Source organism: Magnolia sinica, chromosome 12, assembly GCF_029962835.1.
Source record: "Magnolia sinica isolate HGM2019 chromosome 12, MsV1, whole genome shotgun sequence".
In the NCBI taxonomy this organism is placed as follows: Eukaryota; Viridiplantae; Streptophyta; class Magnoliopsida; order Magnoliales; family Magnoliaceae; genus Magnolia; species Magnolia sinica.
This window is the reverse complement of record NC_080584.1, coordinates 51869192-51941280: the sequence shown is the minus strand read 5'-3', so window position 1 is coordinate 51941280 and position 72089 is coordinate 51869192. Positions and strand designations below refer to the sequence as shown.

The 72089-nt window shown below is 38.9% G+C and overlaps 1 protein-coding gene, 1 long non-coding RNA gene and 1 other non-coding gene across 5 annotated transcripts; 1 reads left to right on the top strand and 2 right to left on the bottom strand.

Annotated features, from left to right (window-relative positions):
* The first annotated feature begins 25254 nt into the window (after positions 1-25254).
* Positions 25255-25361, top strand: LOC131222041 (small nucleolar RNA R71). The gene has a single exon (XR_009159750.1). It is a non-coding gene; the product is annotated as a small nucleolar RNA R71 (small nucleolar RNA).
* A 13268-nt stretch (positions 25362-38629) lies between these two features.
* LOC131221365 (cellulose synthase-like protein H1) lies at positions 38630-62794 on the bottom strand. Of its 3 annotated transcripts, none has more exons than XM_058216613.1 (9): positions 62504-62793; positions 49547-49874; positions 48862-48990; positions 48342-48458; positions 44602-44814; positions 43755-43890; positions 43219-43409; positions 41780-42187; positions 38630-39267 (listed from the first exon to the last, which is right to left on the bottom strand). In XM_058216613.1, the coding sequence occupies exons 1-9, from the start codon at positions 62758-62760 to the stop codon at positions 38719-38721; spliced, it is 2328 nt and encodes a 775-aa protein (XP_058072596.1). In that variant the 5' UTR covers positions 62761-62793; the 3' UTR covers positions 38630-38718. The 3 variants fall into 3 exon arrangements, with proteins under 3 accessions (XP_058072596.1, XP_058072597.1, XP_058072598.1); XM_058216614.1 differs by having other exon boundaries at positions 41840-42187; XM_058216615.1 differs by lacking the exon at positions 44602-44814 and having other exon boundaries at positions 62504-62794.
* LOC131221370 (uncharacterized) lies at positions 45895-47730 on the bottom strand. The gene is made up of 2 exons (XR_009159216.1): positions 46380-47730; positions 45895-46340 (listed from the first exon to the last, which is right to left on the bottom strand). It is a non-coding gene; the product is annotated as an uncharacterized LOC131221370 (long non-coding RNA).
* Positions 62795-72089: the final 9295 nt, after the last annotated feature.

Below are 72089 nucleotides of genomic sequence, written 5' to 3'. Positions count from 1 at the left end.
AGGTTATAGTTATAGGTTTTGGGATTTGAGAATAGGTTTAGGTTATAGGTTAAGGTTTAGGTTTAGGAAATCGGGTTCGGGTTCAGGATCGGGTTTAGGTTTGGGTTTTCAAGTTTAGGTTTAAGTTTAGGTTAGGGAGTTGAGATTAGGATTAGGTGTAGGTTTAGGTTTAGGGATTTGAGAATACATTAGGTTTTAGGTTTAGGTTTAGGTTATAGGTTATAGGTTTAGGTTTAGGTTTAGGTTTGGTTTTGGTTTTGATTTAGGTTATAGGTTATAGGTTTAGGTTAAGGTTTAGGGAAAAGTAATAGGTTTTGATTTATGTTATAGGTTATAGGCTTAGGTTTTAGGTTTAGGTTTAGGTTTTGATTTATGTTATAGGTTATAGGTTTAGGTTTAGGTTATAGGTTTTGGGATTTGAGAATGGGTTCGGGTTTAGGTTATAGGTTTTGGTTATAGGTTATAGGTTTAGGTTAAGGTTTATGTTTAGGTTATAGGTTTTGGGATTTGAGAATGGGTTCGGGTTTAGGTTATAGGTTTTGGTTTTGGTTTAGGTTATAGGTTTTGGGATTTGAGAATGGGTTCGGGTTTAGGTTATAAGTTTTGGTTTTGTTTTAGGTTTAGGTTATAAGTTTTTGGATTTGAGAATGGGTTATGGTTTAGGTTTAGGAAATCGGATTCAGGTTCGGGATTGAATTTAAGTTTGAGTTTTCAAGTTTATGTTTAGGTTTAGGTTAGGAAGTTGAGATTAGGATTAGGTGTAGGTTTAGCTTTAGGGAATTGAGTTTAGCTTATAGGTTTAGGGAAAGCTTAGGTTTAGGTTATAGGTTTTGGGATTTGGGAATAGTTTTAGGTTATAAGTATAGGTTTAGGTTAGGTTATAGGTTAAGGTTTAAGGATTTGAGTTTAGGCTATAGGTTTAGGTTTAGGTCTAGGTTTAGGTTTAGGGAATTGAGTTTAGGTTATAGGTTTAGGGAAAGGTTAGGTTTAGGTTATAGGTTTTGGGATTTGAGAATAGTTTTAGGTTATAAGTATAGGTTTAGGTTAGGTTATAAGTTAAGGTTTAGGTTATAGGATTAGGTTTAGGTTTAGGTTTAGGGATTTGAGTTTAGGTTATAGGTTTAAGTTTAGGTTTTAGGTTTAGGTTTAGGTTTAGGTTTAGGTTTTGAGATTTGGTTTTGATTATATGTTTTGATTTAGGTTATAGATTATAGGTTTAGGTTTTAGGTTTTGGTTTTAGGTTTAGGTTTGGTTTAGGTTATAGGTTTTGATTTAGGTTATACGTTAACGGTTTAGGTTATAGGTTTTTGGATTTGAGAATGGGTTCGGGTTTAGGCTATAGGTTTTGGCTTTGGTTTAGGTTATAGGTTTTAGTTTAAGTTATAGGTTTAGGTTTAGGTTTAGGTTTATGTTTAGATTATGAGTTATAGGATTTGAGAATGCGTTCGGGTTTAGGATATAGGTTTTGGTTTTGGTTATATGTTTTGATTTAGGTTTAGGTTATAGGTTTAGGTTTTAGGTTAAGGTTATAGGTTTAGGTTAAGGTTTAGGTTTAGGTTAAGGTTATAGGTATAGGTTAAGGTTTAGGTTTAGGTTATAAGATATAGGTTTAGGAAATTGAGAATAGGTTAAGGTTAAGGTTTAGGTTCGGATTCGGGATTGTGTTTATGTTTGGGTTTTCAAGTTTAGGTATAGGTTTAGGTTAGGGAGTTAAGATTAGGATTAAGTGTAGGTTTAGGTTTAGGAATTTGAGAATACATTTAGGTTTTAGGTTTAGGTTTAGGTTTTAGGTTTTAGGTTAAGGTTTAGGTTTAGGTTAAGGTTGAGGTTTAGGTTATAGGTTAAGGTTTTAGGTCATAGGTTTTGGTTTAGGTTAAGGGTATGGTCCCTGCAAATACAGATATAAACACGGCCATCCGACGCAAATGGCCAGGCCCTTCCAATGCTATCCATAAAAAATGGACAGCTTCATCATGGTCATAATAGCGGTTCCCTCTTTCCAGGGAACCCCGCTCTTCCGAATAGCTCCGACGCACATCCGGGTCTGCTCCATTAATTTCGATCAAATACATAAACACGGCATGTCCAAATGGCCAAGCCACTCCAATACTGTCCATAGGAAATGGACAGCTTCATCATGGTCATAACAGCAGTTCCCACCTTCCAAGGACCCCCGCTTAACATCCAGATAGCTCCGATGCACATCCGGGTTTGCTCCATCAATTTCAAACTAATACATTTAAAAACAACATAATTATATCTAAAAGCATCTGGATACCTAGGGAAGGCCTCCCATATCAAATTGATGCATTCCATTCAAGCCCAGGGTTCAACAATGACACCTACAACAGAGAATAAGAAGTGGGCCAATCAAATTGTTGCTAGTACTGTTGTATTAAAGAAATATGGAAGAAAAGGACACAACTCACCTTAACGCCATTCTCCCTCCTCCTTTACCCAGGCTTGGGATCGGCATTGCAAAAAGTTACATTGGCGAAGTTAAAAAAGGACTTAAGCTCCATTTGGTTTAAGAAAAAAATTATATTCATAAAAATTGATATGATGACCAAATGGTGCCTAAGACTTATAACGCTAAAAGGTATAATAGGAACTCTTACACTACAAATATGATGACCAAGTGACCACCTGTAAAAAGAAAAGAAGTGTACATGTTGGTGCCAAAAGGATGGAGAACATATATAAATACTTACCAATCACATTTCATTCCAGCTCCAGATGGAATGTTGAATATGCACGAAAATCATCTAAGCAGAAGCCAAGATCATCCACAAATGAAGGTTAGCAAAATATTGAAAATTAAATTAGAGAATGATTGAAAGATCAAAACAAAACCATAGTTTGAAAGGTACTTCCTTGCTGTGATTTCAAGTAAATAATAAATTCATTTGTTCATCCAAACACAAACTTAGTAAATTAAGGTACTTGTAATTTCATCATACCCAGCTTTTTCTTTTCTTGATTTCAAGTGAATACCATTAACTTTTGTCATTTCCTTGATTGAATTGAATTCATAATTGAATTCATATGTCCTTCTACCAAACGCAGACTTAGAAAATTAAGGTACTTGCAATACAATCAGTTTTGCAACTTCTACTTCTTTTGTTTTTGGGAATACTCAGACAAGGCATGGTGCTAGAGACACAGGCCCTCAAAAATTGTACACGTCTTATGTTAACTCAAGTTAAACCAACTAAATCGTGGAATCTACTATCGCTAAGTCACAATCCCAAAATCAAATTGGTTGAGCAATCCTAACCTCTGATTCATGGAGAGCATTATATAGGAAACTGTTGGAAAATAGTACTCACAAACCTTTTGAATACTAAGAGCAGGCAATGACTGATGCTCTAGTCACTCCGTCTTTATGAAGAGTTTTGGCTACTTCATATGCCTCTTGGAAAATCAAATCCTCAAATTTCACATTAAATGAGGCGATTAAAATAAGTAAATCGCTAGAATAAAATTTGAAAAAGTTCAAACTGAAATAAGATAGACTCTTGTGTTATGTGAGCACAAAACAAAGTAATAAACTGTACTTGCCGAATTTGCTCTAGTACACAGTATTTACAACACATTTTAATAACCTTGACAGATGCATCGAGAGATATGCGATGTCTAATCGATATGAATATTGGTTTTGAAGAACCTTGAGTAAATCGCATTGCCTACACAAAATTTTGTAATTCAAAACAAAACCATATGATGTAGAGGTAACTAGCCTAAGTTGAATTCTCTTACCACTCCCCATATGCGCCCAGAGTTCCCAATCAAAGTGATCAGATCCTTGACACGATTTTCTATCAATATTGGATTATGACAACCAATCACTAACTTTAAATTACCCTAGAAAGTTTGTTTTTTTTTTTTTTTTTTTTTTTTTTTAAGAAAGGACATTTTTTGCTTTTTTTTTTTTTTTTTTTTTTACTTTTTTCTGAAAAATGGGTATGGTTCAATTTTCATAGGCAATACATCAACTGAAAATACAAAGAAATTGAAAAGACCCTAAATGTGTCTAGTGAGTACCAAATGATAAAGAAATAAATGAAAATCCTTTTTAGATTGAAGCATTTTAATTTTTAACAAGGCACTTTCATCAAGTGAGATGCAGCCATTTAAGTTTTGTACACCAACAAAAAGATTTTAAGTAAAAAGAACCTTCATTTACGGCATGTTTGTGTAAAAGAAGTCAAAAATTCTTTTTGATTCTGACATGAATAGGTGGCAGACATGCCAACACATCAAATTTTCAATTATGCCAAAAGGATCAACAGAAAAAGATACAACCATAGCAAACAGTGAGCTGATCAAACACCATTTAGTACTTTTTGTAACGATTTTGGTGTGTGAATGTAGGTCCATTCATCTATTTTTATTTTCACAGGCCTAACCCAACCTCAAGAGGATCCAACCCATAACCCGAGCCAACCTGAATTCCTTGATACTCAACCCAAATACATGGGATTGTTCAAAACAGAACCTAACATGACAGAAAGTTGCTCAACATGAACCCAACACGATTTCAAATTGGGTTGGTGTTATAGATGGATGGTAACAACTAAATGATTGTTGCATAGTTGGTTATGTTTGGTTTGTATAAGGCTGGTCATGGGCCTGATGAGCATTGAATCCCTTGAAGCATAGAAAATCTGCTTGACCTGTAGCCCATAAAATGAGAGAAGACCACAAATGAAAGGACTAAGAAAGGGTGGAAATCAATCAGTATATTGAAATGAACAATCATATAGCTCAATATGCGGCAATAGGAGCATTGTATTTTTTTTTTCACTTTTAGCCGTCCAATAAATGTCTACCAATCCAATATTTAGATAAACAAAGAGGTTTTATTTTTCGTGCGATTATAAATCTACACCGGATTACACAATTTGAACGGTTTAATTTGACTATGTATGGAATTTCTAAGTGCCTGCATATCAACCATCACACTCTGCCAAAGTATCAAAGTTTTTACTAAAAAAACAAAAAAAGCTACATTTTCTAGCTTTGTTATTAACAAAACTCATAAAAAAAATAAATCTCTCATTACTTTCTATATAAACAGCCAAACCAATTGTCATAACCAGGTGCAATAGCAAATAAATCATCATAATCATCATCATTACAATGAAAATTTTCCATATTTTGCAGCATTTTGCATAAAGGAGCTAGTCAGTACCAGGACATTCCATTCCTAGACACGAAGCCCTTCGAAAAGGTTTATACACAAACATTATTCAAAAGCAAAGAGCTAGAACATGGTAAGCTGTTGCTCATTCAACATAACATGGCATGCATGGAAGCAGTTCAAAAATCACATTGATCTGATGATCTTAACCACCTGATTTCACATGATGAATTTGGACTGCTAAATGTGTTCTTTCAACAGCCCATTCAATGGCATTTGACAGTTAGGATTATCTGGTAAGTGTGATTTACGAATATGCTTCATCCATGGTCTAGTTCTCAAATCAAAATACAACTTTACCATGAGAATCAAAGGAAAAATCATTAGAGACCAAAATCATTGAAAATCATCAAAACCCATTGCAAAATCAGCAGCAAAACACTCAAATAGATCGACAGCGTCTCATAAATCACATAGGCAACACCATCCCCAATTCAAAGCTATGCATGTCGCCAGGAAAACATGAAACCCAATTAAAGTTTCATAATAATCACCAACTGAGTTTTGCCCTAATTAGATCCAAGCTTTCCATCAGGCCAACAACTCTGATTCTCAATCCCCAAATCTGTAAGCCCTAAAATCCCTAAAATCTGTAAGCCCTAAAATCTCCAAATCTATAAGCCCTAAAATCCCCAAATCTGTAAGCCCTAAAATCCCCAAATCTGTAAGCCTTAAAATCCCTAAAATCTGTAAGCCCTAAAATCCCCAAATCTGTAAGCCCTAAAATCCCCAAATCTGTAAGCCTTAAAATCCCTAAAATCTGTAAGCCCTAAAATCTCCAAATTTGTAAGCCCTAAAATCTCCAAATCTGTAAGACCTAAAATCCCCAAATCGAAAGGGGAAGTGAGATAGACAGAGATGAAGGAAGAGAGATCGAGAGAGAGTACCTTCGATTTGACGGTAGCTGTTGTTGATGGAGGTTGGGCGACCATGCATTGGGACTTGATCCGCTGCTACCGCCGATGGGGAAGACTATGGACATCATCGGTGGATGATGGGTTAGGGTTTGGAGTAGAAAGAGGAGGGCGAGAGAGAGAGAGAGAGAGAGAGAGAGAGAGAGAGAGAGAGAGAGAAGAGAGGGGCGCCGCAGAGCTTGGGCAGGGAGAGGGGACGCCAATTAGCTATTGACAGGTTGAGAGAGAGAGAGAGAGCAAGAGAGGGAGGGAGGGAGGAAGGGAGAAGAGGAGGGCGAGAGAGAAAGGAGAGGGGGACGAGGATTAGCTACCGACGAGAGAGAGAGAGAGAGAGAGAGAGAGAGAGAGAGAGAGAGAGCGGATTGCAGAGAGGGAGAGAGAGGGAGGGAGGGAGAGATTTTAGGGATTCGGGGTCGTGGACGCGCGCGGGACGGATTAGCTACTCCCCCTAAAATCGGATTGTGTACTGAGTTACTCAGTACGCTCTTATCGTACTGAGTAAACTTAGTTGGGCCCACCGCGAATGCATGTGGTTTATCCACACCATCCATTCATTTTTCTAGATCATTTTATGGGTTCAACCCAAATATGATGCATATAGAAAGCTCTAGTGGGCCATACCACTAGAGAAGGTGGAACTATTGATTTCAACCGTTGAAATTTTTCTAAGGCCCCTAGTGATGTTTATTTGTCATCCAACCTGTTCATAAGATCAGAAGGACATGGATGAAGGGAAAACACAAACATCAGCTTGATCTAAAACCTCTATTGTCCCCAATAAATTTTCAATGGTAGATGTTCAATTCACACAGTTTTTGGTGGTGTGGTCCATTTGAGGTTTGGATATACTCCATTTTTAAGATAAAGCCCTAAAATTATGTCTTAAAAGAGATGGATGGAGTGGATATAATGCATGAATGACACAGGGGCCCACGGAGTTTACTCAGTACGTTTATCATACTGAGTTACTCAGTACGCAATCCGCTTCCCTGAAACCAGCCCGTGGCCAGTGTTCGGTGGTCTGTGGGCCCCACCATGATGTATGTGTTTCATCCCATCCGTTCATCCATTTTTAAAGATCATTTTAGGCTCTTATCTTAAAAATAAGAGGATATAAATCTTAGGTGGACCACACTACAGGAAAACAATAGTGATTGGATATCCATCATTTAAATCCTCCTAAGGCCCACTGTACTGTTTATATGACATCCAATATGTTGATTTGGTCATAAAGGCCCAGATGAAGGGAAAAAACAAAGATCAGTTGATCCAATACTATTATGGCTCCCAAAAAGTTTTTAATGGTTGACATTTATTCAACACTTTTTCTTATAATGTGGTCCACTCGAGATTGGGATATAACTCATTTTTTTGTAATATTATAAAATGATCTATAAAAATAGATGGACGGCATGGATGAAACACATACATCATGGTGGGGCCCACAAACCACCGAACACAAAAGTTGAGAGCGTTTACCCTCCATTAAAACATTCATAATTATTTTTTGGGCTCACGTTCACAAATCTAGCCCATCCATTATGTGTGTGCCACTTGGATGAGGGGTAGTACCAAGTTTCAGACGCATCCAAATTTCAGGTGGGGCCCCACCAAATGCTTTTATATGTTTTAGGCATGTCTTCACGTGATTTTAGATGGTATGGCCCACCAGAGTTCTGTATACGGCTGATTTTTGGGATATCCCATAATTTAAAGGGGACCCATCAAATGCATGGTGTTGATTTACAACACACGTCATGGTGGGGCCCACACAACTCAACCTCATGGGGAGTTCCCAAGAGCTCGACGCATAGAACCTTTTCTATATATATATATATATATATATATATATATATAATATTTTATGTATTTGTTATATCGACACCGTCCGTCCATTTTGAGATATCATTTTAAGTCACGAGCCAAAGAATGAGACAGATACAAATCTGTAGTGGACCCTGTTGAGGGTCAAATATTGCATATCAGACCCTATTATTGCCAGGATTTTCAAACATGATACTGTTTAACGGCCCGATTTAAATCGTGTTTGTGTTGCAGGGCGTGTTCACGAGCCTGGACTAGGAAAAGGTACTAAAAGCATGGATTTAACGGTCTGAAATCACCAAGGCAAGCGACGGACCCCAGGAGACCAAGATCGACGGATGTGCATGCCAGGGATTCAAGAAAATCGAGAAACTAAAGCTCAAGTGGCCCGAAAGACATCCAGAATGCAAGATCACAGGGTTCCCACCATCCGTTCAGCTCGAAAATTCTTACATCGCCCGAGGACCATAAATTAACCGTACACGTGACCTAATCAGACCCCACCACAGAAAACAATGGGAGGGTGATTCTCACCGTTGAAACTATCCTAAGGCCCATCGTAATGTTTATTTGAAATCCAACTGGTTCAAAAGTAATTAAAAAAATGATCGTGGGGCCATGCATCATGGTGGGGCCCACACAACACCAACCACCAGCCAATGGATGGTGTAGGGGGAGTAGCCAATCTGTTTTCCTTATTTGTGGTGTGGTCCATTTAATCTTTGAATATGATTCAATGTTTAGATAATTCTGTAAAATGATCTCGAAAAATGGATGAACGGTGTGTGTTGATCCCAAATTTTCGGTAAATCCAAAACTCAAGTGGACCATGCCACACAAAATAGTGTGGAATAATGATTTCCATCGTTGATACCTTCCTTAGGCCCACAGTAATGTTTATTTGCCATCCAACATGTTCATAATATCAAAAAGATATGAATGAAGGGAAAACACAAACATCAGCTTGATCCAAAACTTCTATCAAATGCACGGTGTTGATGTTCGATACACATCATGATGGGCCCGACAAAACTTACATTAGTTCTTAAAATCTCAGGGTGTCAATAAGTTGGGTCACAATTTTGACTAGAATATTTAACCCATTTTACATGTCTAGTCCACTCACTCTATTTTACTACTCATTACTCTCAATTTGACTAGTTACTCGCCCCGATCATGCTACATATAAGAAAGATATTGGGCAAACAAGATTAATCAACAATTTGAGTGAGTTTTGATTTAAACATCTGAAGTTATTACTCTTCAATCTGGACTGATCAGATTGTCCAAAAACGGTTAAAGGTTGTTCATAATATCAAAAATATATGAATGAATAAAAAACACATATATTAGCTTGATCCAAAACTTCTATGGCCTCCAAGAAATTTTAAATGGTAGAGGTTTAATCACACTATTTCCTGTGGTGTGGTCCACTTGAGCGTTGGATATGCTTCCTTTTTGTTCTTCAGACCTCAAATTATTTGTTAACATGGATAAATGGAGTGCATAAAATAAATAATTAACAATGGACCCCATAGAGTTTACTCTGATAAGAGTAATGAGTAACTCACCTAAATGTAGTAGAGAAGGGTTTCCTTAAAACATTCATAATCATATATTGGGCCTGCTTAAATGTGATTCAAACATCTAACCCACTCATTATATGTGTCCCACTTGGATGAGGAATCAGACCAAGTTTCAATTGTATCCACGTCTGTATTAACTTATAAACAGATTGGATCTCAAATAAACATTGTGACGAGCCCTAATAAGGTTTCAATAGTGGGTGTCACTATCCCATTCTTTTTTATGGTGGGTCCTCTTGAACTTTGGATCTGCCCCGTCAATCAGATGCACCATGCCATGGTGGGCCACGAGCTTAAAAATAAAGTCAATCCATGACTTGGGTGGGCCACACCACATACTATAGTTGAGAGGGTTACCCTCCCATTAAAACATTCATAATCATTTATTGAGCCCACCTAGAGTCAGACCAAGTTTCATACACATCCAAAATTCATGTGAGCCCCACCAAATGCTTTTATATGTTGGATGTCTTCGCATAGTTTTAGACGCTATGGCCCACCTGAGTTTTGTATACGGTTGATTTTTGGACTTAAAGGGGACACATCAAATGCATGGTGTTGATGTTCTATACACATCATGGTGGGGCGCACACAGATTAACCTCATGGGAGGTTCCCATGAGGTGACCTTATAGTACCATTTCACTATTTAGGTAACTCCTTCATGGGTATTACTCTAATCGTGTAGGGCCCACCTTGATATATTTTATGTATATCGACACCGTCCATATATTTTTCCATCATATTTTAGGATGTGATTTCAAATCACAAGAACTCAATAATCTCAGGTAGGCCATACCAATCAAAACAATGATGAATAACTATTAAAAACCTTTTCAAGGCCACAAAAGTTTTGGATCAATTTGATCTTTGTAGTTTACCTTCATCTAGATCTTCCTTACACATTATCAACAAGTTGGATTGCAAATAAACATTGATAAAACCTTACGATGGGCTCTTTATAATTTTTAATGGCGAGCTACTATATTATTATTCTTTCTAGTGGTGTGGTCCACTTAAGATTTAAATCTACACAATTTTTTATACCCGGCCCAAAAATGGGTTGGAAAAACATAGGGGCCGCAAGGATATACAACACATCATCAAAATCTCACTTTTGTTATCTAACTTTTCAATTTTTCTTGTCAAAATAAAAAATCTAGTTTTCTTTTTTAAAAAATATATATTTTTTTACAATTTGTCAATTTTTTCATAATTTTGTTTAATTTCTTAAATTTTCTTTTTCAAAATATCATTTTTTTTATCTCACTTTTGTTATATAACTTTTCAATTTTTCTTGTCAAAATGCAAAATCTAGTTTTATTTTTTTAAAAAAATATATATTTTTTTTCAATTTGTCAATTTTTTCACAATTTTATTTAATTTTTAAAATTTTCTTTTTCAAAATATCATTTTTTTATCGATTTTTTTTTCAAAATTATCAACATTATTCAAAGTTCTTAATTTTATTTTTTTTTTTCAAAATCTAAATTTTTATAAAATTACAGTTTTTTTTTTTTCAAAATTTAAAATTTTCTTAAACATTGTTAATTATTTTTCAAATTTTAAAATTTTCTTAAATATTGTTAACTATTTTTCTAAGCTTCTCAACTATTTTTTTTTTTTTCAAAATTCATAGTTTATTTGAGCTAGGGGCTGGATCCGAGCATTAGAGACGGTCTTTGACAGTCTCTAATCGAGACGGTCTTTTACCGTCTCTAATAGAGATCGTCTTTGACGACGTTATAAGATGGTTGAGGACCGTCTCTAAAAGAGACAGTCTTTGACAGTCTCAGATTACAAGTAAAAGGCGGCCAATGATCGTCTCAGATGACTGCATATAAAACGGTCAAGGACCGTCTCTTATGCGGACGGCCAATGTCCGTCTCAAATGACCGCATATATGACGGTCCACGACCGTCTTAAATGATTTTTGGACATTCAAATTTTTAAGACAATATTAAGGACGGTCAGGGGCCGTTTAAAATTTTAGAGACGGTTTACGGCCGTCTCCAAAATGTCTTTATACCAAGCAATTTTAGAGATGGCCAGAACCATCTCAAAATCCGTCCTTTGTTTTTCATTTTTTACGTAGTGATATATATATATATATATATATATATATATATATATATATATATATATATATAGAACAAACTTTAAAAAAAAAAACTCTACCTGACCCTACCCGACTCTCATTCCCTCTCTTTCCCTTACCCTACCTAGCCCGCACCCAGTAGCCCGCCGGTTGCCATCTCCACCCGCTCGAGGAGCTCTTTGCCCCTCTCTATCTCTCTCTTTATCTCATTCTCTTTGATCTCCTCTCCGGCTCTCCCTCCCAACCCGATTTAAATCAGGCAGCCCACTCAGTGACTTCTCTCAAGGTTTTGGGTGGGGCTTGGGTTGAGTCGGGTTGGACGCTGGGTTGACATATGAACAAGCTTGACTTGACTCGAACCGCTAACTCGACTCGAAAGCTTTGGTAAACAAGCCAAGCTTCATTGTTGACCTCGAGGGCGAGATCGAGCTCGAGCTTGAATTCAAGTATAACATGGATGAGTCAAGCCGAGCTTGGCCTAGCTCAACTTGACTCGGCTCGATGTACTGCCCTAATTATTTATATCCAAACTGTCCATCCAATTGACGAGCTTGTTATAAAGCTTGAGCTGAAAAATAAAACAAATCCAAAGATCAGGTGAACCACACTAAAAAAAGTAGTGGGGAATTGAACGCCTACCATTGAAACCCTTTCGAGGGTCACAAAATTTTTAGATCAATATAATATTTGTTTTTCCTCTTTGTACATGCCTTTGTGACCTTATGAACCTATTTGATGGAAAATAAACATTATGGTGGGCCATTGTCCGACTACTATTTGTGGTGTGGTTCACTTGAGCTTTGTATATAACTTATTTTTGGGATCAATATTGATAATGTTCTCGGCAAATAGATGAACAGTGTGGATATAATAAATACCTCATAGCGGGTCTTATGTAATTTTGATCTTTTTTGAACCGTTTGTACAACTCGGATCTAATGGAGTGTCAGCCCTAGGTTTGTAGTGTGTGGTACACCAGCCTATCCACTTCCAAGCCACATGAAGCATCGTGGATTGGCTGAGAAACGGACGGTCCATACGTCGGTATCTCAACTTACGTTTACGCCCATTCATTTCCAAATGGCGTGAGTACCTCGCGTTTGTTTTTTGTTTTTTTTGTTTTTTTTTTGAACACACGCACCGAGGGGTCGATTTGCTAACCCAGTGCCACGTGAGGCTTCTGCGATGTTAGTCTTTCTCTGCTAAAAAATGGTGGTGATTCATTTCCTCACATGTGGCCCTACGTCCAAATATCCCAATTGTGGGTTCCAAAATAGACTATGGATAGATAATATATCTCATAACACTCTAAATCAATCGTAACCATCCATTTATGGTTATCAATGAATAGATAAAGTAAAATACCGAGCAGCCTAAAAGAAAAGTCTACGTTAAGCAGTGCCTCTTCAGTATAAATTTTCGATTAAACTCCATTCACAGATGGGTCAGATATCCAGGCGGTTTAAATCACACTACAATGTGCAAAGGTGCATTTGAAGAATCACCACCATTTTTCAAACAGTGCATTATGTTACTAACACACACACATGCAGAAGCTGTCAGACCATAACATACGGACGCGGATTACCTACGGACAGGTTGATCGGCGAGGATCACTATTAAAGTGACGTCACCAGTTTATGCAGGTGTTGTTTCCATACCGTCCATACAATCGGTGATATAAATTTAGTATGTGAGCCAAATAACGAGTCAGATCTAAAGCTCCAGTGAACCCCACTTCATAAAACAGTGAAGAGAGTGCCATCCACCTTAGAAGTTTCCGACGGCTATAAAAGTTTTTGATCAAGCTGAAATCTCCCCCTTTCCGACTCAGGAGGAATTCACATTATTCAAGCCAGCCAGGTTTCTATAAACCTTAAACTTGCCCTTGAGGAATGCCTTGGTCATCATATCTAACCAATTATAATCCGTGTAGACCTTTTCAAGCTGTCACACATTCTGTTTCAAAGTATCCCTGATCCAGTGATACTGAATCTCTATGTGTTTCGACTTGGAGTGATGACTTGGATTCTTGCTCAAGTGTATAGCGCTTTGACTATCACAATAGACCACGTGCTGCTCCTGCTTCAGGCTAAGTTCCTGTAGGAACCTCTTCATCCAAAGCATCTCTTTACATGCTTTTGTGACTGCAATGTACTCGGCCTTTGTTGTCGACAATGGTACGACCTTCTGTAACTTGCTTTGCCAAGAGATTGCCCTCCTGCAAACGTGAACATGAATCCCGATGTAGACTCCATAGAGTCTATGTCACCTTCCATCTCTGCATCTGTGTAGCCTTCTAAAATAGGTTTTCCATCACCATAGGATAGGCTCAACTTGGATGAGCCTCTTAGATACCGCAGTATCCATTTCACCACTGCCCAATGTTCTTTGCCAGGATTGACAAGATACCAACTGATAACACCAACTGCATATGCTATGTCTGGGCGTGTACATACCATATCATACATCAAACTTCCTACTGCTGCGTAGGGTATCTTCCTCATCTCATCCACCTCTGCCTTTGTCTTTGGGCACTACTTGTTGCTCAATTTGAAGTAACCATTCAGTGGAGTACTGACCGGTTTCGCTACATTCATCTTGAACCGCTTTAGGACTTTCTCAATATACCGCTCTTATTACAACTAAAGTTTTCTACTGCTTCTGTCACGGGTTATCTCCATTCCTAGGTTAGCCTGTCAATTTTCTTGATGTTTTTACCCATGATGAGTATGTCATCAACGTATAACAACAGAACTAAGAAATCACCATCTGAGAACTTGCGGTGAACACACAGTGGTCTGACTCCGTTCTGTCATATTCATGCTTTAATATGAACAAGTCGAACTTCTTGTACCATTGCATTGGAGTTTGTTTCAGCCCATACAAGCTCTTCCTAAGCCTACAGACCATATGCTCTTTCCCCTTGACTTCGAACCCCTTTGGTTGGTACATGTATATCTCTTCTTCTAAGTCATCATGGAGAAATACAGTTTTAACATCTAAGTGCTCTATCTTCATATTCATGTTAGCCACCAACCCAAGCAACACCCGTATGGATGTCATATTCACCATTGGTGAGAATATCTCCTCGAAGTTTATACCTTTCCTCTTACCAAACCCTTTTACCACAAGTCTAGCTTTAAACCTCGTTTGTAAATTCTTCTGCTCAATCTTCTTTTTGAAAACCCACTTATTGCTCAGAGCTTTCTTTCTCTTAGACAATTTCACCATAGGTGTGGTTCTTATGTAAGGATTTCATCTCCTCTTGCATAGTTTTCAACCACTCCCCCTTATGCTCGTCTGCTAGGGTCTCAGAATAATCTTTTGGTTCTCTTCCATCAGTGAGCATAATGTACTTATACGGTGAGTACTTCTTGGACGGGTGTTTGTCCCTAGATGTCCTCACCTGTGGCTTAACAGGTGGATCAAGTAGGGGTTGCTCCCTCAATCCATCTTCTTTAGGAACTCGCTCGTCCTTTGTACTTTGTTGTACTCCCCCGTCATCAGGCATCATAGGAGGAGTAACCGGATCCATATCCTCTAGCTCACTTGAACTAAGTTGGGTCTTCTCTGGCTTACAAATGTCTTTTATATATTGATCTTCAAAGAAGACCACATCTCTGCTCTTGACAAGCTTTCTCTCGGTCGGATCTCATAATCTGTAGCTGAATTTTTCATCACTGTACCCCAAGAACACACATTGCCTGATCTTCTCATCGAGCTTGTACCTCTCATCCTTTGGTACGTGAATGGATGCCCTGTATCCAAACACCCTAAGATGACTGTACAATGGATCTTTTCCAGTCCACACCTTCTCAGGTACTTCTCCATTCAACGGGGCTGATGGAGACCTGTTTATCAAATATACTGCCGTGTGCATTGCTTCTCCCTAGAACATCTTGGGTAACTTTGTATGGGATAACATGCATCTGATTCTCTCTACAATGGTGTGATTCATTCGCTCAACCATACCATTATACTGGGGGTCTTGGGAACTGTCCATTCATGCCGTATACTCAGGGACTTACAATACTCACGGAAGTCACCAATGTATTCATCACCATTGTCAGTACGGATGCACTTTAATGATCTACCTGTCTCTCTCTCGACCATAGCATGAAACATTTTAAACACACCAAAGACCTCGTCCTTGAATTTCGAAGCATAAACTCAAACCCTTCTAGATGCATCACCAAGGTTTTTGTCCTCATAGGACTACAAACATCAGAATAAACCAAATCTAATGTATGTATTTTATTAATATGGGAAGCAGATTTAAAAAAGAAGACTCTATGTTGTTTCCCTGATAAACAGTCAAAACGGGTTTTGAGAGGTATACCTGTTACTTATGGAAGGAGTTGCTTCTTCGCTAGTAGCTGAAGCCCTTTTTCACTGGCTTAGACGTTTGTGCCACATGTCAGTAGTTGAATCCTCCGTTACGTTCAACCCACCATTGTACACACTAACACTTGCCTTGTAAAGGGTGCAATACTTCTTCCCTCTGGCTGTGATCAACGAACCCTTGATGAGCTTCCAGTGCCCATCAACAAATTGGCTTTCACAGCCATCATCATCTAACCTTCCCATCGACATCAAGTTGAGGCGAAGTTCTGGAATGTGCCTCACATCCCTGAGAACCAATGTGCAACCCACATCGGCCTTCACATAAATATTACCGATCCCTACAATCTTCGATACGCCAGAATTTCCCATCTTCACGGTCCCAAAGTCACCTTACTTGTATCTTGTGAAGAAATCCCTATGTGGAGTGGCATGAAATGAGGCTCCCGAGTCTATCACCCAGTCGGTGTCCTAACTCGTATCCGTGACACAAACATCATGATCTGCTGAAAGAATAACTACAACATTACCATCTGAAGCGACCGCGGTGGAGTCCGATTCATCTTCCTTTTCCTTTCCTTTTCCTTTCTTGTCATTTTTCTTCTTATGACATTCATGCTTGTAGTGACCTCTCTTGTCACAATTCCAGCATTCAACATACTTCCTTACACTCGACTTGCCTCTTGATTTATCTCGGGCCTTCCCGCCTTTTTTGTTATTTCCTCTCCTCCAATCTTGTGTTACAAGGGCCTCTTGTTGAGTAGACTCCTGAGACTTTCTCCTTATCTCCTCATTAAAGAAACAACTAGTTACATGTTCCATGGACACCTTTCCATCTGGCGCGGAGTTACTCAGAGACACCACCAATGTCTCTCAACTATCAGGTGTTCACTCCCCAAGTATAGGGTTGTGATGTAGTAATAAACTCGGTGAGACCGAGGTCGAATCCCAAGGGACTGATACCTGTACGTAATCTGAAACTAAGTAGAAATAGAAATAGCCTAAGATGAAATCGAAATCAAATATAAATTAATGAATAATTGTGAGAGATTAATTTAAAACTTAAGAAAAATCAGAGATAAGAAACTAATGATTCAGATGATCCACTTGTAGAGATCAGAGAGATCTTTATGCCTGCTTCAAAAATCATGGAACTTAAACTAAACTTCCTCTGATATAATTTTCAAAGAGATGAAAGGTATATGAATTAGAATGGATTCCCTCACCAAACCATGCCCAGGAGACAAAGTTAACAACAGAATTAAACCAATTACCAACCAATCAGATGATTATGAAGGTTAGGAAGGAAATCGCCATCCAACCATGCCCAGGAGACGATGGCGAACAACAGGGCTTCCTGACGTCATAATCAAAATAAGAAAAAAAAATACTCAAAGCCATTGCAAACCCATTGTAATGTCAGTCACAACAGGCCATTGAAGACTACAAATATTCTCATAATAAAATTAAATCAAAAATCAATTCAGTCTAAACAAAAGGCATAGCAACAGTCTCCCATTACACTACAGGCTTCACCTCTTAGCCCTAGCTAAGAGGGTTAGCCTAGAAAAGACATGATTAGGCTATTCTCTTAAAAATAATAAAACAATAAAAACATAAAGAACTTCAAAAAGAAAACACTTCTCTGCTTCTCTTCCTGACGTAGGTCCCTGCCAAAAAACCGTCCCCTCTTCTCTCTCTCTTTTCCTTTTATATTAGCAGCAGGAGTCGGCTGGTGTAGAAGTCCAGCCGTGGAGAGCTTACGCTGTCCCTGTGTAAGTCAGTTTGCAACGGAACCGGACTCCCTGTTTACGCAGTGGAATCAAAAGCAAAGCCTTATGCGTCTGTGGTGATTGATGGGCCTGGGATTGATGTCAGACGAGAAATCCGACCCGTCCATTGAATTCCTCTCGGAATTTCAGTTGAGACAGAGTATTTTTTTTTCAGGTTTAGTGCAGCCCATCAATTGAAATAGTTCCTCTGTCTATCTTCCATTCGGACGATCGAAAATTGATCTCCGATGTCTTTTGAAATTTATCCACCTAGGCCCGAGTGAGAGGAGCAGTTTGAGTCTCGTAAACGGTTCAGATCTGACCATTGATGCACGGTGTTGGCCCAAAGAGATCCGCCGCAAGTCCCTGTTCAAGCTTTCGCAGCAGAGACCGAAACGGAAGGCTCTGTTTTTTGAATGAGAGTTGGTGGGGTCCACATACTTGATATCTTCGAAATCCACTATGTCCATTAGTTTCTCCTCAGAAAACCGTTTTGAGATGGTCGGTTTTGGATTGGGTTGATTGTGACCCATTGAATTTTTAAACCGGCCGTCCGTCTTCCGTTTGAACGATTGAAAATCGATCTCCGACGTATCTTGAAATTTCTCCACCTAGGCCATGGTAACATGGACCGTGGGAGTCTGATGAATGGTCCAGATTTATCATCTGGAGAGCGAGTGGGGCCCACTGATAAAAACGGATGGACAGCGTCCGCTCGCTGTTGCTGCAGAAGAAGAAGACAGGTCAGCCCGTCTTTGACCGGGCTGACCGTCCGATGCACGGCCGGTGCGTGTACACTATGTACACGCACTGTTCATGTAGGGTCCACTGTGATGTTCGTGAGATATCTGCTCCGTCCATTTGCTGTGTCACTCCATTTAAGGCGTTGAGAACAAAATTGAAGCATTTTCAGATACCAGGCGGGCCCTAAATCACTGATTTATGGGCTGATCTGTCCGTTGGGCCACTTCCAGAGGGATCCAATGGCTGAAATTTGACGTGTACGGTTAGTTTTTGATCCTCGAGCCATGTATACAATTTTGAGCCGAACAGATGATGGAAACCTAGTGATCTTGCATTTTAGCTGACTTTCAGGCCGCTTGAGCTTCAGTTTCTCGATTTTCGCGGATCCCTGGCATGTAATTCCGTCGATCTTGGTCCCCTGGAGTCCGTCCCTTGCCTTTAGTGTCATCAGAGCGTTAAATTCATGCTTTAAGCTCCCTTTTCAGTCCATGCTCGTGAATACACTCTGTATCACAAACATGATTAAAGCGGGCCATTAAACGGTATCATGTTCGTAAATCCAAGTAATAATTGGGGTCTAATATGTAATATTTGACCCTCAACACAACCCCCAACTAGCATTTTGCTAGTCCCAAGCAAAATATGCGAAAATAAGTTGAGAATTCCAGGACAATTCGTATGAACTCGAGTGACTTTTGCAAAACAATTCAGATACGAGACTGTTATGTTGCATGAATGCTGGGCCTTACTCTCTCCCAAACTCAAACACACGGTAAATTTCATAATCAATTTCAAAGTATTAGTCCCTCAATTAGAACAATCCTAAACACTGAGTTCCACAGGTGTATAGTGTAATCTCGACTTTCAACATTAATACGCAACTCTCTATTTTAGGATATCATTGGTAACCAGTAAGAGAGTCCATGATAACCAAAACTTGCCTCGAAGATCATCTTTTCATTCCTTCAGCTTTTGATTTTTGATTTTTTATTATTTTTATTATTTTTTTAATTAATTAATTAATTAATTTATTTTTAAATAAACTTAATACCAAAACAAATCCTCACCTATAGGGAGCAAACCTATGGTGAAGACTGCGTACTCAAACCTTCTTACGTATTATCCGTAGGGAATGAAATCCACGCATATAGGGAGCAAACCTATAGTGAAGAGTCCTTGCCTAACCTCTGTCAATGGTATTTTTTCCTTTCAATTGATCATGACGGGCAATTTTTTTCAAGATGGTTCCTTCCATGCTTACTGATCACCAAATTAACCATTTAGTATCAAATTGAAATCTTAATATGTAAGCGAAATGTAACATGTGAAATCATGACTTAATCAATGTTTAAAACCTCTTACCATGGACTAACAATTTAAATTTAATTGTGAAATCTAATAGATAACTGAATCCAAGAGTCATAAAGTACCAACATCACGCATCTTGAAATTCTAAGTGCACTAGATGGCCGTCAAAATCACTTCGAATTCATCAGAAATCCTAATTTTTTTTTTAAAATTTCCACAATTTTTGTTCAAGACCAAGAAAATGCTGATTAAGTCACCTAATCTCCCACCCCCAACCTAAAATATACATTGTCCTCAATGTAAAAGATATGAGCATGCATTGCACTTGGGACAACGAAAAGTAAATATGAAGTGATGAGAAGATAGTACCTAGATGATGAATCGAGAGACACTTTCCAAGAGATCGAAGCATGGGCGTCGGTCAGCATGAGAGAGAAGGCAACATAAAAAGAACAAAAATAAAATCCTATCTATACCACTTTCGTAGGTGCTCTCGATTGCATTTAACGTATGCAACAAGCCTTTAAACCCCTAGGTTGCCCCTAGTGGACGAGTTGTAGTCTTGTGAGGGTTTGCAGTAATGTTACCCATAAACATTGAACTAACTAATGATAAAAACGAAATGAAATGAAGAGCTGGGTTGCCTCCCAGGAGTGCTAAGTTTACTGTCTATCCTAAAACAGCATAAAGGAAACTATCCTAGTCCTAGGAAAATAGGAAACTTACCTATACCTCCATCAGACTAGGAAGTCAATCCCGGTAAACAAGATCAGTCAGAGGTATGGACATGTCCTCTGAATCGAATTTCTCGACAAATGGCTTTAAGCGATGTCCATTTACTTTAAACTCCTTGCCATTGTCAGGATCTCTTATCTCAACGGCCCCATGAGGATACGCTGTGACCACAATATAAGGGTCGGTCCAACGAGATCGAAGCTTATCCGGAAAGAGATGTAATCGAGAATTCTACAAAAGGACCTTCTGACCAGGAGTAAATGATTTTCGCAAAATGTGTTGGTCATGAAATGCTTTCATCTTGTCCTTGGAGATTCTCGAATTATCATACGCATCATTCCGGATTTTCTCAAGTTCATTCAATTGAAGTTTGCGCAGTGAGCCAGCGTTGTCCAGATTGAAATTAAAATTTTTGATTGCCCAGTATGCTTTATTTTCCAGCTCCATAGGCAAGTGACAAGCTTTCCTATAGACAAGTCTAAAGGGAGACATTCCAATAGGGGTTTTAAAGGCAGTACGGTATGCTCATAAGGCATCGGTCAATCGGATTGACCAATCCTTACGATCAGGGTTAACTGTTTTCTCCAAAATATATTTAATTTTCCTATTAGAAATCTCAGCTTGCCCACTTGTCTGTGGGTGGTATGGGGTGCTCACCTTATGAGAGATACCGTATTTTTTCATTAAGCTCTCAAATAGTTTATTACAAAAGTGTGAGCCCCCATCACTAATGATGGCTCGAGGCGTTCCAAATCGAGAAAGGATGTTTTCTTTTAGGAATTTAATGATCATGCGATAGTCATTAGTTCAACACGGAATCGCTTCGACCCATTTAGTGACGTAATCCACAGCGAGCAAAATATACAGATTTCCAAACGATTGAGGGAATGGTCCCATGAAATCAATGCCCCAGCAATCAAATGCTTCAATGATAAGGATGAGATTCAAAGGCATCATATTTTGACGGGACAATGCTCCCAATTTCTGACAACGCTCACAAGCTTTGCAAAACTCATGAGTGTCCCTAAACATAGTGGGCCAGTAAAAGCCACACTGCAGGATCTTGGCCGTGGTCTTTTTAGCAGAAAAGTGACCACCACAGGCCTGTGAGTGACAGAAGGAGATGACGCTCTGATGCTTATCGTCTGGTGCACATCTCCTTAGGATTTGGTCTGGGCAATATTTAAATAAATAAAGATCATCCCAGAAAAAGTTGCGCACCTCGGTGAAGAATTTCTTCTTATCTTGCGTAGTCCATTATGTCGGTATGGCACCTGTAGCAAGATAATTAGCAATATCAGCGAACCAAGGTGAATGGGAGACTCTGAACAGTTGTTCATCAAGGAACATGTCGTTAATATGGGTCGTCTCAAGGGAATCAGAGGTATTAAGGCGAGAAAGGTGATCAGCCACAACATTTTCTACTCCCTTTTTATCTTTAATTTCCAAATCAAATTCTTGGAGTAGAAGGATCCATCGTATCAGGCGGGGCTTAGAATCATTTTTAGAAAGAAGATACTTCAGTGCCGCATGATCTGTATAGATAATGATCTTGGATCCGATTAGGTAGGACCTAAATTTGTCTAAGGCGAACACTACGGCTAAGAGTTCTTTTTCCGTAGTTGAGTAGTTCACTTGAGCCCGATTTAAAGTCCTACTCGTGTAATGGATGACATAGGGTCTCTTATCTTTTCTCTGGCCTAGAACCGCTCTAAAAGCATAATCAGAAGCGTCGCATATAAGCTCAAAAGAAAGGCTCCAGTCGGGTGGCTGCATGATAGATGCAGTGGTTAACGTGCCCTTAAGCTTGGTGAAAGCTTCCCGGCATTACTCAGTCCACTCGTACGGAGCATCCTTTTGAAGAAGATTACATAAAGGACGAGAGAGGAGACTAAAGTCCTTTATGAATCGCCTGTAAAATCCTGCGTGTCCTAAGAAGGATCGCACGTCTCTGATGTTCTTGCGTGGAGGTAGGTTAGAGATAAGATCGATTTTTGCCTTATTTACCTCAATTCCCTTGGACGAGATGATATGCCCAAGGACAATTCCCTTCTGAACCATGAAATGACACTTCTCCTATTAAGTACCAAGTTCTTTTCTTCACATCTTTTCAGCACACATTTAAGACTTTCCAAGCACTTGTTGAAAGATGGACTGTAAATAGAGAAATCGTCTATGAAGACCTCTAGATATTGCCCCACCATATCAGAAAAGTTACTAAGCATACATCGCTGAAAGGTGGCAGGGGCATTACATAGTCCGAATGGCATCCTTCGGTAGCCAAAGGTGCCGTAGGGACATGTAAATGTGGTCTTTTCCTGGTCTTCAGGGGCTATCTCTATCTGGTTGTAGCCCAAATACCCGTCAAGGAAACAGTAATAGGAATGACCAGCTAACCTTTCCAGGATCTGATCAATGAATGGTAAAGGAAAGTGGTCTTTCCTCGTGATGGTATTCAACTTCCTGTAGTCAATACACATTCTCCAACCAGTAGTGACTCTAGTTGGCACGAGTTCATTATTAGCATTGGCTATGATGGTGATTTCAAACTTCTTAGGGACCACTTGAGTTGGACTCACCCATTCACTATCAGATATAGGGTATATGATACCCACATCCAATAGCTTAAGAACATCGGCCTTAACCACTTCCTTCATATTTGGATTTAGTCTACGTTGTGGTTGCCGAGTGATTTTTGCATTATCCTCAAGATATATGCGGTGAGTACAAATCGAGGGATCGATTGCCTTGAGGTCCGTTATCGTCCATCCCAGGGCTCCTTTATGCTTAATGAGAGTAGATATGAGCATACTCTCCTGTTCTTTCTCTAGGTGGGCAGAGATCACCACCGGATATGTCTCATCTTGACCTAAATAGGCATATTTCAAATCAGAGGGCAAAAGTTTTAGGTCAAGCTTCGGCGGATTGAGGTTAGACGATAGAGGCACTACATCGGTTTGTGGCAACTCTTCAAATTGTGGCCTTCACTGGTTAACTTCAAGTACCGGTGCAGTATCAAGCAAGGCGTGCGTCTCCCTAATCATGTCATCATCAAAATCATGGGAGTGGGCCAGGCACGTCTCTAGATGGTCGGAGGACAAAGTCAGAGGTGTCGTATCTTCCACGAAAGAGTCAATCATGTTAATGTCGTGGAAATCGTCATCATCCTCTGAGTTGCTGCCGTTATTGAAAAGATGTTTGACTCCAATGTCAAATTTTCAAAAGACATAGTCATGACACCATTCCTGTAATTGATAATTGCATTTGACGTGGCAAGGAATGGGCGACCAAGAATGACGGGAATCTGAGTGCTCATGTTATTGATGGGTTCAGTGTCCAGGATGATAAAATCTACAGGGTAGTAAAATCTATCAACTTGGACCAACACATCCTCAATTATCCCTCTTGGTACACGAACAGAGCAATCAGCAAGTTGTAGTGTGGTTAGGGTGGGTTTTAATTCACCCAAAGCTAACTGTTTGTATACCGAGTAGGGAATCAGATTGACGCTCGCTCCTAAGTCAAGAAGTGCGTGATCAATTCGATGGTTTCCGATTACACTTGATATAGTTGGGCTACCGGTATCCTTAAATTTCTGCAGCACGTCTTGCTTCAGGATGGCACTCACTTTCTTAGTCAAGAAGATTTTCTTTTGAATACTTTGCCGTCTTTTGGTCGTGTATAAGTCTTTCAGAAATTTGACATATGAAGGAATCTGTTTCATGACATCAAGTAGAGGAATGTTAACTTTCACTTGTTTCAACACCTTTAGAATATCCTGAGAGTTAGAAAGACGTTTTGGTGCAACCAACCGTTGGGGGAACGGAGCAACTGGCTTCTCTAGAAGTTCCGGTTCTAATTTTTGTGGGGCATCACTAGATCCATCATTGTTGTCCTCTTCTGGTTCTTGAGGCTTTTCGGGCCTAACCGGAAGAGTTTTATCAATGATCTTTCCATTCCTAAGAATGGTGATGGATTTAGTGTGCCTCATCTGATTTGAAGAGCTGGGATCACTAATCTCGTACTGCGGTTTAGGATTGGGGAGAGGTTGTGCAGGAAACATCCCCTTTTTTATAACCGCCATATGAGAATCTATCTTTTGCATAAAATCTGTAATTCCCCGCATTGCCTGAGCCAGCTCTTGTGTGGAATTTTGAACCGGTTCCTCTTGAGGTTTCACTTGATTTGGATTTTGATTGAAGAAACCTTGAGGGGTAGCCGTTTGTCCATTCCTCCAACTAAAGTTTGGATGATTTTTCCAACCAGGATTATACGTATTGGAGTTAGGTCCAGTAAAAGGTCTTTGATAGTTGTTTACGGCATTGACTTGTTCATTCAACACTCCTCGAAAGGCGGGTATTGTAGGACAATTTTCAGTTGTGTGAATGTTGCAATCACAGATGTCGCAAACAATTTCATTAACCTTATCCTTCTTTCCTTCCATGGCCTCAACTTTCCTTATGAGCGTAGTCACTTTACACTTGAGATCATCCTCTTCTTTCAAGAGATATAATCCACCTTTCTCCTTTAATTGAGTCGGCCTAGACGTGGTGTTCAACTTTAGGTAATAGTCCCATGATTGTGTTTTTTCAACAAGACTATCGAGGTAATCCCATACCTCGTCAACATTTTTATTAATGAATTCTCCATTACACATTGTCTCGACCATTTGGTGCATGGAAGATGTCAGTCCATCATAGAAAAAATTTGTAATGCGCCACGTTTCAAATCCGTGTTGTGGGCATGAACTGACCACATCTTTGAACCTTTCCCAACATTGGAAGAATGTTTCATCTTCCTTTTGGGCAAAGTTCATGATTGCTTTTCTGAGGGTAATTGTTTAATGATGTGGGAAGAATTTTTTTATGAATTCTCTCTGCATGTCGTTCCATGTGCCAATGGATCTAAGACGCAGTGAATGTAACCACGTCTTAGCCTTCTCTTTTAAGGAAAAAGGAAAGAGTTTCAGCCTGATTGTATCCTCAGATACATTAGGAAAATATAATGTAGCTATAATCTCATCGAACTCTTTCAAATGTAAATATGGACTTTCTGATTCAAGTCCATGGAATTTGGGAAGGAGTTGGATAACTCCTGGCTTGATGTCCATTTATCCTGTGTTTTCAGGGAAAATTATGCATGAGGGCGTACTCACTTCCGCCGGTTGTAGATAATCTTGTAAAGTACGAGGCGGGGGTGCCTGATGCACCTCATTCTCATCCTGGGTATCCTCCACCCTGGGTGGAAGTAGAGGAGGTTGGTCTTCAGCCATAACTTCAATTAACTCAGGGGATTTCGAGTGGTGTTTAGTCCTGCGATGGATAGTCAACCCCTCAACCAATCCTCATTCAGTCAAGAGACGTCGAGTGTTGTCACGGACCCACTTGGGCATTAAACACTCGCAGCCCTCAATCAAATTCGAACAAAAAGAAAATCTAGAAAGAAAAAGAGAGTTGGAAAGAAATTACCAACTTGAAATCCCTAAGTTAAAGACCTGCAAAAGAAAACAAACAAGTCAGTTTCTAAAAGAAGAAAAGTCTAAACTAGAAAGTAAATTACTAAAAGAGAACCGAAAAATAGAAAGTAGAGAGAAAGCTTACCGAATTAGAAATTTCTACCTTAAAAGCCTACACAATAAGAAAGTTAGTTTCTAAAAAGGAAAGTATCAGAATTAGAGAGTGTCTAAAAATGAAGGAAAGATGAGTTAGTTTCTAAAATTAGAAAGAATCTCTAAAGAGGGAAATAACTAACCTAGTTTCTAGAAACAAAAGAGGAAAGTTTCTAAAAATAAACTAGTTCTTAAAAATAGAAGAATACTAGAAAATAGAAAATTTCTAAAATTAAAAGAAAGCTTAGAATAAGAAAATTTCTAAAACTCAAACAATAATTCTAAAAATAGAAAAAGTAGAGGAATTAGAAAGGGATTACCAATTTAGAAGTTATTTCAGGATCCTACAAAAACAGGAAAACAAGTTAGTTTCTAAAAATAAAATAAAAACCTTTAACCTAAAGTTAGTAAAATCCTAATCTTAACCTAATTCTAAAACTAATTAATTTCAGAAAAACGTAGCTGTCAATCCCTGGCAACGGTGCCAAAAACTTGTTCACTCCCCAAGTATAGGGTTGTGATGTAGTAATAAACTCGGTGAGACCGAGGTCGAATCCCAAGGGACTGATACCTGTACGTAATCTGAAACTAGGTAGAAATAGAAATAGCCTAAGATGAAATCGAAATCAAATATAAATTGATGAATAATGGTGAGAGATTAATCTAAAACTTAAGAGAAATCAGAAATAAGAAACTAGGGATTCAGAGGATCCACTTGTAGAGATCAGGGAGATCTTTATGCCTGCTTCAAAAATCATGGAACTTAAACTGAACTTCCTCTGATATAATTTTCAAAGAGATGAAAGGTATATGAATTAGAATGGATTCCCTCACCAAACCATGCCCAGGAGACAAAGTCAACAACAGAATTAAACCAATTACCAACCAATCAGATGATTATGAAGGTTAGGAAGGAAACCGCCATCCAACCATGCCCAAGAGATGATGGCGAACAACAGGGTTTCCTGACCTCATAATCAAAATAAGGAAAAAGAAATACTCAAAGCCATTGCAAACCCATTGTAATGTCAATCACAACAGGCCATTAAAGACTACAAATATTCTCATAATAAAATTAAATCAAAAATCAATTCAGTCTAAACAAAAGGCATAGCAACAGTCTCCCATCACGCTACAGGCTTCACCTCTTAGCCCTAGCTAAGAGGGTTAGCCTAGAAAAGACATGATTAGGCTATTCTCTTAAAAATAATAAAACAATAAAAACATAAAGAACTTCAAAAAGAAAACATTTCTCTGCTTCTCTTCCTGACGTAGGTCCCTACAAAAAACCGTCCCCTCTTCTCTCTCTCTTTTCCTTTTATATCAGCAGCAGGAGTCGGCTGGTGTAGAAGTCCAGCCGTGGAGAGCTTATGCTGTCCCTGCATAAGTCAGTTTGCAATGGAGCCGGACTCCCTGTTTACGCAGTGGAATCAAAAGCAAAGCCTTATGCGTCTGTGGTGATTGATAGGCCTAGGATTGATGTCAAACGAGAAATCCGACCCGTCCATTGAATTCCTCTTGGAATTTCAGTCGAGACGGAGTATTTTTTTTCAGGTTTAGTGCGGCCCATCAATTGAAACAGTTCCTCCATCTATCTTCCGTTCGGACGATCAAAAACTGATCTCCGATGTCTTTTGAAATTTATCCACCTAGGCCTGAGTGAGAGGAGCGGTTTGAGTCTCATAAACAGTTTGGATCTGACCGTTGATGCACGGTGTTGGCCCAAAGAGATCAGCCGCAAGTCCCTGTTTAAGCTTTCGCAGCAGAGACCGAAACAGAAGGCTCTGTTTTTTGAATGAGAGTTGGTGGGGTCCACATACTTGGTATCTTCAAAATCCATTACGTCCATTAGTTTCTCCTCAGAAAACCGTTTTGAGATGGTCAGTTTTAGATTGGGTTGAGTGTGGCCCATTGAATTTTTAAACCGGCCGTCCGTCTTCCGTTTGAACGATCGAAAATCGATCTCCGATGTATCTTGAAATTTCTCCACCTAGGCCATGGTAACATGGACCGTGGGAGTCTGATGAATGGTCCAGATTTATTATCTGGAGAGCGAGTGGGGTCCACTGATGAAAAATGGATGGACAGCGTCCGCCCGCTGTTGCTGCGGAAGAAGAAGACGGGTCAGCTCGTCTTTGACCGGGTTGACCGTCCGGTGCACGGCCGGTGCGTGTACACTATGTACACGCACTGTTCATGTAGGGTTCACTGTGATGTTCGTGAGACATCTGCTCCGTCCATTTGTTGTGTCACTCCATTTAAGGCATCGAGAACAAAATTAAAGCATTTTCAGATACCAGGCGGGCCCCAAATCACTATTTATGGGCTGATCTGTCTGTTGGGCCACTTCCAGAGGGATCCAATGGCTGAAATTTGGCGTGTACGGTTAGTTTTTGGTCCTCGAACCATGTATACAATTTTGAGCCGAACAGATAATGGAAACCCAGTGATCTTGCATTCTGGCTGACTTTCAGGCCGCTTGAGCTTCAGTTTCTCGATTTTCGCAGATCTCTGGCACGTAATTCCATCGATCTTGGTCCCCTGGAGTCCGTCCCTTGCCTTTAGTGTCATCAGAGCGTTAAATTCATGCTTTAAGCTCCCTTTTCAGTCCATGCTCATGAATACACTCTGCATCACAAACATGATTAAAGCGGGCCATTAAATGGTATCATGTTCGTAAATCCAAGCAATAACTGGGGTCTAATATGTAATATTTGACCCTCAACATCAGGCAATGAGCTGAGCAATAATAAAGCTTGTAGTTCATCGTCCAGGACCATCTTTATAGCGAAGAGCTGGTTCAATATATTGCTGACCTCATTTATGTGCCCAGCCACAGAACCACCATCTTTGAACTTGAGATTTGTAAGTCATCTTATCAAAAAAATCTTATTGCCGGCTGTCTTTCTCTCATATAATCCTTGTAATTTCAGTCATAAGCTAGCGGCTGAGGTCTCCCAAGACATATGGTGGAATACGGAATCGTCCAGTCATTGTCTAATAAACCTCACCACCTTATGGTCTAACTTCTTCCAATCATCATCTAACATATTTTTTGTCTTTATTGATATACCTAGAATTGAAGCATACAAGTCCTTGCAATAAAGCAAGTCTTCCATCCTAGCCTCTCATCCCTATAAAAGCCTGTGATAGCCTATAATGCCAATGGACTGTTGGAGCCATACAATAATTATGGCAGGCATATGGAACACCTGTAAATAAGCTGTAACAAAAACTCGATCATGGTTTTAAGTCATTGCATGGAGTTCATGCAGTAGAATGTGCTAAATGTTACCCCCGAAAAAATCATGGGTAGATTAGCTGAAACTAGGTTTATCCATTGTTGATGAGAAACCTGAAACATCTCTTCTTCTTTTGGTCCCTATTTCATGTGTATGGTGCAACATTTAAACACTTGTTTGTTTTTTTCTAAGATAGCTCTGTGTGATAGTTTTTCTTTTCTTTTCAAGTCATATCCAGTTAAGTTAGCTGGTCAAGCATGTATCTGACCAAGAAGCCTTCCTTTGTGTCGGTCTATTTCTTCTACTAAAACATGCATCCTTTACATGCATTTGTCCCTCTCTCTGTGATTTAGGCTAGCTTCTCTATTGGACTACTTTGCAGGCCAGTTCCTTACTAATTCAGGATGATGAATTACTGATACATCGGTATGGTTGAGTACAGCTGATGTGCTATTATATCTTGATTGTAGCATTTCGGCGTGGAGTGCATACCCCCCCCCCCAACACACACACACACATTGAATTTGTTGCACCTTTGAAACTGATTTCTAGCTAACATTTAAAGATTTGTGCTACACATTCCCTTAGGCTGCTTCTCATTGGCTGCATATCATCCCTTAGGTGTTTTGGCTGCTTCTCATTTGTTGCACCTTTGAAACTAATTTCAAGTCACTCACATTCAGGTTGTCATGGTTGGAACATGACAAGCCTTTTTCAGGAGTAGGTTTAATTTAGATTTTTTGCTTAGGAGATCTGTTGATCACCTTTTTATTTTGACAAAACATTCTTTTTTTAAAAAAAAATGATAATACAATTTTATTTTTTTTTAAAAAAATGTACAAAATGTGGATTAGCAGTCAAGACAATTTCAGGGTCAGCTTGGCTCTATCAGTTTTTTGTTTTTTGTTTTTTAATTTTTATTTATTTATTTATTTTTAAATAAAGAAAGTGAACTTGTCTTGGCTCTAGGGAAACTTTGGTTGAATTGAGGACTTGAAAGTGTCAACCAAGTACATGGAACAAAAAAAAAAAAAAAAACCCTGGTCAAGTGTTGAAGTTGTAATTTCATTTCTTAAAATTCAATTGAGCACTTGAAAGTGTCAACCAAGTACATGGAACAAAAAAAAAAAAAAAAAGCATTCCATTTCCTTTTCCACTAATTTCTGTGTGAATGCATTTCAATGAAATGTTGGTATCTAGGGAACTTCTGCTAGATTTCTATATGAGTTCAGGGAAAAAGAAGCCTGACCAAATAATCATTTTTTGGTATGTTCTTATTAATAATTTTGAAAAAGTTTTTTTTTTGGAGGCTCATTTCTGGATTATATTTCCATAGGTCTGCATTTGGTTGGTGTTGTAGAATGATACCATCTAATACTCAGCATTTGGTAAACTATGTGTGCGTGTGTGTGTGTGTACATATATAATTGTTTGCTAGATCAACCATTGCTCTCTACATGCACTCTTAAATGCAGCTATGGGATATTTGAGCTGTGTCCTGTCTCGAATCCTCCTGTATGTATTGCTTTTAGTGAGATCGAATTTTTTGCCTACAGGTTAAAGTTATGAAGGAGCGTGCAGTGCCTAGAGCAGTGTATGTACCCACCACCACTGTTCGGATGGCACCTGCAAGCACAGAGCAGCAATCGCTTGCGCCAGTAGCCCTGCCTTCAGCACCTGAGACCCCAACTCCTAGTGACAAAAATGCCCCTGAAAGAAGCAATATTCACGAGGAAAGTGACTTTGTATTTCATTCTGTTACTGACCAATCAGCCCATGAGCAATGCTGAATTCAGCTTAGGTACGATCATATATGTGTGTGTCATGTAGTTTACTTAATATCTACTTTACTCACTTGTCCCTATACTAGTCACCTCACCTCTTCTTCTCCCTCTTTCTAAACTGAACATGGGCAAATTCAGTTTGCAGCAATGGTGAAAGCAATCGGGATTTGAAGCTTGTATTAGTTCATGAAAACCCTCTTCATCAAAATATTTGTCGGTATGCAATCAGAACATGTTCTTATATGAATTCATCTAAAATCAAATCAATCTTTGGGCCGATTATTGATATCTAATTGACCCGCTTCTAATTTTTCTTTTCGTTTATTGCATAGTTTTGAAATTACCCATATCAATATTTTTTGCAAAATTGTGGAGACATAGGGTAAAACCCAGTTCTTGGATGATTTATCGAAAACCATTTTCATTGTTTAATGCAGCTGCGTAAAATAGGTGTTATAGACAATTCTGGTCCTTTATGGACTGGTTTGATTCTTTCATTGTTTGGGTTTCTTGTTTTGTTTGTTTCTTTATAGGTAGGAAACTGCGATTGAGAGAAAATGGGTTATCGATTCAACACCCTTAGTTACTGAAGTATTTAGGTTATCGTCAATGACTAAGGGTGTTGCTTCCCTTAGTCAGTGAAGTATCTGCGTTGAATTGGTTTAAGTTACATTCTTGTTTTTGAATGTAAAGATGTCATGTCAATACTCAAGATCCAAGCACACCCAACGTGTTTACCATGTCATAGATGCCCTGCTCCAATAATCAGGCCAGTCCACTCATCATGTGGGCCAGAGCACACAAATGGCAGTCACTGTCAAAGAAGCCTTGTTTTTAGGCATGCCCCAATGAGGAGCAGACTGTCATGACTTGTGGGCAAGGGAATGTACATAGCGGGGTCCACCTACTGATGGCTTGGATGCTCACCGCACATGCCTACATATAGATGGGCCGGGTAATGCACAGGTGGGATTAGAAAACCTCAGTTTGCAGTAATCAATCAAATTTTTTTTGGGCAAATGACATAGAGTTGAGCATCAAATACATAAATATATAACACATTAGAATTACAAAGATACAAGCTTTCAGCTAGCTGTTAGTGTGAGGGACACTTCAAGTAGATTATTTATTTATTTATTTCATGAATCACTAAAATATATTTCAAAAAAGAAGAAAGGATAATAGATCATCATCTTCTCAGTTTTTGAATGCACATAGACACTCCACAAACAACTTTTGCTGAAATTTCTTTCCATCCATCATGGATTGCATGGACTCATTTTAATTTTCTTATTCTTTTGGCAAACCAGGTGATGATTGTGGAAATCAATCCTCTACTTGTCAATGATCTGTATTTTCTGGAAGAATTATGTTCATGATTGTTGTGGCTAAAACATTTCTTTGGTGGTATTTTACTTAAACTTTAATCAGAATTGCAACATGGGTTTGCAAGTAAGCAACCGGCTCCGACAATGCCAAAGACCCAACATTCCCTTTATTGTTTTGTTGTCATAAAAAAAAATTAGTTAGTCCAGTTATCTATTTTTATGAATTATTATTGTATTATTTTCTTTCCAAAAATCAGGTCTCCGCCAAAACTTGTGGATGTGACAATGGTTGCAACTGGCATCATTCTGGGTCCATATGCTTTCACATCATTAAATACCCGTTGGAAGGTATATCTTCAAATTATCAGTTCATCTCTTGTAATTGACAAGAATTTTGTTCTTTTAATTGGTTGGAAGTGTCTGATTTTTAAATGGTTGGTTATTTGTTCCAATGCAAACTAGTAAATATGCAAAATTCCACTTGTCATTTTGTTTTTTGTAGAGGCCAAAGTGCTTCATTGTTGTATGAACAAAATAGGAAGTCAAACAAGTGAAGTTCATTGGGATATCTAAAACAGTTTAAATTCATTTTTAAAGAAATGGGTTTGACTGAATTGTTCCATTTCAATCGGCAAATGTCACATTGCCATGCATATCCATCATGTCTTGCAGGTATGCAAGGATGAGTTCTACATTATGAAAGGTTGGCCAACCTGTTTTGTACTCTATATGTGAATGGTAAGTGGGTGTTCTACTAAAAGTTACACCCTTCAGCAATGAGCCAATAATAGCTCATTCATTGGTTGTATCTCTTTTATGCTTCCTATTTCAATGTATGGAGCACATGTATGTGCTTTTTGTGCTTTCTCAGATTTTGGGGTGAGCGTCCCTATCTTTAGTTAGTCTTCTTTATAAGATTTCTATTTTTGGGCTATATGGTACTTCTCAGTTTTCCATTTTGGCGCCTTAGAAATGGTTGATGATTACTCACAGGTAATGTATCAATGTTCTAATCCTTCGGTAGGTACCTCTATTGCTCATACTTTGATGAAGTCCACAGTGGCTGCATCCAACAAACAAAGAATTAGATGGACTAGGGAACTGCATGGGCAGTTTGTCAAAGCTGTCAATCATCTTGGAAGTGTGGTGAGTGAGTAACACGCCCCAATCATCTTTTTCAAACTCTTTAGTGTTGTACGTTGTATTCTGAAATTTGTTTATTTAGAAATGTGAATGTAGGATGCATTGTATGATTTGATTGCTATTTGTAATATGAATCCATTGTTTTCTTTCCCGATTGCATTTTATGTACTATTCCTAGCAACATTAATTATATTAGCTTAGATGAGTTGATCAATCACAGCAGTTTTCTTTCTCACTGTATTTTGATTTCTTCCTATATAATGTTACACAAACCAATAGTCCATCAAACCACATTACTCATGTTGGATTTTGCCATAGTTTCGAAGATTAGCAGGTACATTTTTGATTTCTTCCTATATAAATGTTTTATTTGTCTTTCTTTCTTTTGAGATGTGTACAAAGGTATGCTTGTTTGATTGTATCTACAAATGTTATTTTATACAGGCAGGCTGACAAGCTAAAGAAGTCATTGGAGGATGAAATTCATTTTCTCAAGGGAAGGGTTTCGGAACTTGAAAGTGATCTTGTGTCAAAGTCCACAGAAGTTACATTTGTAGTTTCAAGGAAAGAAGAAGCTCTATCTTCTGTATTTGCTAAAATTAACCATCTGAAGGAAGACAATTATGTAAAAACGTGAGCATTCTTGCATTATATGGAGGGTGTTTACTGTGTTGGAGTGTATTTGTTTCTTGCACATGAATGCACGCCTTAGTTATAATTCTTATGATAGGTTGAGCAAAGTGAAGTATTGTTTATTTAGAAATGTAAATGTGGGATGCATTGTATGATTTGATTGCTATTTGTAATAAATGCATCATTTTTTTCCTGATTGTATTTTATGTGTTATTCCTATTAGCATTAAGCAGATGAGTTATCAATCACAGCAGGTTCTTGCAATGGAAACCGGCACCATTATTACAATTTTAAAAAATAGCTATGAATTTTGGGCCGAGCTATATATCTGAAAACCATAGCTAATGCTGGTTACATTTCGCTACAGAAATTTTAGCTAGGGCTTTTGTTTGTTACTAATATGTATTACTACGGATTATATCCGTAGCAATAGGTTTTTGGCTTTTAGCTACCCCACCAATAGCGACAGACGTGCTACGGACTATATCTGTAGCAAAATTTCTTTCACTACGGTCTTTGGCCGTAGCCTTGACCCTTTTTGGCCGTAACCTTTGCATGTCTGCCGCTACAGAAATTTCAGCTACGGCTTTTATTTATAGCTACTGATATCTATTGCGACGGATATAATCCGTAGCAATAGGTTTTTTGTCCTTTAGCTACCCCATCAATAGCGACAAATGTGCTACAGACTATATCCGTAGCAAAAAGTCTTTAGCTACGGTTTTTGGTCGTAGCCTTTGCCTATTTTTCTTGTAGTGGATGTTGCCTTTTTTCCTTGTTTCCCTTCTCATTACATGAAATTGAACATGGTTCACCCCTAAGTCTAAAGTAAATTTGAGAAAATTGTACCGCATGTCTCCTATACAATTAAATTAAGTTAAATGCTTGTAGATTGTTTGCATGCATGCCTGAATTTTCTGTAAATTAGGAGTAGTACATGATCCTCTTATGATAATAAGCAATTTGAAAGTTATTTACATGCATGCCTGAAATTTCTTCAATTAGAAGTAGTTCATGAATTTCTTATGATATTAAGTAGTCGAACCTTATATACAGGCATGCTTAAATTTTCTACAATTAAAAGAAATTCATGATTTTCTTTATATTGTTAGGTAAATTTAAATCCCCCTTATTGGGTTGGCCCACAAACACCCATGCCCGTAGAGCAGCCCCATCGATAGGGCTATCCAATGGTCAATCTGACCCATTTAGTTGGAGTATGGATAGCCAACAGTAGTTGGACTACATGAGACGCTCGTTTCTAATGTCGTATGTTCTGCAACTCGCCTGAATGGGGCAAATTGGCTCACTATTTGTCCAATTATGTGTGTTAACCATATATAGTCACACCTGCCTGAATCTGAAGCACCCCATACCTTTGAGAGGCATATTAATAACCGTTAGTGATTCGATACCACTAAGACTCATGAGCCGGGCATGGTAGAATGGGACACTGTGTCCGAGCTGTCGGCCTACACTGGGGTGACGAGCCTCCCCATAATGACTAGTGAGCAACCAAGTCTCGAGAGCTTGGTATGGTAGAATGAAACAATGTGTCCGTGCTGTCGGTCTACGATGAGGGGATGAGCCTCCTTATAGTAACCAGTGAGCACAATAGGTGACAAATCCTTGTTCGAATGACCCCCGTCAAATTACTTGGCCAATGGGTTGTGTAAGAGTACTGTTTGAATGACCCAGGCATGAATGAGATTGGATGACGAGCCCTTCCTTGTGGTGATTTAGTTATGTGACAAGCCCGTACCTCAGAACTGAGTAGTCATACTCAGTGTTTAGGTGATGACCCATACCGAGTTGATCCTCATAGTTTTAGGTATCATGCTTTACCTTTGGATTTATTAATTTGTGAGACAGATGGATGATACCTAAATTTGGATCATGGATTGCAAGCTCAGAGCCGCCATGGTCGCCCTGGGCCAAGTGATCTGGGTAAGAGCATTGATTAAATGAAGGTGTTTCAGTTTCCCCAATCTTGCTGGATGAATAGACTTAATTAAATACTTTGCTAACATAAATATTCATGGAATTGCATTAATTAGGTTTGCGACTTGACAGTCACGGTCATCTTATGAGGGAGTCTTGGGCATTGTGAACATAAGATGATGTCGTTCGAGGAAGTGTTGGATGGTGAGGGCATGCATCATATCATATAACATGCATGTGCATTAATAAGAGTTGCCAGGAACTGTGTGTTGGATGATTTTCATTAATTGCGCCTATGGAATTGATAACATGTGTAACTTTTCATATCATTGTTTATCTTTCCAGGTTAGGTCGTTTACAGTCTCCTTATCTAGTCACGTGCTTCCAACATTGTACCAAGATGCCTTGGTTGACCTAGTTAGTGAAAGACCATGGAAGATGAGATGCAAGCAATGCACTCTTATGGCACTTAGACGTTGGTCCCATTATCACCTAGAAAACACACAATTAGTTGTAGGTGGGTATTTACCATTAAATACCGACCAGATGGCATTGTGGAATGACTAAATGTAAAAAATGTTTTTCTACATGGCGACTTATCAGAGGAAGTTTACATAGGTAACCGTCAATATTCATTGCTCAAGGGGAGAGTGTTTGTAAATTTTTGAAGGCAATATATGGACCAAAGCAATCACTGTGTGCATGGTTTGAGAAGTTTAGTGACGCTCTTATCCATATTGGTTTCCATTTTTGTCATATGGACTAGTCCATTTTCATGAAGTCAAGTGTAAAAGAAATAGTGATTTTAATTATCTACACTACCAGAAAACGAGACAAAGGCTACAGATAAAAGCTGTAGCTAAAGGCCTATGGCAACGATTATTGTTCGTAGCATGTCCGTAGCCATAGATCTTAAAGCTATGGGTACAGATAAAAGTCGTAGCTAAAGATCTATGGCTACGGTTATTGTCCGTAGTATGTCCGTAGCCATAGGTCTTAAAGCTATGGCTACGGAATAAATCCGTTGCCATATAATAAATAGATATAGATGGGGTAAGACAGACCCGTGGACAGTCTTGTTAGGGGCTCCGTGGGGCCCAACATGATGTATGTGGTTTATCCATGCCATCCATTAATTTTAATAATTAATTTTAGTTCATGATCCCAAAATAAGGTAGATTGAAGGCCCAAGTGGACCATACCATAGGAAGCACATGTGATTTAATTTCCATGCTTCCTATCGTGTGGTCCACTCAAGCCTTCGATCTGCCTGATTTTTAGTTTCATGCCCTAAAATGATATTTCAAAATAGATGGACAGCTTACATAGAACACATATTGTGGTGGGCCCTATAGAGCCCCTTACACAACCATTAATTACTAATGGTGTGCCAACTTTTAAATATAGCTACGGTTTATATCCGTAGCAAAAAACTAACATGGTCTGTAACCTTTGCTCAATTTTTTGGTAGTGACATCAATAACATTATATTCACGGGCAGCGATGTAACTACGATTGCTAACGTTAAAAGCTATATTAAGCAATAATTCCGAACGAAGGATCTTGACATTTTAAGATACTTTCTTGGAATAGAGGTGGTATTCTCGACTACTAGGATTACTCTAAACAAACAAAAGTATACTTTGGACCTGTTAAAAGAGACAAGAATGCTAGGGTGCAATCCCTGTGACACTCGAATGGAGTTGAATTAGAGATTGGTAAATGACCAAGGGAACTTGCTCAGGGACCCGAAAGATATCATTGTCTATTAATCACAGATTTAGCCCAATATTATCCCCTACAAAGGTACAATGGATACCTTTGCATGTAGCGTAGCAAGAAACAAAATGTTGTAGCTAGGTCCATCGTTGATTCCGAATATAGGGCCACAAGCCATGATGTTTGATAAATGATTTGGGTGCGTTCTCTCCTCCAGGTCCATTTTTCTTTATTTTTCTGGTATATTTGTTACTATGGTATATTTCATTAATAAAAACCCTAGGGGTGTGGCTCTCCAATACCCATTTTCAGCTTCTCTACGTCTATCAATCCATCTTTCTTTCTTCCTCATCCAACCAACCATTCCACATCATCACCACGTCACAATCAATGTAGCTATCAGGCCCATGTGTTGATAAAATCTTCGACATTTTCACTTTAAGAGTCCTTATGCAACAAGCTTATTCTACCACGGTTGCCCACCATGGTGTTTGTATGGCATCCAACCTGCCTATAAAGTTCTACCCACCATGAAAGTTGGACACCTCGAAAATCAGGGAGATCCAACCATCACCTAAGCCATCACTTGAATTTGGAGGTTATCAATTTCTATTTTTATTTTCTATGGTATTGATTGGATAAGTCAGATTTTTAGAGCATGCCATCATCATGGTAGAGTTCACTTAAGCAGCTGAATAGGTGAATAGACAAGGTGAATAGCAGATGAATAACTTTTCACTGGCAGGAGAATAACTTAGTTTTACAAGGAATTGCAGAGGATCGAAGCTCTCAACTACATTGATCTAAATCTAGTACAGAAATTCAAGAAGAGGAAAGCCAATGCCGCAGCTTTGCATATGGTGGGCCAGGGGATCCCATAACTTCCTTTACTAAAAAGCCCTTTGACAAAAGGAAAGAAGCTCAGCACCACCCATGTACTACATACCATCTCTCCTAGCCCTGGTGGTCCACCAAAGACTGGTAGCCACACCCCTAACAGGCCCACCGCAAGTGCAGTCATATGCACTAACACAATAGCCGTCGCTGGCACGAAGATCGGTGAGGAGTCGAAGGTGAATCGTCCGGCATCCACATCAGTGCTACTATCTGTAGAACTTTGATCTTTACGTGTAATTTCAAAGATCGTCTCCGATAAGCCGAGAAGCTTCAGTATGACATCCAAGACTGCGAACAAACACGCAGTCGCCGATGTTATCCTCATCATTCTCTGATTGTTCCACCATGCACGGACGGATAGCCCGCATTGAAGGTACTCCATTAGACTGTAGAGGTTGGACAAGATGAGAAGGGTTGTAGCGATGATCATCCAGGGATCCGATGCCTGTATGCAAATGAACGTAAGGATGAGTTTGATTTTGACCTTAATAGTTAGCTATAACACAAAATGTTGATTTGATTAGATGATCCTAGCCTTCCAAATAGCATCGATGCTTTGGATAATGTGATGGCTCACTTTAATTGGCCATGAACAAAAATGTTACACTGAAATGATGTCCTAACTGGCTAACTGGAGAAATCATATGTTTACATGATAGCATTTGGTTATATATATATATATATATATGCCAAATGCTCAGCTGCCAAACTTTTTTGAGAACTCATCAAAGGTGATGTGATACCAAAATCTGAACGGTCAACACCTCATGAAACCCCCCAGGCCTAATTTTTACTTTGATCCAAAACTTTGGTGGGCCATGAAAATTGAAAATAGTTTCTTCCCTTGATTTGCATTTCTCTTTGCCATGGCCCACCAGAATTTTAAATCAGGGTGAAAATCTCTCTCTCTCTCTCTCTCTCTCTCTCTCTCTCTCTCTCTCTCTCTCTCTCTATATATATATATATATATATATATATATATATATATATATATATATGGGAAACGGTACTATCCACCATTATGCATGTGGAACATCAACGCTATGCATTGGATGGGTCCCCTTTAAATTATGGGATATCTTAAAAATCAGCGCTGCCATATCATCTAAATTCATGTGAAGACATGCCTAAAACATATAAAAGCACTTGGTGGGGCCCACATAAAATTTGTTTGTGTCCAAAATTTGGTCAGTCCCCTCATCCAAGTGGGACATACATAATGGATGGGCTAGATTTGTGAACCACATATCGGTGTGGCCAACAAATGATTATGAATGTTTTAATGAGAGGATAACCCCTCTCAACTTTTGTATGTGGTGTGGTCCACACAAGTCATGGATTGACTTAATTTTTAAGCCCGAGACCCATCATGGAATGGTGCTGATGGGGGTAGATGTTCGACACACATCATGGTGGGGCTCAGACAATATATATATATATATATATATATATATATATATATATATATATATGAAAGAAACACTCACACAATTTGTTGGACCATTTAAATTGGTCCAACTAAGCTGTGCATTAAATGTTAAAAATTTATCTTTTTGTCCACATGTAATGCACCACATGTGATGATATGTGACATTGAGTCTTATATAAGTATTATCGAAATTATGTGTCATAGATCCAACCTATCCATCAAATAGGGCTCATTAATGACATTTTATGTACTAAAAATTAATACATGGTCATCACCTCTAGAGTCACACATGTAAGTTGAATATGGACGGTTGGAATAGATTTCTAATAGTTCAATTTTCTTTTAAATAATATCATACTATTGATTTTTTTTTTTATTATTTTTTAAATGTCATTTACATGCTCACAAGGACTTTACTTAATTAGGATGAACTTACATGTACCGTATTTACACTTACTTTTGATTTTTTATGTATGTATGATCCACTCCGATCATTACATATATAATCCCATGATGGTCCACGGGCTAAAAAATCATGCTGATTTGCGATTCCATTGAGATATACAAAGGGAAGTAATTTGGAGAGGGACGTCCACCCTTAATTTTTATAGGCCCCACCATGATGATTATGTGAAATCTATTCTAACCATTAGATATCACATCAAACTTTAGTCTTGACGCCCAAAAAACAGGCCCATATGTGATTCAACTGGGCTATACTAAGGGAAACTTTTTGGAGGGTGAGCTTTCATTGTACACTATTTCCAATTATGTGGTCCACCTAAAACTACAAGTGGGGCTTATTTTCGGTCTCTAGGTCCAACATGGTTTGACTCACCTAATGGTTGGAGTGGATTTCTCATTAATGCTATGGTGGGCCCACCCAGGCTGACAATTCTTTTCCTCTTCAAAATAACTTTCTTGTGGGCATTATTTATTATCATTAATTAGCACTCAAATCGGCAACTAGTGGTACCGTCCAACTAGTTGTGTGTGAGAGCATCACACACACACACACACACACACACACACATACTCGGCTGCCCATCGGTTCACACGGAACTCGTGCTAACTTCTTTTAGAACACATCATACATGATGTGACTCCAAAATCTGAACGGTCCACGTGAGGCTACACCTCATGAAACCTCCTACGTCCAATTTTTTACTTTGATAAAAAACTTTCGTAGGCTATGAAAAATGAAAACAATTTCCTCCCTTGATTTGCATTTCTCTTTGCTACGGCACATCAGAATTTTACATCATAGGTGAAAACTTATCCTTAGATGTTTCATGGGATTCCTCGTCACATGAACCGTTCAGATTAGATGCCCATGGTACGTGTGCAAAGGGGCGCAGGTGAGAATGACTCTTTTATATATATATATATATATATATATATATATATATATATATATATATATATAAAATCAATCGGGTGGGCCACTTTTGCTGTGGCCCACTTGAGTTACTGAATCTAGGTGTAACATTGGGGGGAGCATCTAATGATTGGGTTAGATGGAGCTCACGCGTGTGGTGGGCCCTAGATAGCTCATGTACATGATCAGTCCCGCTGCTTGCTTAATTACCTTAGGCAAGAAGGACGCGTTGGTGAGGAGACAAAAGGCTGGCAGCGCAGCGTAGCACATCTCCGGAATGGACTTCGGAGCCCACACCATGCTAACGTACGCCAAGGACTGTCGGAATCTGAGACTGGTGGAGAGGGTGGCCAGGAAGGGGTTGTGTTCTCCAGCTAGGATTTCAAGAAGGCCCGTGACCCACCTTTTCATCTGCAATAGGGTAGCGGGCCCACCCATGGGTGCGCACCCAAGAAACGCTGGCTCCTCGGGCGTACAATAGACCGAGCCCCAGCCCATAGAGTGGATCTTTATCCCTGTGAGGACGTCCTCGGTCGCAGTTCCGTACATCAAACCCACCTGCAATCAAAGATTAACTCTGGTTTAAAAAGAGAAGAGTATCCTGTTACTGTCGACTCGCAACGAGTCTCATGCAATTCGACCGAGTCGACTCAGAATCGATTGAGTCCAATCCCATTCTTCACAACTCAATATTAAAAGCATGCCTGACCCGCCCGAGTACCCCGCCCGTCAGCCCAAGTCATGTCATGGTGAATTATTAGATAATCTGGAAGAGCATGACAGGTGATATACGGGCATTTAAAAATTATACACGTGTCATGCATTAAATTTAATTAAATTGACTAAAAGAGGTAACCCATTGTCTACAATTGACAATCCCAAGAGATTAATTGGACAGTCCTAACCTATTATATAGGCTCATTTTTTACTGACACAAGATCACGAGAAAATTTTCATTTTTAACTGTCCAGTACTTCTCTTGATAGAGTGGAATGGTAGAACAAAATTCATTTAACCAAACCATGTTAGTTGGAATTAGGCTTAGATGATGCTGAATATGATAGGGATGAACTATCCAATGTATATCTACCAACTATATAGACGTCTTCTCTTCTTCTTCTTCTTCTTCTCTTTTTTTTTTTTTTTTTTTTTTTTTAACATAATAAAATACTTTATTAAAATACGCACTACTATGCAGCTCTGCTTACATTCGGGCAGCCTAGCTTCAAAAATACTATTAAAAAAAAAAACATGCATGCAAGCAGACCTCATCTCTTAGGGAAGTAATTACTTCCCAGGCCACCTTATCAAGGGAAATGGCTCAAAGTAAGGATTGCCTTGTTTAAAATAAATAAATAAATCATACAATCATTAAATGGACCACACTTATATTTTTAATTATACAAATTAATTAATAAAAACTCATTGACTCTACGGTAAGGGTCACTTGTCTAAATGATCATGTGGGCCCATTTGTTGGGTCATATTATAGGTATATTTCAGACCAAAAGTCATACTACTAGAGCCTAAAAACAAAAGTGAATCATAAACACTAACAAAAAGCTACAAAAAGCTGTGAATTCGCTCACCTCTTTACCCCAGCGGGTGTTGAACTCATACTGACAATCTGCAACCTCCTTAGCTGCCTCAAGAGTTGTGGAAAAATCAGACGGACTATATGATTCTTCATGTTTTCCAGACATTATTCGAGCAACTGATTTTGAGAATTTGGTTGAGTGGCCAAATCCTCTATCCAACGCATTTTCATGTAATTCATGACCTATATAAGGGGGGGGGGGGCGCAGACATTAGTTCAAATCTATTAAATGGAAATCGTCAATCAGGTGAGGCCCAGCATGTAGATGGCTGTTGCTCATCAAAAGGAGTAAACATGCAAGTTCGATGTGGACTGTTAGCCTGTTTTCTTTATAACCATCTTCTTTTTTTTTTTTTTCTACATTTTCACCCAATTGATGGGTGGACCAGGACTCTCTTGATTCTTGGGTCAGAGTATTATTTTGCACAAGCTGGCATGTATCAGACATTGTATCCGCTTTGGGCTAGATTTAAGACAGAATCCAATGTATGGTACAAAAATAAAATATAATCCGGTCAATCATATTACCATTGATTGAATTGAAATTTGAGCGTTTAGTTTCTTTACAATCTGGCAGCTGCCCATATATAACTTTTCTTCTGTGGAAGCATCCTGACCCTGCATAAATGGGCCCTTGAATTCCCGCTGTCCCGTGCTGTAGATACTGTATAAAGATAAATAAATAAATAAATATAAATACGCCCTGCGACTTAGGTTTGAATTTGTATAGGCATCATCTTGAAACATGCCCCATTCTAACCATGCAAGCTATGTGCGATAAAAAATGGATGGTTGTAACACAATGGTCCCATTCAAAGGGTTAGGATAATCCAATTTCCATGATTCTTCATATGGCTCGCTCCCAATGGTACTTTTGAATGAACTGTCAAGATTAACGTTTGGGTGACTCATATGTCATTCAAAAGCCCCAGAGACATTAATAATCTCCCCACAAATGTTATCCAAGTCTACTCAAATTGACAAGATTTTAAACTATGATCAAATGGGAAACTCAACCGTTATGACTTGGTTGTTGACTTGACACGGCATGGTGAGTCAACTCAACCCAACTCTTGACCACTTGAACCATGCTACTTGCCCAAGAACTTTTCCTTTTAATAAAAGAATAGGATGAGTTTCAAAGGGATTTTGACTGTACTAGCTTTGAAGTATGGTAAAAATTTCTAAATGGACATGGAATTAAGGTTTCGAATATTTCGAGGATAGTCATCTAACAGGTTTTTGAATATCAAGTTGAGTAAAGACACATCTGAGTCAGTCGGATTGAACCAGGTCGACATGAGTGGAGAAATTTTTTTCAAGCATTTGAACTATAGTAGAGACAGTTAAGGTTTGGTGCTAGTTGCAAACTTACTGCTTGTACCACAACCATTTGATTTCCAAATGGGTCATCCTTGAGGCCGCCGTAGAACACCTGTGGAAATTGCACAAACCCATTTTCTATTTCTTTACCGTGGCCCAGAAAGAAGCACATTGCATGCAGGACAACCTGTGGATTGTTCACAAACATGTCGCAGTCCACGTTCAACATGAATGGTGCATTTGTCATCACTCCGGATACCCTTGTCTATTCAAGAATGAAGAAAGAAAATTAGAAGATCAGTAATGGAAATTTTCTCTATATATTTTATTAAAATGGAAAAGCAATCTTTTGAAGATGGTATATGCCTAAAATATGATAAACTTAATCTAAAAAATTAATATAAAATCTAATTAATTAATTACAAGACTAATTATAAATAAATAAAAAAATCTATTTACAGATTGTCTATCTAATATTATATAATATTGTGAACCAAGTTTGTTACTTCGAGGCCAATGGTTTAGTGATATGAGCCAATATTGGTTTAATGGCTGCCATCTTAGTTGCATCAGGCCAAATGATTCACATCAATGATAAGACTACAGTATACTTCTAATCAAGAAAGAGAATTAAAAGACGAGTTAGCCAAATATATTCATTATTTGATCAAATATTTTAAGTAGTCCAATTTAAGATTTATTTATTTTTCCCTCTCCCTCTCCTAGGATATAAGTCAATTCATATAAATGACTTTGAATACTGCAACAAACCCCTATATCTAATAGCCTTTAAACTACACATGCACGTTAATGGAAACCACTCAAGTGTCTTTAAACTCAATTCTCTTTTTATATTACTGTACTCAATGATTGAGTCAGACCAATGAGCTAGTCTAGGTCATTCATCACAGGGTCAGACCTAGTCTGCCGAGATTAGATTTCAAGCATGGAATTGGGAAAGAAGGTCAATTTTAGGAGCCCATGCCTAGCCTTACAAGGCTAGGCTGCCAACCTCATTGTCACCTCTGACTAAATTGCCCACCTACACGATAACCTGAGGACTGTCTTTGTTAGTAATGAATGCTATGTTGCTTAGGTGCACATCAGCATCCACGTGGGCTGCCTTTCCCAAGTTAGTTATCTATTATTTGAATCTGGATCCTTTGCTTCCCACAAATAGAAAAAAACTGTTTGTTGCAATGTAATTGAACTACATCATCATAGACTACATTTAATTAAGCAGTGCTCACAACGTCAATAATAATGTGGACCAGACAAAATCCTAGAAAACAGGGAAAAAGTATTTGTGGCACGCAGAGTATCCATATTCCTATTATTTTCATACTGGGAGGGAATGCATGATGAAGACGTGCATAACATGTATTATGGAAATCTTTTGTAAGATCCAAACAATTAACATATGGGTCCTACTATTAACATACACTGGCCCAAAAATAAAGCATCTCTGAGATGATGGGGCATTGATTTCACATATTTACTATATTGAACTGCATGCCTACATTGTTAGAATTGTAAGAATTCTATAAGGTGTGCCTCAATGGTTTGGATCTCCCTAAGGATTGGATAATGTGATACCAGTGGACACCACTCATTTGTTATTGATCTGAAATTCGTGTAGGGGTGGTGCGATATAATTGTGTTACATGCATAGTGCTTTAGGTAGACTAGGAATCCTAAATTTGTGGGGAGGATTTTCGATGGTTACAAACTCCTCACCCTTGGTAAATATAAAAAACAAGGTTGTGTCCCAAATCTATTCCCATCCTGATACTTCATCATTGAAGGGGTGTTACTACCAAATCTATTCACTTCATTGAAGGGGTGTATGTCCCAAATCTATTCCCATCCTGATACTTCATTGAAGGGGTGTAAGGTGTGGAAGATCCCATCAATCAGATTATAGAAATGGTGTCTCAACCAGGTACAAATTTTGGCTCTAGAATTCTCAATCCCCATCTCTGATGCACCGCACAATCCTGTCAATTCCGTGATACAGGTTTTACAAGAATTTCATTCTTCAATAGTCCATTGATTGAAATGCCCAAGCTATCCATTTCTTGGCATGTCTTGTAAGAGTTCCTCATTTCTCACCCTTATAGAGAGAGAAGGCGTTGCAATAAAAAGAACAAAAACTTTTAAAAAGAAAAAGAAAAAACGTACCAACAGAAAAAGTAGGCAAGAGGTAGACAACCTCTGTCGGAAGGACTCTAGCTTTCTTTTATTAGATTAGGCCTGGGCCGATATTTGTAATGAAATTGTTATCATCTAAATCAATGACACAATTGTCGGCAAGCATAGATGAGAAGATAATATTTACCATCTGATTTTTTCCAAATTTGGACCACTCACTACTTTATCTTTAACCATTCAATTGATAGTTATTAAAGAGATGGTTAGAATTGCTTGATCATTTTGATTTTGTCCACAATAGTACCAACAATTTGGATGGTCTTGATTTATACAAACCCATGTCACATATGAGAAAGATTTGTCTCTGGGATTTTCAAATGGTATAAAAGCTAATAAAGAAGCTATCTATGAAATTTTACTATTGGGATTTTTTAGGGTTTGGTTTGGAAAGTTTTGCAATAGTTGAAAAATTCTCTTGAGTCATGAGAAAGAGTTGGAGTTATTTTAAAAGTTGCTTATTATTTTTAGTAAATTTACTATTTTAAAAATATTTTCTATTATATGAAAGTTACAAATTTATAGTTTATAATAAATGATTTTTAAATAAATTTTACTTAACTTTTTTTAATCAATAATATCGATTTATATATTAGTTTTAGGAACTTATCTCATTTCATGGATTCTATGACTTTTGTTAGAAGAAGAGAGTGATTTCTTCTCTTTATAGAGTCATCCGCATTCATTAAGTACTTGATAATTAAAATACTACCTATCATCATTGAATATAATTTTCTCATATGTACATCCAAATGAAAAATGAAAATGCCACTGCATTCCAAAATTAATTCTTAAGTTGGCAAATGATTTTAAAAAAAAATGGATATGAGAAATGCTCTTGTTTAACTTGATCTCTATTATTATAGATATAATTTTTAAAAAAATGGTAAACTAGCAAAAAATGTCAAAATTTGGAGAATAAAATGTTTGGGTTTAATATATATAGTTTGGACTTTAAAAAAAAAAAAAAAAAAAAAAAAAAAAAAGACATAATGAGCAAAACTAGCTATATATGTGTGTAAATATATCATATATAAATAAATTTAAAACTTAATCCATCTTCTATATATATATACAGCTTCTAGTCAATTATATCAATGAGCTACACTAAATATTGGTTGATTGGTGGTCCACTTTGCAACATGTCATTGTCTATTAATGCTACATGTACATCATGGAGGAGTTGATGCTATTTTTACATCACGGAAAATCCACGGTTGGGCCCACCAGAACAGTCCACTTCATTGAACAGCCACTCGTCACATGTGGTGCGAGTCTAGAGACGTGAGTTAGAATGACTCCAAAAAAAGAAAAAGAAAAAAAAAGGACAGGGATCGGACAAAGAAAGTTGTTTGATACTCGGCCGGGTCCCATTTCTGTCAGAAACGTTCAGGCTCAACAAATTCCACCACTCTCCTGCTCAAACATGTTGTTTGCCACATTTTACTGAATTATGGCAACTCATCCAGGACACAAGTGGCGTACTTGTATTTAATCTAGACCGTTCAAAGCACGAGCCCTATCATGCTTGTTTTAGTGTGAGTATTACAATTTTAAACCGAAAATGTTTCTGTTGTCTATTACCAGAACGTTCATAGCTCCAGCTTTGAAGTGATGAGGTTGCTTTGGCTTCTTCTCCCTGGCCACATAAACAAGAGGAGGAATCCCATTTGGTATCTTTTCCTTATTCTCCCATATCACCTACAACCCACAAAAACACATAGACAGGAACATAAAATGATAAGCATGAAACCTTTTCATTCCACACGTACGTGTGCGAGCCTCACACGCGTGAATAGTCCAGCCACCATACACGCTTCTATGGAATTAATTCATGAAACAAATAAACGGCCATGAAAACTTTGTTTGGCCATCTGTTTTGTTTCGTACACTACATCCCACCTGATGAATAGACTGGCCCCCACCTGATCGACGGCTCGGATGTTCCACACTCATGTGCTATGATGGTAGTAAGTGGAAAATCATGCATGGATCATGGACTACACATGCATGCAGGAATCACAAACTTTTTTTTTTTTTTTGTGAAATGTGTTTGTAGCAATGAATTAGTGTAGAAAATCACTAAATCAAAACATTCAAATACCTTAACTATGCTCGGATGGTTTTGACGGTTAATATTCGAGAAATCTTCAAAATGGTCCATTAAATGATCAGGAGCCGACGATTTTTGGACAGCCTCTGTAATTTTCCGGCCAAGTTCCTCATATTGGTCCTGAAATAAACACATGTTAAGAAGCAATGAAGCATTTCAAGTGTCACCAACAAGCATGTGACCGGACGTGATCAAAGATCAGACGGTAATGCTGCAAGCAAGCTGATTACCGATAAACAACACTGTGCTGATCTAATTATCTAGTGGGCCCGACATGAAATTCGAGATTTTTGAGATGTATATGTTATTTTCTGTGATATGGCCCACCTGATGATTGGATTGACCTAATTTTTCTTTTTAATGTGATAATCATGGTGGGGCCTGCCTGTTTGATGGGTTGGATGTCATAAATACATAAAATGTACCTGCAATGATGGGTTTTGCCACTTTTCTTAAAAGAAAATAAATGAAGGATATTTTTTATAAACGCAGTGCCCACCACCTTTAACTTGATCGTTCCTCAATTATAAATAACTGAAAAAATAACTATAGAAAATCAACTTAAATGTTAATAAGCATGGTGGGTCCCACTATCTTTCTTACTTCTAATTTGTAATCCTATAAATTTTCATTGTGGGTCCCACTTGGTGTGTGTGTGTGTTGTGTCTTGAATCACCTTCATCTCTTTCCATTGGCGAACAAAATCATCCGAAGAATGGCCGATTGGCACTTCAGGTTCAGTCGAGAAATACATGAAAGGAGCTCGAATTCGAACACGGTGTTTCTTGCAGAAGGGAATCCACAGCTTCGCGAACTCGCAAGCTTCAATCAAAGAATAAAAAGTGATGGGCGACGCCCCATCGTCCGACACATAGCAAGCCAGCTTGTGAGATGGGTAGTCGACAGCCAACAATGAGAGAACGGTGTTTACAGTCATGATCGGCGGTTCCAACAAAGGGTCAGCTGTAGTAACAAACATGTCTACTGCAGGAAAGTCTTGGAACCTATTAAAAAAGATTAGAACAAATAATGAAATAGTAAAATTGGAACATTACATACACTCCATCCATCACTTGGATGTGTTTAGATATCCAATCAAATTGGATTGCAAGCAATAATTCAATTCCACAAGTGAATGATCAAAGTGTTTGAATTGCAATCACCATGGCTTCGGGTCTAACTTGTAACAAACAAATTGAAACTTTAAGTTTGGCTGTCTCTATAAACATGAGTTCTAAAACAAGAGGTAACTCAGCCGAGTTGACTCCAAGTAAATTTTACCAAGATTAGAGCAAATCTCAATCTGGTCACATCAAAGCAAAGACTAGGAAATAACTCTCACTACAAGAAAGTAGGTCTTTAGCCTCAATTTTTTAGCCTCAATTGAAAAAATGGAGGCTAAATGTATTTTCGGGACATCCCCAATCTGCTGTGGGGCCACGAACCAAAACCGAGGTGAAAAATCTACTTTTTAACCTCGATTGCATAAACCGAGGCGAAAGGTTTACTTTTAGCCTCGGTTATAATAACCGAGGCGAAAGGTCTACTTTTAGCCTCGGTTCCATAAACCGAGGGCAAAAGTCTACTTTTAGCCTCGGTTCTGGAACCGAGGCGAAAGGTATACTTTTAGCCTCATGATGAACCAGGCGAAAGGTTCACTTTTAACCTCGGTTGCAGTGAGTGAGGTGAAAGGTCTACTTTTAGCATCAGATTCTTAGAACGAGGCGAAAGGTCTCACTTTTAGGCCTCAGTTGCTAGACAGGCGAAAGGTCACTTTTACCAACTTGCTGCTGAGGCGAAAAGTCTACTTTTAGCCTCACTTGCGATAGGAACCGAGGCGAAAGGTCTCCTTTTTAGCCTCTTGCAGGAACCGAGGCGAAAGGTCTGCTTTTTAGCCTCAATTGGAAACGAGGCGAAAGGTCTACTTTTAGTCTCACTTGCATAGAACCAGAGGAAAGGCTACTTTTAGCCTCATAAATAGAAACAGGCGAAAGGCCTACTTTTTAGCCAGTCATAGAACGAGACGTCTATCTTTTAGCCTCAGTTGCATAGGAACCCAGGCGAAAGGTCTACTTTTAGCCTCACTGCTAGGAACCGAGGTGAAAGGTCTACTTTTAGCCTTACTGTTCTAGACCAGGCGAAAGGTCTAGCTTTTAGCCTTCACTGCGTAGACCCAAGGTGAAAGGTACTTTTAGCCATTTTTAATCAGCGAAAGTCTTGCATTGAAGGCGAGGAAAGTCTTTATAATTTTTGATGAATGGGCCATTTTCCATCTGGACATTGCTCTATTTGATTCACAGGTGGGTGAAAAGTACACTCCATATTCATCTTTAAGAAATCACAACCATTATTACCTGTTAGAGCAGAAGGTGGCCCACATGTACGTATTAACAGTCATTGATACACAGATCAGGCCAGTTAGAGCAGAAGGTGGCCCACATGTACGTATTAGCAGTCATTGATACACACACAGAGAGATTCTCTTTTTCCAAAGCATGTGGCCCACGTAATCATGGCACACCTGTGAGAGATACAACTTTCCATCAGGTGGGCCTCACTGTTTAGATCTTAAGGCCTACAAACCAGGCTATTTCACTACTTAGGTGGGTCACATCTTACAAGCAATGGGATGAACAATGGACAGCTACAAAATTGCTATACTCCAACGTTATATCTGCTCCAGTTATGCATGTGTGAATGTAAGGTTCTTTCTTTCAGATCCTTGCTTACATGAAGGAAAATCAGGACCATAAAAATCATGGACCCTGCTGCAGATGGATCACAGCCAGAAAAAATCAAACTCGTTAGATAATCCAAACCATCAGATCTGATAGTTAAATTTCTACAGCTTAGTACCATTTTCTTCTCAACCGTCTAGTTGTCACCTAGTAGTTAAATGTTTAGTAGTTAGCATCTAAACAGCTTGGCCCACCTGATGAAAGGCTCGGATCTCTCCAATGTGTTCCATGTTGGCGTGTAGATAGGCAAGGCTTCACATACGTGTGGGCTTACGAACCGCATAGTTGTAACACGTGTTTGAGATCTGAGCTTTACATGAGATGAGCGATAAAAAAAAATTCCCTCGGCTCTTTCTCAAAATCCCTAAGCTCCCTCAGCTCTCTCTCAAAATCAGATCATTTCATACTCCCTCAGCTCTCTCTCAAGATCCCTCAGCTCCGAAAGGAAATTCTGTCCTCCACACCAGCAATCTCTTCGCCGATTTCAGGTACTCATTCTCTCTCTCTGTTTTTTTCTCTACTGATTTCTCAACTGAAATTCTCTCGAAAATCAGAAATCGGGGCAGAAATCTCTCATTTTCGTGCGTTTTCCCCATTTGGCCGTTCAAAATCCAATTTCCACGTTTTTTGGTTCGATTTGAGGAGTTTTTTTTGCTGATTTCACTGAAATCTTGCTCAGGAAGTGGAAAATCCTGTCGTTTCTAGCTCATTTGCTGGATTTGAGCAGTTTCTACATTGCAATATCAGCGATTAGGGTTTGGTGTTCGATCTGAGAGCAAAACCCTGTTCTCTGGTGCGAAATCTGCTCCTCCATTGCCGATTTCCGTGCAGGCTAGAAAAACAAGGGGCATATACACCGATTGCAGCTCCTCACCGATTGCAAAAACATGGATAGGGTTTGGTTTTTGTAATTTTTTCTTGATTTCTGGTGCTTGATTTGTTTTGATCTTGATCTAACTTATGTCTCTTTATTCTTAGAGATTTCATTGGATTTTGTTTCGATTCTTGCTGATTTAAGTTGTAATTTAGGTTTTTGTATTTAGATTTTAGAGATTTATCTAAAAGTATATCTAAAAAAAAGTTATGTCCAGCGGCGCATTTTCTATGCCAGATAAGTCTAATATGGTAGAATGTAGTGCATTTTTATATGTGCGTATTTCTGATGGATATTTATTCTAGGAATGAGATTTTAGACATATGCAAAAAAAAAAAATAAAAATAAATAAAAAAATCCCTCATACTGGTTGCTGCAGAATTTCTGTAAAATGCTATCTCTACCATGGTTTATGTTCACATTGTCTCATAGCAGAAATTGGACAGATATTTTAAAGCTGATTTTGATTGTTTTCCATTTTTCTGGGCCAAACTTAATAATACAATAATAATAACATTTATCCTTTCATATTTACCTATTAATTTGCAAATAAAACTATATTGTACATGCACATTGTAAGTACTGCAGCAACCCACATACCCTAGCATACCATGTATTGTAAGAAGGAGCTTAATATATATCCATTCTGGTGCCACATATTGGAATGACCTGCTATAAAGGTAGAAAACAAAAGAACAGTCAGATTTTTAGAATGTGATGAATTCCATTGACGAAGTTATTGAATTTTTAAATTTTAGTATCATCATGTGGGCTCCACCATGCTCGTATCTTTGTGGGGTCAAGGCTTTTTGATTTTCTCAGACATTGGAATATAAGTCGCAGGTAATAAAGCTTCAAAGCCTCATGTACACATGCTTGGACTTGTACAGCAGGAGTTTGGAAGCTGAATTTTGATGGCTTATTTTTGTTAGATCACTGTTCTTTGTGGTGTTGATGGGGTGTTTGGAGATGAGAAAGGCATGATTGTCAAAGCATCTCTACTGCCTAATGGAAGAGATGATTTCCGTAAAGGCCACTTTCTGAAGGTTTGAGGATTTTTGTGAGGGAGTTTCTAGGCTCCTTGACTGTGGGGAGGGAATTATCAAAGGTTTTGCGATGGGCTACCTCTTGTGAAGTAGAAGCCTTGCCTGTCTTCGTTTTTGACAAAAACTGCCCTCTAGAACGCCTCCTTGATAAACATATAGATTGTCTGTTTTTGCAGCGATGGTAGCATTGTTGTGGTCTCCCTGGCTAGGGAGGGTGATCCTTGTTAGTCTCTACATTGAGAATACTGTCCTGCTTCCTTGATGCTGTTTTCCTTCTTTTTTTTGAGTAAATACTTCATTCCTGAAAAAAAGTTTCTAAGAAAAAGAAGAAAAATAAATAAATAAATAAATATATATATATATATATATATATATATATATATATAAATCATTTCTTGATAGATGTAGTAGTATTGAAGAGAAGGTTATCCAGATTTCTTGTTCAAAGAAGATTTGAACCATGGCAATTTATATGCTTTGAAATGGGATTAATCTGATAGTTTCCATTGAACTTTTGTGGAATGGAAAGACACATTGGGAAAAACTGATTTGTAATGGATCTTGTTCAAAAAAAAAAAAAAAAGTGTAATGAGCCCCTTCATTATTGAGTTTGATGCTGAACAAATTGAGATCTTTATAATCCTTGGAAAGAGAATGATCAAATTGAGATCTTTGTTGTTTTAGGTGGAGTGTTGTGTCAGAGGTCTAATATGACATGGAAATCCATACATTTTTGTATTAAGCTCCTTCTTACAATACATGGTATGCTAGGGTATGTGGGTTGCTGCAGTACATACAATGTGCATGTACAATATAGTTTTATTTGCAAATTAATAGGTAAATATGAAAGGATAAATGTTATTATTATAGACACTGCAGTACAAAAGCTCAATTCTTTTCATTTCTACCTCCTCATGGTTCAGGGTTCATGGTCATTTGGATTAGGCTTGAAAGGTCAAAAGCGTGTAGGAAGTTTTGGTTTCAGAAATTTGTTTTCTAATCTGTTTTTGTTGTGTTTGCTTTCTCAGCCTGCAAGGCCAGGGGATCGGATCTGAGGGTTCACTTCAAGGTACATTGACCTTCATCCTTTTACCTGTTTCTGCTTCTAAGCATTTCATGTGAATTTTAGTAATCTTTCAAAAAACATGAATTTTAGTAATCTCATATATTTTGGAATTCGGAGATCAAAAGAAATTTTATTATGTTCTTGTGGGTGGTTGAGTGTTGATTGAGAATACACATTGATCAAAATTGTTCGGCGGATGGTCAGATGTGTAACAATGGTGTTACTATGTTAGTAATCTATTATTCACGTGGCATGCAGATGATAATTCAAAACAATTAAAATTTTCGTTTGCATTCACACACATGATTAACTTTGCCTCAAGCATAAGATACAAGATAGAAAATGGAAATTACAAATAAATTTATACTAGAATATAAGATAGTAGCAGGATCAAGTCTAGCTACAGAAGTCATGGCTTATCTTCTCCAACCACTGAAAAAGTGTAGGGTTTGGATTAGGCTTGAAAGGTCAAAGGTTATTTTGTTGTTCAATTTGTTCAGCATGTTTTTTTAATTCTCGTGCAACGAACGATCGAAATCGAAATTTTAATATTGCTATAGAAAACCTTTTACTGTTACTATTACCAACTTTCGTAAGTAGAGTTTTTAAATTTGACTATTATTATAAGATTTTGGGAATCTTGTCAAGAAGTCCTACTTTATCAATAACTGAAACTGGAGTTGGTTGAGTATGATGTAATTCAAAAACTGATGATAAACAGGGATTAGTCATGGACAATTTCTATCTTGAGAAAACCCGTTAGGTCTGACTAGTCAAACTACACAACTTTTGAAACCGATGAAACTTGGATAAAAGCGTGAAACTCAAGAAACTTGATCGACCCCAAGAAATGTTACCCCCTTTAAAATTCCCTATAAGAATCAAAAACAAATAAAAATAATATTAAATCAATAAAAAGAAGCAATTGAATCCAATAGGTTCCAAACGCATTTCTGATCATTTTATTACTTCTAAAACCGATCCGGAAGTTTCGATACAGGTTACTATGTTTATGTTCATGACCAAATGAAGGTGAACCATAACTACAAAGGAAGCTGAGCCAAACGGGTCTGGCTTCCAAGTGGACCGATAAACTGTAATAGATTCAGGTGTGATAGAACTCAGTATCTTGTAGAGATTCCAGAGAACTTCTATGGAGAGAGGTGTAAGTGACTTTGATTGAAGTAAGCGGATGAATCAGCAGTTCATCGAGTGCCCTCATTGGTATTGCAGACGTGGAGAACATAGGTGACCCTCTTCCAAGTGAACATTGCATCCAGGAACTCAGACTCTTCCATAGTCATCCTGGGAAGAAAGGAAAAATAAAATAAATTTATAAATTAAAATTATTATCAATATTAAATCATACACCCTTTAAATAAGGTACACAATATAATTATCCAATCAATAGCTCAAATCCTAGAATCCTGCTTACATAAATGGAAACTCTATTATGGAATATGCTCACGTGAATTTTCAGAAAAATATAATGTCCTATTGGTTCACCAAACCGTTCACATTTTAATTCTAATCTTTTCATGTTGGGCAACTCTAAAGCCCAACGGTGAAGAGTTATAATCAAACTAAAACTTACTATTTATAGAAACGAAATTAAAACAGGTAAACGACCGTCAATCAAGGGGTTTTTGGCAATTCCGGGGCAACCCAACGTAGTGGGTTCGTTGGCTAAAGTAGCTCGATCTACCCCAAAATCATATATTTTACGACAAATAACTCATTACGGATTGCGAGATACGTCCGATCCTGTCAGGTCATTTTCTCGCTCAGCTCTTTTCAGATCCATCTTGCCATGAAATTGTGCGACCAGCTCTACATCAGTCCCTCCAGTTCAAAAGAACTCGTCCTGAGTTCTCATTGCTCTGGTTCATGATACTCGCTCAGGTCCACGAGGTTGAAAGTCCGTGAGATCGCCATGTCATCTGAAAGATCAACAACATAAGCATTGTTATTAATCTTTTGGATGATTGGGACGGGTCCAATCTTATTATTCTTCAACTTGTTGTACGTCCCTGGTGCATAACTTTTTGCTCAGATGGACCATTACTTGGTCACCCACCTCGAACACTTTTTTCGCAATGCTTGTCGGCTTGCTCCTTGATTTTTCGTTCGAGGCATGTAACTTGGTTTGTACTTCCGCATGAATGCCCATGATCTTGTCAGCCATATGTTCCGCTGCAATGCTCATGCCTGGGAGCTTGGGCAGAGGGACCAAGTCTAGTGTGTGGCGAGGGACTCGTCCATAAATAACTTGGAACGGGGATTTTCCCGTCGAGCGGTTCACCATGTTGTTGAATGCAAACTCCGCTTGAGACAAAGCCAAATCCCACTGCTTCGGTTTTCTCTTGAAATACATCGAAGGAGGTTTCCCAACGTGCGATTCACAACCTCAGTTTGACCGTCAGTCTGTGGGTGGTGCTGCTGAACTGAAGTCGTGTATCGAATCGAGTCCACAAAGTCCGCCAAAAGTGGCTTATGAACTTCGTGTCACGGTCAGAAGTAATAGTCTTAGGAACCCCATGTAGCCGCACAATTTCTCTGAAGAATAGATTCGCCACGTGTGTTGCATCGAGAGTCTTCTTGCATGGAATAAAGTGTGCCATCTTGGAGAAACGATCTACTACCACGAACACCGAATCCATGCCGCGTTGTGTTCGTGGGAGACCAAGCACGAAGTCCATAGATAAATCCTCCCAAGGGCCATCAGGCACGGAGTGTAAAGGCCCGTATTATGAGATTGCCCCTTAGAGGTCCGACAAATATAACAACGTTGGGCCTTTCCCACATCACGTACCAAATGCGGTCATACCGTTCTTCCACAAGAGCTCGCGTCTTGTCTCGCCCAAGGTGTCCACTAAGGTCACCTCCATGTATCTCTTGGATTATCTGTTCCTTTAGCGAACTGTTCGGGATGCACAGTCGATTTTTCTTGAAAAAGAACCCGTCTTGCATATGTAAGTCATCGGGGTGACCTTCTTGGCGTCTAACCCACGCATCCTTGGAGTCGTCATCATCGGCACATATGTCTTTGAGGCGCTCAAATCCGACAACCTCATTGCTCATAGTGACTAACAAAGTTGCACGGCAACTAAGTGCATCAGCTACTTTGTTCTGTTGCCCTGACTTGTGTTTTAGTACGAACGTGAATTCCTGTAAAAATGAGATCCATCTAGCATTCACACGGTTAATGTTAACTTGATTATTAATGAATTTGAGAGCTTGATGGTCCGTGTAAAGTATGAATTCCCTTTGAATCAAATAATGTCGCCAATGTCGCAGTACTTAGACCACCGCGTATAACTTAATCTCATATGTAAACCACTTTGCGTGAATCGCTAGGTTTCTCATTGTAAAAGGCTATCGGCTTACCTTCTTGAGACAAAACTCCCCAATTCCGACATATGAGGCATCACATTCGACTTCAAATAGTTTTTTAAAGTTGGGAAGTATAAGAACTGGGGTCGTGGATAACTTGCACTTAATTTCGGCAAAGCTCCTGTCGGCTTCGTCAGTCCACTGAAACTACCCTTTTTTCATGCAATCTATAATTGGTGACACAATGGTATTGAAAATTTTCATGAACCGATGATAGAATGTCGTCAGTTCATGAAAACTTCGTACTTCGTGAATATTTGTAGGAACCGGCCATTCTCTGATTGCCTTCACTTTTTCCTTATCCACAGGAATGCCCGTGGATGTTATGACAAAACTCAAAAATAATAGGCTATCAGTCATGAAGCTGCACTTTTTAAAATTGAGATACAGTTTATTTTTAGTGAGCACTTGAAGGACCTTCTTGAGGTGTTCCATATGAGTGATTTCGTCTTAACTGTATATCAAAATATCATCGAAATAAACCACAATGAACCACCTAATGAAAGGTTTCAGAACTTGGTTCATCAATCTCATAAATGTGATAGGCGCATTCGAAAGACCGAAGGGCATGACCATCCATTCGTATAATCCTTTCTTGGTCTTAAAGACCATTTTCTACTCATCACCCGGCCATATTCGAATCTGATGGTAGCCACTCCTTAGGTCAAATTTAGAGAATATTTTTGCACCCTCTAGCATATCCAGCATATCGTCCAACCGTGGTATAGGAAACCTGTATTTTATGGTGATTTTATTAATAGCCCGACTATCGACACACAAGCATCAACTCCCATCTTTCTTTGGAGTTAATAGAGCTAGTAAAGCACATGGACTCATGCTTTCTCGAATAAGACCCTTACGGATCAACTCCTCTACTTGTCCCCACAGAATCTCGTACTCATTCGGACTCATTCGATAATGAGGACGATTAGGTAAACTAGACCAAGGGACAAATTCGATATGGTGTTGGATATCCCGTATAGGGGGTAACCTATCGAGAAGGTCATCGGGCAAGATTTCTTTGAATTCATGTAGCAATGGCCTTAGTCTTTCAGGAATGATGGTATGCTCGAGTTCTTCTCCTTTTACAATTAATGCATAAGTCTGTCCTGTTTCTTTGAATTCTTCCACGAAGTCCTATATGGTTAAGAGAAAATGGCACTCCACTTTAGAAGTTTCAAGTGGTCCCTCTGAATTCATATGGGATAATATGGTCTTCCGGTCGTCCTTGATGAAGATATATATGTTATCTTGCCCTTTATGAGTGGCATTACGGTTAGATTACCAGGGCTAACCGAGTAGTATGTGACATGCTTCCATGTCAATCACATCGCATACTACTTCATCCTTATAATGTTTGTCAATTAAAAAGGATATGGTGTACCATTCAGTTACTATTGTTTCGCTGACCTTCTTGATTCAACCGATTGTATATGGAGAGGGATGACGCTCTGTTTTCAATTGTAATTTTTCCACCATAACCTTGGAGACGATGTTCTCACTGCTCCCACTGTCAATGATCATGTCACAAACATTTCGATTCACCGTACACCTAGTGCGGAAGATGTTATACCGCTGTGGATGCACTTCTTTTCTTGGCGCATATAATAGTCGCCTCATGACAAGCGACTTGCCGTGATCTTGCTGAACCCAACTTGTCGTCCTCGGTGGTATGCTTCTGTTCTTCAATATCTGGATCTTCATAAGCGTTATCATACCATCATTGATGGCGAGGTTTGTCACTTTTCGCTGGGACAAGTATTTGATAGGTGGCCCGGTTGGCCACAACGATAGCAGTTATCGGGCCTTGGCCGAGCATAGGGGTTCGGGATTCTACTTGGACCAGTAGCAGTCGATACGCCCCTTTGGGGTCTATCTTGCTCACTTCCCTGATCTCGGTTCTCAAACGTAGGAGGTTGAATGCGTGCTCCTACGGGCTCCTTTCCCTTAGGCTGTGCAGTTCCCTGGGGCAGACTTGCCACAGGAATCCTTACAGTAGGATAGGTCCGTGTGTTAGGACGTTCAAGTTGCACTTCTCCACGAGTAGCCAACTTGATCGCATCATTCATCGTCCAGACGGACTGCATCTGGCGATCCTGAATAGCCATACGTAATCCACCGTTGAATCGGGCGACTTGCTGCGATTCAGTCTCGACCAAATCGTTACGCGCCGCCAGGCGGTAAAATCCTTCTGCGTATTCTCTCACCGACCGACTACCCTGTCGACAATTTTGGTATTGTTGCAATAATACGATCGTAATCATAGGAGGAATCGGCACGTAGAGTTTATCCAGTGCGGATTGGTGCTTTGACGGTCGCGAGTTGCGTTGTTCCCACCAAGCTGAAGCTCCTCCTTTCAACTTTAGGCCACTTGACTTTCTTTACTTCAAGGATGTCCATATAGTCAAAACATCTCCGAAAGCCAACAAGGAAATCCTCGATGTGAGTTTCAAGTTAGAAATATCAACCCTCATCTTGAATTCTCGATCCATTCGATCTACTCGATCGCCGCCATGTCCGGGTGTTGGAAGAGTATGTCGCTCGATTTCCTCCTCACTGGAGCCCCCTTTCTCAGGAATGACCCTTGGATGCATTGTACTATCCTGCGATCAGAGCGATTAATTGGGGTGGAGGATTGACACCAACACGGAGTTGCCTTAAGTTTTCCGCAAGAGATCCGCATGCGGTCGATGGAAGAAACTCGACTTGCATGGCTTCCGATTCTCTCGTTGCTTCTTAAAGTGCAGCCGTTAAAGGTAAATTCCGAGCACCGCCATGGGATTGTTGCTCGACCTGTCGTTAGAAGCCATCAATTCGAGGAGAAACCTCGCTTTGATACCAAATTTGACGCAGGAGGACGTGAGGTCGAGCACCGTCTTCCTCAAGAGGATAACTATTGTGAATCCACAACTCTGGACTCCTCACGGAGACTTCTCGAATCCACGAGGAAAGAAAGCGTAAAATAGAAATAAATTCTAATAAATTCAAAATTGATTGATCAATGATTAAAATCGAGTTCACAACCCTTTAAATAAGGGTATCAAGCAATGAGAAAGAAATCATAATCAAACTATAACTCAAACTCCTAGAATCCGCGACTTACTATAAATAGTAAACTTATTATTTATAGACGGTCGTGATGTCTACTAGTGCGCAAGGTTTTCGGCCAAAAATAGTAAGTGTCCTATTTGGCTTAACCATGCCTGCTATAGAAACCCTTTTACAAGAGCTTCCAGATGAAAGAAATGTCAATAAAAGACCGGATGATTCAAAACAGATACAGGAAAAGTCAAAGAAAAAGAAAAAGAGATTATAGAAGAGATAAGAATATAAATATTTGTGGAACCTAATGTTGTGTAACAGTTTGCTTGTGTTTGTTTTGAAAACTTTAAGTAGACTGTTGTTAACTATTTTGTTGGTATTATGGCTTTCATGATTGATTGTTTCATGAGTGGATTGAACGAATGGATTAGTAGTTTAAATAAATATTTCTTAAATTAAACATTTTTAGCCTCAATTTGTAACCGAGGCTTGGATTTAGCCTCGGTTGTTGAGAACCAAGGCTGAAATTCCCGTGGCTAAAGACTTTAGCCTCGGTTGTTGAGAACCGAGGTTAAAAATAGATTTAGCTTCGGTTTGAGGCAATTGAGGCTAAAATTTGGATTTAGTCTCAGTTGAAAACAATGGAGGCTAAAATTTTGATTTAGCCTCGTTTCAAGAAAATTGAAGCTAAAAAGGTTTTTAGCCTCACTTGAAGAACTGAGGCTATAAATGTCATTTTAGCCTCGGTTGCTAAAACTGAGGCTAAAGCCTTTAGCCACAAGGGTTTCAACCTCGGTTTAGATAACTGAGGCAAAACTGAGGCTAAAGGCTTTAGCCTCAGTTTTTAACCTTTTTAGCCACAGTTTGAACCGAGGCTAAAACCCCCTTTTCTTGTAGTGTCTATTTGACTCGGGAAACACAGAAAAAACTCGATGAAACACTTTAACCAATCAAAATTTGAAAATCTTTTAATATTAGCTACAATAGAAAAACTTGTATAAGTTACATAACTCATCCAACTTTCGAGTCAAGTAGAGTTTTCTAAGTTTTTGTACCATATTATTATGAAGAATTTTGTGGACACTTTCGTCAATGAAGTCCTACTTGTAACAAATAAACTGAAACTGGAAGTTTGGTTGTAGTATGAATGATAATTCAAAAACTAGAGATAAATCAGTGGAGTTGAGTCAAATGGAACAAATTTCATCAAGACTTGAGAAAAACTCCATAAGGTCATGACTGAGTCAAGACTACACAACTTGTTGAAACTCGATGAAACTTGGATAAAACTCGGTGAAACTCAACCAAACTTGACTCGACCCCAAGAAATGTGTACCCCACTTTAGTAAATTCCTTTATAATGAATCAAAACAAAAATAAAAAAAAAAATAAAAAAAAAAAAAATAAAAAATAAAAAAATTGCAATTGAATCCAATAGAGTGTCCAAACGCACTCTTCTGATCATTTTTATTACCTCTCTAAAAGCCGATCCGGATACGTTTTCTGATCAACCAGGTTCCATCTAGTGTTTATGTTCATGACCCAAATGAAGGTGAACCATAACTCACAAAGGAAGGCGATGAGCCAAACGGGTCCATGGCTTCCAAGGTGATGGAGCCGGTAAAAGAGGAGAGAGAGGAGGAGGAAGAGGATGAGCAGACTCAGTGCTCTTGATAGAGTGTTCCTACGAGGAACCTTCTCATGGAGAGGGAGAGTGATAAGGTTGGCCATTGATGGAAGGCTAAGGTGGATGAACTAAGCAGTTCTATTGTGTGTCTTTATATACTTGTGTATGCCCCAATCACACTATGTATGGCATTTGCATGCGCTTAGCACGTGCATGGGTCATTACTAGAACCGTGCTTGACTAGGAGCTTTGTGGGGCCCACCATAATGTATGTGTTAAAAGACTCGCTAATGGTCCACATTTTTATAACTGTGGCTCGCCTGATGAGAGGACTGTTGTTATCTTTGGCTCATGTCACCAGTATGGTAGAATAATGCAGACCATGCGCGCGTCCATATGGTGGGCCCAGCCATTAATGAGAGATTGCAACAAATCGGCAAACAGATGAACTACGATTAAAATACAACAAATACATCAATGTGGGCCTCAAATTCAGGGGAGGCTTTAAGGGGTAGGCAGGTGAGGCAATTGCCTAAGGCCCCCTAATTATGAAGGCCCTATATTATAGCAAAATTAAAAAAATTTAATTATGAAGGTCCTATAATCAAAATTAAAATTAAGAAGAAGAAAAAGAAAGCCTAAAATTTTTGAAATAAAACTTATTAAAAGGCTTACAAAATAGGAACATATAAAAATTAGTTTACAAATTTGAAATTGAAAATAAAAAACAAATCCTAAAAACTAGCACTATCAATAATAACAACCTAACTCTATCGTCTCTTTTCAAAATAATAGCATCATTCCCAATAAATTCTTCTCCAAAAACCTATGACCACAACTACCTACTTTATTGCTAATTAAGTTCTCAAAAAATTAAATTCTAATGTCATTTTTCTAAATTAAATTTTAACTTCATTTTTTTAATGGTACAGTGGCACACCAATGTCTAATTAAAAGAAGTTGCAAAAACGGAAATTAATACTCCAATTGAAATACTTAATCTAATAAAAGAATTAGATTATTTTCCAAATTGCTTTATTGCATATAGAATACTACTTACCATACCTGTTACAGTTGCATCTGCAGAAAGAAGTTTTTCAAAACTAAATATTATAAAAAATTATTTATGAACAATTACATCTCCAGATAGATTAAACTGTTTAACAATTCTATCTATCGAAACTGATTTATTGGGAAAACTTGAATACAAAAGTTTAATTAGTAACTTTGCATCTAAAAAGGCAAGAAGCAAATTTATGGTTTAATTTTGAATTTATCATTTTTTTTAAAAAAAAACTAAAAAGCCACATTTTTATGACTTGCCTAAGACCCCCAAAAATGTTGAGCCGCCCTTGCTCACACGGTTAGGGTAACACTCACTAAAGTGTTACCCGAGTGACAGCTAATCCTCTCTCCCTTCATGTGGGAGAATTGTCCGGCACAAACCCGACTCAAATTACATTAGCAATTTCCTTCAAACATAGGAACTGTTGGGGGTCGTTGCACAAAACTTTAGGATCTAGCCTCCCAAAAACACGAGAATTATGGGATAATAAAGTAATGATATAAATCAAATTACAAAGCACACGACACAAGGAATTTTTATGTGGAAAACCCTCAAGGAGGTAAAAACCACGGACCTCGTCCAGATCAATAATGCACTATAAAGTAGAACGTTACAACCGATCATCACAAGCACACACCACTTGGATCAAACCTTCTTCACTTACGCAAAGTGGATAATCAATAAGAGAATAAAGAAAAATGGAGAGATCTCATCGATTACGAGGACGTAGAAGTGTTGAGACGTTGATTGCACAATAGATCACTTCTACGAGCATAATCTCTCTTCCACATGCTTCCTCTCTCTCTTTTATCTCTCTCTCTCTCTCTCTCTCTCTCTCTCTCTCTCTCTCTCACCTCGGCCGTCCAAAACCCTTAATATAATAGCTTTAGAAAGCCTTCTCCATACCCTACAAAAGGCCTAGGGACCCCTATTCATAGTTTAGGCAACTTCCTTCCATACATTGGCGAAAACTGCTTCAAATTTATGCAGTTCGCACAAAATCCTGACATGAATCTACGTGACCTCGACTGGTCGAGTAGCAGTTTCATCGTTGGTCGAGCACCATGAAAAATTTCAAACCAAACTCACCGGAGTTCGAGTCAAGTCAGTCCTCGACTGGTCGACCAGCACCCTCGACCAGTTGAGTGAAGCTCTCGACCGGTCAAGCCATGAGGAGAAATCCCCATCAAATCTCCCCCTTTTCGACTCAGGAGGAATTCACATTCTTCAAGCTACCCAGGTTTCTACAAACCTCAAACTTGGCCTTGAGCAATGCCTTAGTCATCATGACTGACCCATTATCGTCCATGTGGACCTTCTCAAGCTGTAACACCTTCTGTTCCAAAGTATCTCTCATCTAGTGATACCGAATCTCTATGTACTTCGACGTAGAGTGCTGAATTGGATTCTTGCTCAAGTATATAGCACTTTGGCTATCGCAATAGACCACATGCTGCTCCTGCTTCAGGCTAAGTTCTTGTAAGAACCTCTTCATCCAAAGCATCTTTTTGCATGCCTCTGTGACTGCAATGTACTCGAACTCTGTCGTCGACAATGCTACGACCTTTTGTAGCTTGTTCTGCTAAGACACCGCTCCTCCTGCAAACGTGAATATGAACCCCGACGTAGACTTCCTAAAGTCTATGTCACCTGCCATATCTGCATCTGTGTAGCCCTCTAACACAGGTTTTCTATTACCACAGCATAGGCTCGACCTGGATAAGCCTCTTAGATACTGCAGTATCCATTTCACCACTACCCAATGTTCTTTGTCAGGATTGGCAAGATACCGGCTAACAATACTAACCACATATGTTATGTCTAGGTACGTACACATCATAGCATATATCAAACTTCCTACTGCTGACGCATAGGGTATCTTCTGCATCTCTTCCACCTCTACCTTCGTCTTGGTACACTGCCTGTCGCTCAATCTAAAGTGACCATCTAGTGGAGTACTGACCGAATTCACAACATTTATATTAAAATGCTTTAGGACTTTCTCAATATACTTCTCTTGTGACAACTAGAACTTCCTGCTGCTTCTATCATGGGTTATCTCCATTCCTAAGATCTACTTAACTGGGTCTAAGTCTTTCATCGCGAACGACTTGCCCAACTCCTATTTCAGCCTGTCAATCTTCTTGATGTCTTTTCCTATGATGAGCATGTCATCAACGTATAACAATAGAACTAAGAAATCACTATCTGAGAACTTGCGCGTGAACACACAATAGTTCGACTCCGTTCTGTCATATCCATGCTTTAACATAAATGAGTCAAACTTCTTGTACCATTACTGTGGAGCTTGTTTTAGCCTATACAAGCTCTTCCTCAGCTTACACACCATATGCTCTTTGCCCTTGACTTTGAACCTCTCTAGTTGGTGCATGTAGATCTCTTCTTCTAGGTCATCATGGAGAAAAGGTAGTTTTAACATATAACTGCTTTATTTCTAGATCCATGCTAGCCGTCAACCCAAGCAACACCTGTATAGATGTCATCTTCACCACTGGTGAGAATATCTCCTCGAAGTTCTTACCTTTCCTCTGACCAAACCCTTTCACCACAAGTCTGGCTTTAAACCTCGTTTGTGAATTCTTCTACTTAATCTTTTTTCTAAACACCCACTTATTGCTCAGAGTTTTCTTGCCCTTAGGTAATTTTATCATATCATAGGTGTGGTTCTTATGTAAGGATTGATTTTATCTCCTCTTGCATAACTTTCAACCACTCCCCTTTATGCTCATCGGCTAAAATCTCAGAATAGTCTTTCTGGCTCTCCCCCATTAGTGAGCATAATGTACTCATGCGGCGAGTACCTCTTGGACGGATGTTTGTCCCTAGATGATCTCCTCACCTATGGCTCAATAGGTGGATCAAGTGGGGGTTGCTCCCCTGTTCCATCTTCTGTAGGAACTCTCTCGTCCTCTGCACCTTACTGTACTCGCCCGTCATCAGGCACCACGGGAGGAGTAACCAGATCCATATCCTCTAGCTCTCCTAAACTAGGCTAGTTTTTCTCTGGCTTACAAATGTCTTCTATACATTGATCTTAAAAGAAAACCACATTTCTGCTCCTAATGAGCTTCTTCTCAGTCGGATCCCACAATCTGTAATCAAAATTTTCATCACTGTACCCCAAGAATACACACTGTCTGATCTTCATATCGAGCTTGGACCTCGCGTCCTTTGGTATGTGAACGAATGCCCTACATCCAAACACCCTGAGATGATTGTACAAAGGATCTTGTCCAGTCCACACCTTCTTGGGTACTTCTCCATTTAACGGGGCTGATGGAGACCTGTTTAGTAAGTATACTACCATGTGCATTGCTTCTCTCCAGAACATCTTGGGCAACTTCTCATGGGATAACATGCATCTGATTCTCTCTATAATGGTACGATTCATTCGCTCAACCACACCATTATGCTGGGGGGTCTTAGGAACTGTCTGTTCATGTCGTATACCCAGGGACTTACAATACTCATGAAAGTCACCGATGTATTCACCACCATTGTCAGTGCGGATGCACTTCAATGGTCTACCTGTCTCTCTCTTGAACATAGCATGAAATAATTTAAACACACCAAAGACCTCGTCCTTAGATTTCAAAGCATAAACCTAAACCCTCCTATATGCATCATCTATAAAAGTGACAAAATATAATGCTCCACCCAAGGTTTTTGTTCTCATAGGACCACAAACATCAGAATAAACCAAATCTAATGCATGCACTTTATTAACACAAGAAGCAAATTTAACAAATGAAACTCTATGTTGTTTCTCTAATAAATAATCAATATAGGTTTTAAGAGGTATACCCATCATGTTTGGAAGGAGCAACTTTCTTGCTAGTAGTTGAAGCCCTTTTTCACTCATATGCGGCCTAAACGCATATGCCACATGTCAATAGCTGAATCTTCCGCTGCGTTCAACCCACCCTTACACACACTGACACTTATCTTGTAAAGGGTGCAACACTTCTTTCCTTTGGTTGTGATTAATGAACCTTTGATGAACTTTCAGCGCCCACCAACAAATCGGCTTTCATAGCCATTATCATCCAGCCTTTCCGTCAACATCAAGTTGAGGCAAAGGTTTGGGATATGCCCCACATCCCTGAGAACCAATGTGCAGCCCACATCGATCTTCACACAAATATTACCTACCCTTACGATCTTCAATACGCCAGAATTTTTCATCTTCACGATCCCAAAGTCACCTGACTTGTAGCTTGTGAAGAAGTCCTTAAGTGGAGTCACATGAAACGAGGCTCCTGAGTCTATCACCTAGTCGATGTCCTGACTCGTAGCCGTGAGACAAACATCATGATCTACTGAAAGAATAACTACAACATCGCCATCTGAAGCGACCGCAGTGTAGTCTGATTCATCTTCCTTCTCATTTCTTTTTCCTTTCTTTTCGTTTCTATTCTTACGACATTCATGCTTATAGTGGCCCTTCTTACCACAATTCTAGCATTCAACATCTTTCCTGGTACTCGACTTGCCTCTTGATTTATTTCAGACCTTTCCGCCCTTTCTATTCTTTTCTCTCCCTCGTTTTTGTGTCACAAAGGCCTCTTGATGAGTAGGCCCTTGAGACTTCCTCCTTGTCTCCTCATTAAAAAGACAACTGATTACCTGTTCTATGGATACTTTTTCGTCTGACACGGAGTTACTCAGAGACACCACCAATGTCTCCCAACTATCAGGCAATAAGCTAAGCAATAACAAAGCCTCTAATCCATTGTCAAGGACCATCTTCATAGTGGAGAGCTGGTTTAATATATTGCTGACTTCATTCATATGCTCAGACATAGAACCACCATCTTTGAACTTGATATTCACAACTCGCCTTATCAGAAAAATCTTATTGCCGGTTGTCTTTTTCTCATACAACCCTTGCAATTTCAACCATAGACTAGCGGTTGAGGTCTCCATAGACACATGGTGGAATACGGAATTATCCAACCATTGTCTAATAAACCCCACCGTCTTCTGGTCTAATTTCTTCCAATCATCATCTGACATATCCTTTGACTTTGCCGATATGTCTTGAATTGGAGAATACAAGTCCTTACAATAAAGCAAGTCCTCCATCTTAGCCTTCCATATGGTCCAGTTAAAACCATTGAGACTAATCATCTTTGATGAGCCACCTTCTATAATTCAGAATTGATCCCACCCCGTTCAACCAACGTGAACTTGGCTCTAATACTACTTTGTTGGGGGCCATTGCACAAAACCTTAGGATCTAGCCTCCAAAAAATACCATAATTATGGGATAATAAAGCAATGAAATAAATCAAATCACAAAACACACGACATAAGGAATTTTTACTTGAAAAACCCTCAAAAAGGTAAAAACCACAGGACCTCGTCCAGGTCAACAATCCACTATAAAGTAGAATGTTACAACCGATCACAAGCACATACCGCTTGGATCAAACCTTCTTCACTCATGCAGGAGTGGATAAACAATAAGAGAATAAAGAAAAATGGAGAGATCACACCGATTACGAGGACGTAGAAGCACTGAGACGTTGATTGCACAATAGATCACATCTACGAGCATAATCTCCCTTCCACAAGCTTCCTATCTCTCTTTTCTCTCTCTCTCTCTCTCTCTCACCTTGGCCGTCAAAAGCCCTTAACACAATAGCTTTAGAAAGCCTTCTCCATACCCTAGAAAAGCCCTAGGGACCTCTATTTATAGTTTAGGTAACTTTCTTCCACACCTTAGTAAAAACCGCCTCAAATTTACGCAGTCTACACAAAATCCGGACATGAATCTGTGTAACCTTGACTGGTCGAGCAGAGTCTTCGACCGGTCGAGCGGCCCACTCGACCAGTCGAGTACCTCCCTAGATTGGTCGAGTACCATGGAAATTTTCAAACCAAACTCGCTGGCGTTTGAGTTGAGCCAGTCCTTAATTGGTCGACCAGCACCCTCAACCGGTCGAGTGAAGCTCTTGACCGATCGAGCCATGATGAGAAATCCCCATCAGGAACCAATACAAATGTAACGGTCCCTTAACTTTTAATGCAGATTCAGTGGATATCATGGGACGTTGTTGTAATTGATTAGGCCACATGCTGCTATCTGAAGAAGGGATGCGGATTAGCTACTGATAGGTTGAGTAGCGAGTCTCGCAAGTGAAGTGATGTCACTAAATTATGTGGGGCCCACCATGATGGATGTGTTGTATCCACACCATCCATCCATTTGGAGAGATCATTTTAGGGCATGATCAAAAGAATGAGGCAGATCCAAAGCTGGGGTGGACCTCACCACAAAAAATAGTGGGGAGAATAACGCCCACCATTGAATCCTTCCTAATGTCTACCATGATGTTTATTTGAGATCCAATTTGTTCATAAGTTAACAAAGACATTAATGAAGGGAAAACACAAATATCAGCTTGATCGAAAACTTTCGTGGTCCTTAGAAGTTTTTAATGGTGAGCGTGACTCTCTCCACTGTTTTCTATGCTGAGATCCACTCGAGTTTTGTATCTTATTCATTATTTTTCTCATGCCCTAAAATGATCTCTCCAAATGGATGGATGGTGTGGATCCAAAACATACATCATGGTGGGACCCACAGAACTAGGTGACGTTAGCTAGACTCTTTACTAAAGTGATCACGTCACAAAGTTATGTGGGCTCCACTATGATATGTGTTATATCCACTGTCCATCCATTTTGAGATATCATTTTAGGGCATGAGTTAAAGAAGGAGGCAGATAAAAAACTGTAATGGACCCCACCACAGAAAACAGTGGAGAGAGTGATTCCCACCGTTGAAACTATCCTAAGGCCCACCATGATGTTTCTTTGAAATCCGACCTATTCAAAAGATTAAAAGAGAAAAAAGACATGATAGAAGGGAAAACACAAATATAAGGTTTATCTAAAACTTTTGTGGCCTTTAGAAGTTTTTAATGGTGGGCGTCACTGGCCCCACTATTTTCTGTGTTGGGGTCCACTGGAGCTTTAGATTTAACCCATTCTTTGGATCTTGCCCTAAAACGATCTCTCCGAATGGATGGACGGCGTGGATACAAAACATATACTATGGTGGGCCCCACGGAACTTGGTGATGTCATTTTAGTAGTGAGTCTTGCTACCCAACACGTTAGTACCTAATCTGCGCTCGAAGAGGGGGGCTTTGTTGAATCCCTATGGGACCCACTAGTATTGTATATCTTATATCCTAGCAGCCCATCTATTTAACAAGGTCATTTTAAGAGCCCAAAAATGCAAGTTTCAATGGACCATGCTATATGAAACTTTGGTGATATCAGGTGATTTACAGAGCTGGAGAATATTCTTCCAATGTGAGTTCTTTTTCACCTGGGAAGACAAGGACTTTCGAAGGTACAACAATTGTATGACTAAACAAAAATATAGTTAAGAGAAGGGTGTGGAATAGCGAGTACTTATTATTAAATCGGGATTACCAACCTGATTGAGAGCAACGGGGTGTTTCGTCCCATAACACACTGATGAGCAATGATTGAGCAACACCGATATTACAAATTACAACTTATTGCCAACCCATCGTATGAGCGTAGATGGTCAATTCTTGAAGCTAAGGTCTTCCTTCAGATCCAGCATGCATGTACAGATAAAAGGAAATTACAACAATTAGCTACCACTAAGTTGGTTTGGCATGATCACAGTGACATACTAAACTGATCCTAATGGCTAAGTTAAATGTTATGCCCTGCAATTTGAATATAAAGTCTACACCCTCAGACCCAAGTAACTGTCTAAGACTCATACACCAAATGTACAAAAACTAACCCATAATACAATTGCTTAGAGGCATAGTTAAATGCTTTCTAAGTTCACATCAGAGTTTAACATTCACACATACACACATGTCATAAGATCTCACACATTTCCATTACCACAACTATCATATTCGATCAAAGCTCCATCCTCTAATGTGCAATTCAACTAAGTCTTCCAATTTGGGACTTTATTCAATCATAAAGCCAAATAGCATTTAAAATGTCAATAAATAAGTATCATAGTAAAGAACAATTGACAATGACTATTAAAAAGAAATCTAATCTCCTAAACAATAATTCATATTAACAATCCATCTGTTGAATATAGCTAGTTCATCCTTTGATAAACATGACTACTAATCGTGGGTGTTGTCCATTGTTTGGGCCTCATTCTTGACACATGGTTCAGATTTCGTATCTTGATAATCTCTGTACAATTGTCATTCAACGAACATTAGCTGGACAGGTTAGTGAGTAAACCCATCATGGTTCATACACAACACATGTAAGATACTACAGACATCATTTAATTACACGTATATAGATATGCCATTTTCGGCAC

Coding starts and splice junctions, on each gene's coding strand:
- LOC131221365 (XM_058216613.1), bottom strand. CDS start 62,760: ATGGCCAACCTTATCACTCTCCCTCTCCATGAGAAGGTTCCTCGTAGG. Junction 43,891..44,601: donor AAATGGTTGTGGTACAAGCA/GTAAGTTTGCAA, acceptor ATCTTTATACAG/TATCTACAGCACGGGACAGC. Junction 39,268..41,779: donor ATCTAGGGCCCACCACACGC/GTGAGCTCCATC, acceptor ATTTGCATACAG/GCATCGGATCCCTGGATGAT.